Source organism: Triticum aestivum, chromosome 6D (genome assembly GCF_018294505.1).
Source record: "Triticum aestivum cultivar Chinese Spring chromosome 6D, IWGSC CS RefSeq v2.1, whole genome shotgun sequence".
Lineage (NCBI taxonomy): Eukaryota > Viridiplantae > Streptophyta > Magnoliopsida > Poales > Poaceae > Triticum > Triticum aestivum.
The window spans coordinates 224,901,574-224,973,662 of NC_057811.1; the positions used below are offsets into that span (position 1 = coordinate 224,901,574).

The 72,089-nt window shown below is 46.3% G+C and overlaps 1 long non-coding RNA gene across 12 annotated transcripts; it reads right to left on the minus strand.

The window, feature by feature from the left end:
- Nucleotides 1-14,450: 14,450 nt before the first annotated feature.
- LOC123144518 (uncharacterized) lies at nt 14,451-19,608 on the minus strand. Of its 12 annotated transcripts, none has more exons than XR_006471623.1 (10): nt 19,155-19,608; nt 18,850-18,954; nt 18,515-18,738; nt 17,317-18,437; nt 16,830-16,925; nt 16,218-16,334; nt 15,772-16,147; nt 15,591-15,670; nt 15,140-15,426; nt 14,451-14,905 (listed from the first exon to the last, which is right to left on the minus strand). It is a non-coding gene; the product is annotated as an uncharacterized lncRNA (long non-coding RNA). The 12 variants fall into 12 exon arrangements; XR_006471626.1 differs by having other exon boundaries at nt 15,772-16,334; nt 16,830-16,913; nt 18,181-18,278; nt 18,396-18,437; nt 19,155-19,606; XR_006471625.1 differs by having other exon boundaries at nt 16,830-16,913; nt 18,181-18,437; nt 19,155-19,606.
- Between the last annotated feature and the right edge of the window lie 52,481 nt (nt 19,609-72,089).

Below are 72,089 nucleotides of genomic sequence, written 5' to 3' on the forward strand. Positions count from 1 at the left end.
GTGAAACAAGTGAGAAAGGTGACAACACAGTCAGCCGTCAAGTTCTTCAAGGGGCTAGTCTGCCGTTTTGGTGTGCCCAACAGAGTCATCACCGACAACGGCACGCAGTTCATGAGCCACACCTTCATGCAGTACATTCAAGACCTCGGCAGCAAGGTCTGTTTTTCTTCTGTTGCTCATCCCAGAAGTAACGGCTAGGCTGAAAGGGCGAATGCAGAAGTGCCGCAAGGCCTCAAGACAAGGACATTTGATAAGCTACATAAGTGCGGAAGGCGCTGGGTTGATGATAGAGGCAAAGGTGTCCCGTCTTTCGATGAGATTGTGGCTATCGTTTTGGAGGAAGTCAACTTTGACGATCCGACTACGAACGTGCGAGGACGCCGTGTCTTAGCAATCGCTAAACCAACTCCGAGAGGTTATTGACCACACCGGAGCACGATCAACCTGACCATGAAGGTCTGTTTCCTGCAGGCAAACAAAGAAAAGCAAAAAACTAAGATTGCAATCTGGATATTGCGAATATAAGAGGAAATCTTTATTGATCAAGGTGGGATTCTGTGACGCCTTTGTCTGGTCGTTGAACACAAACGAAGTACGCGAAGTTGCAGCTATGGCGAACTTTAATCCAAACAAAACCCAAGGAAAAAGCTACTAGATGGATCTACTTATATAGGAAAAAAGTGGTGGCGGCCAAGGAGGTGGAAGGACTTCCCAAGGCAGCCTAAAACTAACCCTAGGTCGTACAAGGCTCATGGGCCCAAGTGGAGGTGATGCAACACCTTTGGACTTGTTGTTTGACTCGGATTCTGCTGCAGCGTCAGATTGTTTCGTCGATATCTCAACGCTCCGGGCGAATTCGAAGGTGATTCCAACTGGGTTGGAAAGAGCACAAAATCTACTTCCAACAAAAAAAGAATCATCCAATTTGGAGTCCGTATGAAAAAGCTGTTGGCGTTTTGAGTCAGGTATGTCTGTGCAGTCCGAATCTGAATCCAGAACGTGAGAGACTTGGACTCTATCTTCTCTTGGCCCAAAAGTGACGTGAGAGGACTTTTTGAACAGAACCTAAACTTCTCCTTTTCCCTTATCTTCATATGTGGATTGTACAAATGTCCCATACACCTGCAATTAGACAAAACACAAAAGTGTGTGAAGTATTTTTGTTCTGGATAACATAAATAGATTATTGAATAGTTTGCACTAGAAATCACCTGACAAATATGCATGTATGCAATATTTTTGGTCGTATCCAAGGTAGTCATGTCCTCATCATCCTCCCCTTCTTGAAAACAAAGCCGTCCTCGGCGTTGCTTAATCTGAAATGTGGCTAACAAAAGAGACAAGGTGTACATGGTGTATATGTATATGTCATCCATTTTACTTCCCTTGATTTGCACATATGACACATGTATACATGAGTAACTTTCATAGATCATAAAATATAAAGCCAAAATATTATCAGAAGTAGAAGGCATGAAAATATTGCAACTCAGTTTGCACATATAAGTGAAGCTCTTATTCATATCAAAAGATTGACAATATTCATCATTAAACCATCCCAACATCGGTGAATAAACCTTACGTGCATCAAATTTACATGCTACAACATGCTTAAATAAGAAAACATGTAATAAGTCATTTGACACGGAATGATCACCAAGATTAGAGGTAATATCAAAATGATTAAACATTGGCACAATTATTTTAAAATGTATTTGATCCAAATCTGATTTATTTCCTGATTCACATGGTTCTTTGACATCAACAGTTAATTCAATGGGGGCACTCAAAATTGTTGGTATTTCAGTTGTTTAATCACATGATGCATTCATGACGGTAACATGATTCTCTAAAATAGGTGGCATGCTCAAATCAACAGGTAACTCAACACATGATGTATTTAAGTTAATTAGGCATGCATCATTCTCATGTGAAGTTATATCATCAACACCTTTACTGTTACCTTGTCGCAAAGACGTAGCTGATGTAGGTATGGACAATGACAATGTACCATACACTTGAGATAATGTCGCACTCACAATCTGAGGTGTGGCTGCTCTAGTAGGTGCAACGGTGGAGGAATCAACCGATGGTAGCGAGCATGAATTGGAATAGTAGCTGTTGTAGTCACCCAATGCATCCTCCTGTAACTGTCTCTCAAAGGTACAAGCACGAACATACATGCCAGTAATGCAACGAGGAATATACTGAAATCTTGCCTGAATATCATGGTTCAAACCACCAAAAAATCTATTCATTGTATCATCCTCAGATTCTTCTATGTCACAATGATGCATATAAGATTTGAACTCTTGGTAGTAAGCATGAACAATGTTGTTGCCTTGTTTAAATTGTTCAAATTTGCGAAGCAATTCACGACGATAGTAAGGAGGGAAAAATTGTTGTCTCATTACATCTTTCAAATCTTTCCAAGTTGTGGGTTGGTTATCAATGTTTTTCTTACAATGCACACTCCACCAAACAGAAGCAAAACCAGTAAATGCTCTAGTGGCAGCTCGTACTCGCTCAAGTTCAGAAAAGTCATGGTGACTAAAAACTTGTTCTACTTCAAGCTCCCAAGCTAGATAAATAGCAGGATTAAATCTACCCTCAAATGACGGTAAAGAGATAACCTGGCCATGTGCTTGTGTGTGTTGTCCCAACTCTCGTGTTGTACGTGTGGGTTTTGTTTAGATTAAAGTTCGCCATAGCTGCAACTTCGCGTACTTCATTTGTGTTCAACAACCAGACAAAGGCGTCACAGAACCCCACCTTGATCAATAAAGCTTTCCTCTTATATTCGCAATATCCAGATTGCAATCTTAATTTCTTGCTTGTTCTTCGTTTGCCTGCAGGAAACAAACCTTCGTGGTCAGGTTGATCATGCTCCGGCGTGGTCAATAACCTCTCGGAGTTGGTTTAGCGATTGCTAAGACGCGACGTCCTCGCACGTTCGTAGTCGGATCGTCAAAGTTGACTTCCTCCAAAACGATAGCCACAATCTCATCAAAAGACGGGACACCTTTGCCTCTATCAAGTGGTATCAGATTTCCAGGTTGCTCGGTGAGATTTTACAGTTTTTCGTAGTTTAGATCGAGTCTGTTCTTCATACCTATAGTCCACGAAAAAGCCAAAAAAATTAGGGTTAGTTCATCCTATCCGAACCAATCTGAGCCTTTGCATAATCTTTTCTGTTTTTGCTTTGTTGAATTTGCGGTTGCATCGTTGTGTCAAGTTGCTGGTCTTAGCGTCTAGTCCTTTAGAGTTTCGAGTTTTGTTCACAGGTTGTCACATCGCCGCTGCCATATATCACCACCGCATCATCATCATCGCTGCTGCCATATACCACCACCGCACCAACTTCATCACCGCTGCCATATACCACCACCACATATTCACCGCCAATCCGAGTCGATATACGCCACCAAATATCAGTCGCCATCCCGCCAATCCGAGTCCACCTGCAACATATATCCGCCACTAGTCTGAGTTCCATCAAAGTCGTCTCCACCAAATCGATAGTTATCATCTCATCGAAAGATCGGGACACCCTCGCCTCTATCAGTTGATGAGTTGCCAACAGTTCTTTGGTCGATCAGAACGACACCGAATCGAGCTACTGGCCAGACACCCTTTGCCCTGGTTTATGGGGCAGAGGCAGTTCTCCCCACGGAACTCATATACGGGTCACCTCGAGTGCTCGCTTATGATGAGCTTGAGCAAGAGCAGTGGCGCCAAGAGGATGCGACGCTCCTTGAGGAAGATCGTCTTCGGGCTACTGTGCGAGCCGCTCGCTACCAGCAAGCCTTGCGCCGCTATCATAGCCGCAAGATTCACACCCAAAGCCTTGAGGAAGGCGACCTTGTTCTTCGGCGGATTCAATCCGCCAAGAATTCAAACAAGTTGACGCCGAAGTGGGAGGGCCCTTATCGGGTAATACGAGTCACCAGGCCCGGCGCAGTCCGCCTGGAGATCGAAGATGGCATTCCAGTGAGCAATTCCTGGAATATCGAACATCTTCGCAAGTTTTACCCCTAAGGCGCGGTTTCCGGGAGCCCCGGCAACCCCCATTTTGTACTAGCCTTGCCGACAAGGCATGTAACCCTATGTACAGAGCCAGGCGCAGACCCTGTGCGCAGTCGAGGAAAGGAATCCCTTAGTATGTATAGTTTCCTGTCAATTTCCATGTTTATGTGTATACGTATATGCATGCTTGTCCACGGTACTGTACAACTTTTTGATTCCAATAAATGTTAGTGGACCACTAAGGTTCCATGCTCTTGCCCTCTCTTCTTTCCAGCCACGGCAAGGGTGTGCGATCCCGCCAAGGACCCAGCTCTGGCAAGAAGTCGAGAAGACCGCCCGGCACGGCAATCCCGGCAAACCAAACAGATAAAGTTTACCTCTTGCCCATTCGTGTTCGTAACCTATGACTTGTGCATTAGAAAACCTCAGCACTCTCCTTTAAAAACTCGGATGCTCCCATTTCCGGCCCGAACGCTGCTTCGGTCGGGGTGGTCGTAGTAGCCCTTGCTAAAAGGAGGTGGACTGGGGGCTGGACCCTTTGTCTGTAACCCGGCAGATATGATTCTTCGGCAGGCGCAGAGGGTGCCGGCAGGGCAACTTGCTTGGAGGACTCATTTATTTATATTAAGGAGGTGTTTCGCCTCTGCACAAGCATACGCGTGCACGGGTTCCCGGCAAGGCTAGACTTTTTCATTAACATGCTGATACAAGAACAGAGGTTACAGGACACAAGCATGGGCTCGAGAGATTACATTATCTAGAAATTAAGATTTGGCAAGTGCCTACAATTTAAAAGAAAGATAGGTGCCCTGTGATCTCCGTTCTTGCCCCTTTCCTCCCAGGTGTGGCAGGTGAAGGCAAAAAGGAAGCGGCAGGGAATGCGCCGATGGAGAGCTTGACGAGGAAGACCCTTGGCAGGGCGCGTGGCCGAGGGAGGAGGGCGGCGCGGTCAGTCGGAGTCGGCATCCTCCCGCAGTCCCGCTTGACGCCCTCGTCGTCGCTGTCGCTGTCCTCCTCATCACTCTTGCTCGAGGAGGAGGTTTCGTCGTCAGTGGAGCTCTCCACACAACACCTTAGGCGAGTTCTTGAGCGCCCAAAGACCTTGACAGAAAGAAGGCCGCTCTCTATCAATGCAAAGTGGAGGACAAGCCCCTCCGACAGGCTATGGGCACGGGCGAAGGTTTTCCACTCGCGGCGGAGATACATGACGTGGGGGGCGGGGAAGTCGACGTCGACCCGCATGTTGCCATTCCCGCAGCCCCTCATATGCAGCCTCAAAGCCTGTGGCGGGTCGAGCTCCATCTCCCGAGCGAACGGAGTGGGGAGACGAAGGCGACCGCGCACTGGCTTGTGCAGCCTGATGAAGAATTCGCGAGGCTGGTCTTTGACATGGCCCTCCATTGGGGGAGGAGCCGCTGGAGGAGTCGAGGCCGGTGCGCCGCCCCGTCTTCCTCTCCCCCGAGCACCGCGGCGGCCTCGTCCTCGCCCCCTCCCTCTTCCTCTCGTGGCCGGCTCCGCCGCCACGAGCTCTTGGGAAAGAGGGGCACGCAGTCGAGCAGAGACTCTCGTCGCTGCCATCGGAGCGCCGGCGCGCCCTTTCGCCATAACGAAGGGAAGGAAGGAGTCAAGGTAGAAGGAGATGGAGGATTGAAGGATTGAAGGATGCCATCCCCCTCCCTTTCTTATAAAGGGGCGGGGCCGGGGCTCGGCCGCCCCGCTTAACCAATCCGGCCGGTAGGGGCGCGAGGGATCAGGACCGACCCGCTGCTCCAATCAGCGACGACCCGGTTTCCCGCCTCGCCATTAAGGCCTGTGCCCTCCGCGTCCACCACCTACCCTCCTTGGGGCATGGGGGACACGTGGCGAGCAGGCCAGAATCGAGAACACAAGTGAAGCGACTGTTTTCCACCCCGTGATCGTGGGGCGCGGGCGCCTTGAAGGCCACGACCCGAGTCCATTTAAGTAAATGAGCCGCGCCCCTACGTTTTCCTCCTTTTTATGGGGAAGGCGCGGGCCGCCTCTTTACCATTTACCACGATGTGACGCAGGCGTACAGCAACCGCCCTTCACACGGCCCCCACGTCACACATTTAACGCAGGTCGTGGGGAAGCGCAACTGGCGAGGGAGTTACTGCGGTAAAACTCTGCCACGCGTACCCGCGCACCGTTCTGGGCCCGGCCCAATAACGCTCCGCGCTTATATGTGGCCCAGGCCCAGGGGCTCCTGTTGGTGTACAAAAGTAGGGGTCCTTTTTGTACCCCTTTACTTGTGCGCGGGCAGTCGCAGCCACATGCTTGCGACCGCGCTTGGCGGGGCAGAGGAGGAAGCAAAGACACAAGACTACCAGAGCAAGGCCAAGACAGAGGCGCGAGGAGCGTAGGGACAAGGTGGGCTCTCCCCGGCAGGAGCCTTGCCAGGGCAGCTTACGTAGCCCCGGCAAGGGCCTTGCCGAGGCACCTTGCCCAACACCAGCAGAGCCGCCACCCTTGAGCCTAAGAGTTCCGACACCATCGACAACATTGGAACCAAGGCTCGGGAGGCGCCTGCACGGTGGCATGTAGATCTTTGTAAAGACCAAGAACGCACAAGACTAGATGAGAACCAGAAGACGGAAACCCCGGCACGATCCTTGCCGGGGACGCTCACAAGAACCACGGCAAGACCCTTGCCGGGGACGCCTGTGAGACCCCGGCAAGGCCCTTGCCAGGGCCCCGGCAAAACCCTTAACGGAGACATCTGCGGGGCCGCAGCTAGGCCCCCACCTACCAAGGCTCCACTGCCGTTCCAACACAGAAGTCAACCCGCCAACAAGGCAGGCACCTGCGTGGCGACGTGCAGCTTCCAGGCCAACTCAGCAAGCACCTACGTGGTGGCATGCAGATCTTCGTGAAGACTCTGCCACCGCACCAACTCAGCAGCCAGCCAGCGTAGCACTACGCGCCTAGTCAGCCTGGACGCGCGTCGGAGTGAGGCGAAGCGGCGGCGGACGGGACGAGTTTCCTTGTCGTCCTCGATAAAGTGAGAGGGCACGTCGGCAGTGCATTAAATGCGTTTGTCCTACGGTGCCAGGCGATAGACTTGTATACAGTACAAACTTTCCACCTCCTGTGTGCCACTGTGGCGACCCCCTTCGGCTATAAAAGGAGGCCCGAGGCATACTGGAGGAGGATTCGGACTTTTTGGACCCTGCACGCTTTGTAACTAGTCCAAGAACACCAGATAAACACAAACCAGCAGGAGTAGGGTATTACGCACCACTTGCGGCCCGAACCTGGATAAATTCCCCCGTGTTGATCTTCTAAACCCGCTCTTTCCACAGCCCCGCTCCCGCCAACCATAGAAGGGATTTCCCGTGATCCCATAGGTGTCGTTTCCACCGACATTCACCTCAAGGGTGATGTCAACAATAATAACTCATGCTACCCATATCCAACTGGATATATGTGCCTAGATCTTTCCTCACAACGTGATGCTTGCCAAAGGAGAAAAATAAAAAGGACTAGAGAAAAAACTTTGACTCTTTGCATAAAGTAAATACTGAAAAGTAAAAGATAGGCCCTTCGCAGAAGGAAGCAGAGGTTGCCATGCGCTTATTTGTTTGTACGCTCAACCCCTTAGTGCAAAACAACGTCACGTTATATTGCCCCTTATGATAGTAACCTTTATTATGCAGTCTGTCGCTTTTATTCTTTGCCATCACAAGTTCATACAACGCTCAATTTTCTCTTACATTAAATGATCTAACACTTTTAGAAGCGATTTTTATTTCCTTATTGCACCGATGACAACTTACTTGAAGGATCTTATTCTATCCCTAGGTATGTATGGTGGACTCTTGAAAATAAGATTTGGGTTTAAGGGTTTTTGGATGCACAAGTAGTATCTCTACTTGGTGCAGAATTTTTGGCTAGCAAAGATGGGGGGCAAGCACCACATGTTGAAGGATCTATGACAATATAACTTCTATGTGAATATGAACAAACATAAACCATTACATTGTCTTCCTTGTCCAGCGTCAACAATTTTGGCATATAATATTTTGATGGGGGCTCGCAATTATAAGAGATTTCCAAGATAGTATATTTGCATGTGAAAGTTCTCTTCCTTATAGTAATTATTCGGGAATTGCTTGTATGACCAATATTGTGATTGTCAAGCTTCAAAAGATTTCACTTTCTAAACCCAATGTGAAGCAACCACTAGGCATGATATAATTTCAACTTCATGATATTCAATCCATTCAACAATTTACTCGGAGGATATAAGTGAAGCACAAGAGTAAATGACAAGCTACTCCAAAAAGATATAAGTGAAGATCAAGCGAGTAGTTAAGTAAATAGGTAGCTAATTGTGGACTCTCTCTTATTTAAAAACTTTCAGATCTAAGTATTTTATTAAAACAGCAAGCAAAAACAAAATAAAATGGCATTCTAAGGATAGCACACATCATGTGAAGAAGCAAAAACTTAGGTTCAACCGATATTGACCGATAATTGTTGAAGAAGAAAGGTGGGATGCCTACCGGTGCATCCCCAAGCTTAGATTCTTGAGACTTCTTGAAATGGCATCCCCAACCTTGAGCTTTTGTGTCTCCTTAATTCCTCTTGTATCACGGTTTTCCTAAATCTCAAAAGCTTCATCCACACAAAACTCAACAAGAACTCGTGAGATAAGTTAGTATAAACCAATGCAAAAACCGTATCATTCTCTACTGTAGCAAATCACTAAAATTATTATTCAACATTGCATACTAAATGCCTCTGCATATTTAATACCCCTATCCTCAAATAGAATCATTAAACAAGCAAACATATGCAAACAATGCAAACATAACAGAAATCTGCTAAAACAGTACAGTCTATAAAGAATGCAAGAGTATAAATACTTCTTAAACTCCAAATATTATGAAAATCTACCACATTGTAGAAAATTTATCAGAGCTTATTTTGCAAAAAGTTTCAACATTTTATCACATTCTGACTTTTCTAGGGAATTTTTGCAACATCGATAAACTTTCTATTTTCAAACAGCAACATGTAGACTTGTAAAATAAGCATAGTAAAGGCCGTCAATGCCACTTTTATTGAAATAAAAGATGCAAAACATTATTCTAAATAACAGCAAGCAAATCCTAAGAAAATAAATTGACGCTCCAAGCAAAACACATATCATGTGACAAATGAAAACATAGCTCCATGTTGGAGACGCAAGAGGGGATGCCTTCCGGGGCATCCCCAAGCTTAGTTGCTTGGATCTTCCTTGAATATCACCTTGGGGTGCCTTGGGCATACCCAAGCTTAGGGTATTGTCACTCCTTATTCTCCTCATATCGACATCTCACCCAAAACTTGAAAACTTCAATCACACAAAACTTAACGGAACTTCGTGAGATAGGTTAGTATGATAAAGAGCAAACCATTTCACTTTGGTACTGTCAAAGACAAGATTCATAATTATTTCCACACAATGCCTACTGTAGCATATCATTTCCACAATTTATATTGGGCAATATAAGCAATAGAAACTAGAAAACAAGCAAACTATGCATTGAAAACAGAATCTGTCAAAAACAGAACAATCTATAAAGATCTGGATAACTACCATATTTATGCTACTCTAACAATTCCGAAAAAATAGGAAAACCTGGGTAATTTTTATATCTATCACCTGTAATAAATTCAGAATTTTATCACGCTCCAGTGAATTTTCAAAATTCCTGGACTGAGCCCAAAAGTTTCTGTTTTTGGACAGAATCAAGTCAACTATCATCCACACTATCCCAAAGGCTTTACTTGGTACTTTATTAAAACAAAAGCTACAAAACATGATTACTACAGTAGCATAATCATGTGAACACACAAAAACAGCAGGTAAAAGTGTTGGGTTTTCTCCCAACAACGCTTTTCTTTAATGCCTTTTTAGCTAGGCATGAGGATTTCAATGATGCTCGCATAAGAATAGTAATTGAAACACGAAAAAGAGCATCATGAATCACATGGCAAGAACATTTAAGCCTAATCTAGTTCCTATGCATAGGGATTTTGTGAGCAAATAATTTATGGGAGCAAGAATCAACTAGCATAGGAAGGCAAAACAAGCAATACTTCAAAACTTTCAACAAAAAGAGAGGAAACTTGATATTATTGAAATATGTAGAAGCATATATTCCTCTCTCAAAATAATTTTTAGTAGCATCATGAATGAATTCAACAATATAGCTATCACATAAATCATTCTTTTTATGATGCATAAGCATAGAAATTTTTTTACTCTCCACATAAGCAATTTTATTCTCATCAATAGTAGTGGGAGCAAACTCAACAAAATAACTATCATTGGAGTGAAAATTAAAATCATGGTGACAAGTTTCATGATTATCATTATTCTTTATAGCATACATGTCATCACCATAATCATCATAAATAGCAACTTTGTTGTCATAGTCAATTGCAACATCTTCCAAAATAGTGGATTCATCACTAAATAAAGTCATGACCTCTCCAAATCCACTTTCATCATTATAATCATCATAAATAGTTGGCATGCAATCATTATAACAAATTTGCACATCAAATCTTGGGGGACTAAAAATATCATATTCATCAAACATAGCATCCCCAATCTTATGCCTTTGCATATCATTAGCATCATGGATATTCAAAGAATTCATACTAACAACATTGCAACCATGCTCGTCATTTATACCAAACATTCTATTGAATTCTTCTTCTATCAATTGAGCACAATTTTCTTTCCATCATTTTCACGAAATACATTATGAAGATGAATAATATAATGCAACCTCAATTCCATTTTTTGTAGTTTTCTTTTATAAACCAAACTAGTGATAAAACAATAAACTAAAAGATTCAATTGCAAGATCTAAAGATATACCTTCAAGCACTCACCTCCCCGGCAACGGCGCCAGAAAAGAGCTTCGTTGACGGGATGTGAGTGCCGCTTACCTAACCTCCCCGGCAACGGCGCCAGAAAAGAGCTTGATGTCTACTACGCAACTTTATTCTTGTAGACTCATGTTGGGCCTCCAAGCGCAGAGTTTTGTAGGACAGTAGCAATTTTCCCTCAAGTGGATGACCTAAGGTTTATCAATCATTGGGAAGGGTAGAATGAAAATGGTCTCTCTCAAACAACCCTGCAACCAAATAATTAAAAGTCTCTTGTGTCCCCAATACACCAAATACAATGATAATTTGTATAGGTGCACTAGTTCGGCGAAGAGATGGTGATATTAGTGTAATATGGATAGTAGATATTGATTTTTGTGATAGGAATAATAAAAACAGCAAGGTATCAATTGATAAAATGGAGCACAAACGGTATTGCAATGCTTCAAAATGAGGCCTAGCGTCTGTACTTTCTCTAGTGCAATCTCTCAACAATGCTAATATAATTGGATCATATAACCATCCCTCAACGTGCAACGAAGAATCATTCCAAAGTTCCTATCTAGTGGAGAACATACGAAGAAATCATTTGTAGGGTACAAAACCACCTCGAAGATATTCTTTTCGATCGATCTATCCAAGAGTTCGTACTAAAATAACACCAAATAATTTCAGATTCATAATACTCAATCCGACACAAAGAACCTCAAAGAGTGCCCCAAGATTTCTACCGGAGAAACAAAAGATGAGAACGTGCATCAACCCCTATGCATAGATTACCCCAATGTCATCGTCGGAATCCGGGAGTTGAATGCCAAAACACATATCAAGTGAATCAATATGATATCCCATTGTCACCATGAGTATTCATATGCAAGACATATATCAAGAGCTCTCAAATCCATAAAAGTATTCAATCCGATAACAATGAAATCTCAAAGGGAAAAACTCAATTCATCACAACAAGATAGAGAGGGGGAAACACCATATGATCTGACTCTATTAACAAAGCTCACGATACATCAAGATCGTGACATCTCAAGAATATGAGAGAGAGATTAAACACATAGCTACTGGTACAAACCCTTAGTACCGAGGGTCGACTACTCCCTCCTCATAGTGGTGGCCGCCGAGATGATGAAGATGGCCACCGGAGATGATTCCCCCCTCCGGCTGGGTGCCTGAACGGGGTCTAGATTGGTTTTCGGTGGCTATAGAGGCCTGCTGCGTCGGAACTTCTGATCTAGGTTAACCCCGAGGGTTTTCGGAATATTTGTGAATTTATAGAGTAAAGAGGGGGTGCGGGAGGCCACCGAGGTGGGCACAACCCACATGGGTGCGCCTGGGCCCCCAGGCGCGCCCTAGTGGGTTGTGCCCCCCTCGGGGCACCCCCCCCCAGGTGCTTCTCTGGCCCACTGGTGGTCTTCTGGTCCATAAAAAATCCACAAAAAGTTTCGTGGTGTTTGGACTCCGTTTGATATTGATTTCCTGCGATGTAAAAAACAAGCAAAAAATAGCAACTGGCACTGGGCACTGGGTCAATAGGTTAGTCCCAGAAAATGATATAAAGTTGCTATAAAATGATTGTAAAACATCCAAGAATGATAATATAACAGCATGAATACTTCATAAATTATAGATACGTTGGAGACGTATCAACCACCCCGCCCACCTGCCCCCATCCCCTCCATAGTCCCCCCATCCGGCACCCTCCCCCTCGAACCCTAGCTCGCCGCCGCCGCCCCCTACCGGTCTGCCCGTTCCTCCTAGCTTAGATAATAAAGTTCAAGTTACCCAGGGATTCCCACAACGTCGCCCCACTCCCCTGAGTTTTTAGATGAGGCATGCGGTGTCCCTCCCCGCCAGATCCACATCCTTGCTCCAGAATGTCGCAGCCTAAGCTCGACCACGTATCCCGGGGAGCCCGATGAGCGTTCGGCGAAGAAGAGGTTTATCATGGCCTCTCTGGCGGACGTTGGTGAGGTGGCCGCCGTTCGCCCTGACCTGTCGATCTCGGAGGAACACCTCGCCGCTGAAGCCGGCGAAGACGTTGACTACGTTGCCATGCCGAAGGCGTCACGTCAGTGGGCTAGCGTATTACTGTATCTCGGGAAAGCTGGCCACGACATCAAGCTCATCGACATCGACGGCTTCACGCGGGCCATGTCACAGGTTAAGTGGTCCATCCCCAACCCCTCTGGTTCAACCGTCGCCGTTCTCTTCGATTGCCCTGCCACTGATCTCCTCTGCCACGCGGTCAAGGATTTGCGATCCTTGTACGCCATCGAGCCCATTTTGTTATTTCTGAAGGACACGTTCTACGGCGGCGGCTTGGGATCTCAATAGCCAAGTCAGATCTCATCGACCACGAGCACGAGGAGGGCACTCACAAAGGTTCTTCCAAGGTGAAACAGCCCGTCTGTGACATCAGAGAGCGCACCATGGGTCCGTGCTCTTCCAACTGGAAGGATCCCGTCCATGACATGTGAGGCAACATCCTATCAGCAAATCTTACCTTTTCTAGCTTGCCAACCCGTACCCTTTGTTGCAGTAGCTTTTGCCATGTCGTGGTTTAGTAGTGTCGTGTTTAATTATTTAAGTTATGCAAAAATCTAATGTTCAATAGGGTCATGTGATGTTTAAGTATGAACTAGTGGACCTGTTGCGCCAAATGGCGCAGAGACCTGTTAATTCCATGTTAGCGATGAAAAGAAATCCATGGTTTAGTTGATTTTGTTACGGGCAAGCATATATAACAATAATTTTAATCTCTCTTAGTTGGGAAAAACTAAGTATAATTCTATTTAAGTTTGGTAGCATAGAATTCTATTTGAACGAAATCTAATCCCCTTTAGTATGAAACAACGGCATTTTATTGTCTATAATGAGATGTGTATACACATTCTAATTTGGTAGCACAAAGTCCCATTCAAAATCATGCCACTGAAAATACATGCATCTTTTTTTAATCCATGTGCGCATTGTAAAAATACATGTATTTGTTGTTTTAGTTATGAGCATGCACATATGTAACAAATTTAACCCCTTTTAATAAAAATAATATATATTTGTTTTCTACAATAATATGTACATGCACTTTTTACTTTGATAGGATGGAGTCTCATCCAAAACCACATCAAGTTGAAAATATATGTATTTTTCAATAATCTTCTCTAAATAAAAAAAGTACATATCTTTTTGCCTAAGAACATATGTATACTTAACACCATGTATAAAACCAATTAAGGAGGTCTTATGCTATTTTAGAAAGAGTAGTGTTTCTATCAACTTTGTTTTTGTGTGTTTGAAAAAAGAGAGTATTTATGTGCCACTTAGACGCATGTATATTTGAAAGCAATCGTATGGCAGCCAGTCCGGCCCATGAATCGAGCGACTTATTTATCCCTTCTTCCTCGGCACTTATTTATCCCTTCTTCCTCAACAGCTTCATTCGGTCAGAGACAAAACTCCTAAGTAGTACTTCCATCATATCAATAATTGGGATGGATATCATTCTCTACAATGAAGAACAATAACATTTCTCTATATCTTGAAGAATAATAACATCATTTACAGTACATTTGGTCAAGCAACTAATTAGCAAAAGAACAATAGCATTTCTCTATATCTTGAATTCCTCATATTGGATTTTTAATATATCGACTTCTATGGATGGCTTCACTCGTAACAATCCATGTGCCTTCTGTTTATTCAATCAAATAGGAGGAACTGGAGGGTACTTCAAACCGAAACAAAGAATTGATCCTAACTACGTGAAGTTAAGTAGCTTTAAAGCCTCTGAACTATTTTGATGCTACTCCACCAGGAAAGTGCAGGCCTTCAAGAACCAAAAGACACCCCTTGAGCTCTCTTCGGCCTAATAAGCCATTTTGTTGTTTATATCCTTAACCCCAAAAGGTTTCCTCTTAGCATCTCTATTGTTCTCCTGATCCTTATTAGGTGTCAGATTATCCTGAAGAAAGGCAGTTGATATCATATTATCATTAAATAAATCCAAAGTTAACATGTGGATCGTGGGGAATGGCGAGATGCCATATTGGGGTTCACAACATAAATAGAAGACCACTAATTTATAGAAGGAAAGAAAATGCCTGAACACCCTTAAGAAAGGCCATGATGACATACTAAGTGTTTTGAAATGAGAAATTATTTTGTCGTCGAAAGAGAAAAATGACGAAGCACAAACCTTTTTCAGATACATTCAGCTCGGCTCTCAAGAACAGTTGCAACAACTACACAAGCACCAGTCCCACAAGCAACATTTGCTCCTACAGTTTATTTTGTATATCCACTACATGAAAGAAATGCCTGGAGATAAAAGGATATCTCACTGAAAATCATCATACATCAGAGTTATTTACATTATGGATTAATAATGTCTTGGGAGGACCAAAACATGTGTAACATTTTAATAACATATAAAGATAATGCAGGGAGGTAAAGGGTTTCTCATGTTCAATCACAATGCATATCCTGCAAAAGTAATGAAGATCAAAGGGATATCAGTTATACGAGCACCGCGCTCCCAAACTTGCATTTTGAGGTGTGAGTGAGACAAGAACTGAACAAATTCTACAGAAAGAAACTTATTTGATAAGAAAACAAATGCAAGGGCATTGTGCAGAAGGTGGACGTACTTCTGAAAAATATGCAGCACCGTTTTGTGACAATTAACCCTCCTGTTTTTGTTCCTGATTGCTCACAATATGGTATACCACTACACCAAAGAAAGCAATATCACACGGCAAACCTTATATTTTTTAACCATCACACAGGAGAACCATCTAAAGGAAATAGATACGGATGCCACGGACTAACCTAAAATGAGTGGTTTCATCATGTGTGATTGCCTGGACCAGGAGAAGGAGATCTTGGGTGATGTAAGCAGGCTTGCATATCCGTAAGCAACGAGACACCTCAGTTGGCAAATTTTGAAGGAGATACTATTCGGTATTCTATTTTCTCCTGGGTGCATCTCATAGAAAATGTAGCAGCAAGTGGGAGTACACATGGTGAAAGGTTTGCTTCGCCTAGTTCAAAGGTAGCATGATATACCAAAAGCAAGTCATAACAGTAGTCGAGGATAACTGATTCATATGATTATTCTGTGGTATAAGGTGACAGTAGTAGATTATAGAGTAGACCATAGATAAATAGCTTTGTCTGAATGTCTGGCATGTTGTGATGCAAGGATCTGCTAATGAAAATACTAAGTTAGTCAGAGTGTGTTTCATGGAGAGTGAGAATATATTTTATGCACAGACCTTCTGAAAGCTTATGGACAGTGAGTGGTCTCAAGGCAGAACAGTATATCAAACTTGCCAAATAAACATACTTGCCAAATATAATTTATGCACTGACCATCCGCAGCCCCGGCTCAACTGAAAAAATAGATATACATTATGTCAACGTTCAGAAAATTCTGAGCTCCAAACTCAGTGCATTTACTGAAATCTGATTTGGAACTCTAAAGACAAAAGCAAATGCAAATAGAAGTCGATGCAATCTCCAAACCCACCCTCACGAAAAGACATGCATCAATCAAGATAGATAATGAAGTTAAGGATCATTTTTCAGCAGCAGATCCATAAGAGTGCAACACCATGGCAGATCAGAAAATTCATTCACTGCTACTTTAACTCCTTACTCCTAAGCTCGAGAACACACAAATGCTTCTATAAAAGCTTCAGACCACCAGTAACATCATAAACCAAGTAAAGTTGGTATTACTCAAAAGAAATAGTAGAATAAGCAAACCAATCTCAGTTACTCACAAGTACTAAAGATCACGAAAAAACATGATACCTTATGAAGCAAGGAGACATCGCACAGTTATTGCAGTACATTTATTAGGTTTCTGTGCATGAAACATATACCTCTTCTAAGTGAAAGTGAGATTTGCCGCTTCCATTCAGCTACTCTGCATCCATTTGATAAAGACCTGGCAAAATCGGCCTTCGCTAACACCATCCCTCCAATGAAAGGAAACAAGCTCATGGTGTAAACAACTAAGATTTTGATTCAAAAAATCAAAGCAAAAAATAATTTCCATCTTTAACTGATGTATCAGTAAGATGTTGATACAGAAACAAGCCCTCAGTGTTGATAGATGTAGACAACTAAGATGTTGATTGATACAGAAACAAGCTCTCGGTGTAGACAGATGTAGACAACTAGGATCTTGATTCAGAAACAACTAAAATGTTGATTCAGAAACAACTAAAATGTTGATTCAGAAACCGGTGTAGACAACTACGATGTTGATTCAGAAACAAATTCTTGGTATAGAAAGATGTAGGTTGCTATGAAAAAGAAAGATGAACCACCAACCTAGCAACCAGACAAGCAAAAGAGGAAGTAAACCTGATGGTAGTGGTCTCTTGCCATCGAGGCCGGTGCGCTCGAACTGGCGTTAATATTTCACCTCTGCAAATTTACTGGAACATTGCTTCTTTGTTTCTTCATTTTTTATGCTATACAAAGATATTGTGAGGTCAGCAATGTCACCAAGTCTTCCAGGATATTCTGGCTTCTATTCAACCTGTACAATTAAGAAGCAATCAGAATGGCGACCATCGGACATGCCATTCAGCCTTTGTTTTCCCTACTAATTTCTTTTCTGAATAGTCCCAGAAAGCTGGAAAAAAAAACTGTGAGCTATGTGGCAACCACATAAAGAAATATCAAAGCATGCCCTTTTTTGCTTTTGTAGTCTGTCATAGGCTCTCTTAAACCAGACAAGACTTCCCCAATCAGATTGTTTACTCATTCTAACTGTTAAGGCTATTGTCTAATACAAATTTTAGTGACAATATTACCCAGCGAATTACCAGGTCCAAATATAACAATAATTGGTGGAGAAATTTGGGTCAAAGGATATCACCAAGCTAAACATGATTTTTTTTCTTACACGAAAGCAAGCAATAACAGAACATTAACAATTTGTTAAACGCATATTGCTATGCTAATAACCAAACTACTCCCTCCGTTCCTAAATATAAGTCTTTTTAGACATTTCAAATGGACTATAACATACGGATGTACGTAGACATATTTTAGAGTATAGATTCATTCATTTTTCTCCGTATGTAGTCACTTGTTGAAATCTCTAAAAAGACTTATATTTAGGAACGGAGGGAGTATAACAGAAGGGTGTGCATATATATCTACACCCATTCAGACCAAAGAACATAGCACGACTGGCTGATAAAATTAATGAAAGGATACATCGCCCTTCGGGATTCAATCTTATCGTATTATAATGGCCTTCACCAAGCTCGTGAAGAGGATTGCATTTTTGGCTGAATATTATTGCTCTGGCAGGCCTAACCGAGATTCAGTCAAGGAACAGTTGTAGAATACAAAGACATTAAATCAGAAATGTTATGGTTCATGTAAGGACTATGTAAGGATATATCCATAGATCACAAAAAAATCGGAACCTAAAGAAGATCACTGAACATCATGCACTGGCCCTTCCTTTTCTGCAAATTACTGATAGAGTTAACGACCAGACATTAAAAAACAGTCTCCTAAAGAATATCAAAAACTAAGAACTTACTGAGAGGAACAATTCCTTCAAAGGCCCTACTTGTCAAGTAGTGCAACTTGGTTTCACCATAATACTCTCGTTGATTTTATCCACATCAGGTTGGGAAACAATAAGAAGTCCAGTAGACCCCTTGTTCCAGTGGAAGTGGAACTCAACAGTTGGACATCGAAAAAAGCTCCTACCGACAAAAAACTTGATTTTGTGCATCCTTGTCACAAGAAAAGATCTGAACACTGCGAAAGTCAACAGCAAGTAAGTCATACATTTGCCTCTGGGGCAAATCTAGCAACATGAAATTCTGGAGCACTTGCTAGCTGCATTGCAGCTATACCTAGTAATCTTACCTTGTACACAATCCCTTTATTAAAATTACTTGTGTCAAAGAAGTGCATCTCGTTAGTCACCATCCATCCGACAAGGACTCATCTGTAGAAAATTTAACTACTGGCCTGTCAAAATTTAATCAACATGTCATGTACGAGTAAGATTTATGCATCTCACTACTGATTACATACTATGGGTAAATGAAATTAGCAGTCTTATGTGTATAGATTAGGATTCACCCTAGAAACAAGAGCAAGATGCCGTCAAGTGAGGAGGGAAGGTAGGGGAAAGGGCCATGGAGGGAGAGAGATGATTGGGGACTCACCTACGTATTTGGTGGCCGTGAATATGCGAGCTATTCGAGCACGGACGCATTGGGGTGCGAGCTCGTGCACCAGGTGCAGTCTCCGTTGCTCACCCGCTGAGGCTGCCATCCGCTACACCACCACATGAGCCGCCGGCCCTCGGGTTTGCCGCTGTCGGGTCGCAAGGACGGCGTCGAGAGCGGCCGCCGCAGCAAGCCGATGAGGCTGGCATCGAGGACCTGGTGAGGTCGGACGCGAGGGGGGCAGGAAGAGCACCGCAACACCATGGCAGGGGCCGGCAGCGATGGTGCATGAGACGACAGGACGAGCGCGCGGACCTGGGCGGAGGGTTTGGCGATGAGGGAGGAGGGAAAGGAGTGCGGTGGCGAACTAGGGAAGGAGGAGGAGGGAGGGTGTGGCGGCTGTGGATTGGGGGGCTAGGGTTCACCCCAACGCACATCCCACGCGCGGCGCGCAAGGAGCCGATGGGTAAATCCTTCTGCACATTGACACGGCTGACCCAGTCAAGGAACGCGTGAGTCGAGCCCACTCGCCATTGGCGTAGGAAAACGACGGCAAGGTAAAATCAGGTTTTACTATAGGTGAAAATCCCACGGCTCCAATGCGCCAGTAGGCAGATCGGACGGCCATCGAATGCCCGAATCGGGGGAGCGCTGGTTGGCCGAGTTGCCCAGCCTCATTATTGGTACACCATGGCAGATCACAAAATTCTATCACTGCTACTTGAACTCCTTACTCCTAAGCTCGAGAATACACAAATGCTTCTATAAAAGCTTCAGACTACTAGTAACATCATAAACCAAGTCAAGTTGGTATTACTCAAAGGAAATAGTAGAATAAGCAAACCAATCTCAGTTACTCACAAGTACTAAAGATCATGAAAAAACATGATACCTTATGAAGCAAGGAGACATCGCACGGTTATTGCAGTAAATTTATTAGAATTTCTGTGCATGAAACATATACCTCTTCTAAGTGAAAGTGAGATTTGCGGCTTCCATTCAGCTACTCTGCATCCATTTGATAAAGCAAGACCTGGCAAAATCGGCCTTCGCTAACACCTTCCCTGCAATGAAAGGAAACAAGTTCACGGTGTAAACAACTAAGATTTTGATTCAGAAATCAAAGCAAAAATAATTTCCATCTTTAACCGATGTATCAGTAAGATGTTGATACAGAAACAAGCCCTCAGTGTAGATAGATGTAGACAACTAAGATGTTGATTGATACAGAAACAAGCTCTCGGTGTAGACAGATGTAGACAACTAAGATCTTGATTCAGAAACAACTAAAACGTTGATTCAGAAACAACTAAAATGTTGATTCAGAAAACGGTGTAGACAACTAAGATGTTGATTCAGAAACAAATTCTTGGTATAGAAATATGTAGGTTGCTATAAAAAAGAAAGATGAACCACCAACCTAGCAACCAGACAAGCAAAAGAGGAAGCAAAGCTGATGGTAGTGGTCTCTTGCCATCGAGGCCGGTGCACTTGAACTGGCGTTAATATTTCACCTCTGCAAATTTACTGGAACATTGCTTCTTTGTTTCTTCATTTTTTATGCTATACAAAGATAATGTGAGGTCACCAAGTCTTCCAGGATATTCTGGCTTCTATTCAACCTGTACAATTAAGAAGCAATCAGAATGGCGAGCATCGGACATGCCATTTAGCAGATGCATGCTCACTTCAAGATGTGAAGGAGGTTGAGTGTTCGGCAGATGATCACGTTTAGGTAGCTTGGGTCCATTGAAGGTAGTATGATAATCAGGACTTGACGTTGTAGCTTTGCCCGAAGAGAAATCTTCCATTACTTTCAGCGTATCACGCATAGGAGGAATGAAGCTTTTATGGCTGACCTTGGCAAGATATTCGGTGTTCATTGCATAGTCAACCACTTTTTTAATCCAAGGCGCAAATACTTTGATCATTTTTGGACACTAAGCTGAATCCATTAGTATGCGCAAAAACATGTCTTCGACATCGAAGATATACCCTTGTGAGATGGCGGGGATGGTGTTCCAAAGAACATCAGAGATAGCATTATCAATATTCATCCTAGCCAGCGGACAGAGGGTGTATGTGAGAATGTGATATAACGTCTGATTGTCGAATGTAAAGTGCTCAGGCAGGGGAGGACCATTGTAGTCACGAATTTTGTCTTCATCCATTGTGCATCGGAAATCTTCATCAGTGATTGCATCAATGTTATGAACCCAAATCTCAGTTTTGCCATGTTCAAACCGAGGGAAATGAAAGTGAGATACAAAGTCCATAGCAGAGCATTTGATTCATTTTCCTTCTATCATCCATTCTATAATCCATTTTGTGCTATCTGACTCATCTCCGGAGATATACAATGTTGCATAAAACTAAAGAATAATCTCCCTGTTCCATGGATGCTGATAGCCTAAGACATGCGTGAGACCAAAGTCTTCGATGTCTTGCATAATTTGATTGAAACAGCTGATGTTCTTCATAGCAGCAAAGTCTGGGAACTCATGAGGGAAAATCTTCAGGCTGTCATAAAGAATACATGAATAGTATATTGCATGTTCCTAAGTCTAGAACCGACGAGATTCAGACGTACTGGGGACTTGCTGTAAGGACTTTCTTGAAAGAAAACTAGATGATTATTTCTGGTGAATAGAGGCCCTTTGACACCAACGCCGATGGAAAACAATGGCAGTTGCTCGTGAGGATAAGGGTACTTGAGTTCATCTTCAACAGAAACCACTTCATTGCCATAGATGAAAAAATCTAAATGATGAACTGACGATGATTTTGCTGCAGAAGGATCAACATCTGAGGTTGATCGTGCAGTGTCGAGTGAGATCCTCAAAGGAGAGGGATTTGACACTTGTTCAGGGGCTGAGTCAGGCGCGTAAACTTAATCAGTCATTGTGGTTTGTTGTGGAATTGCTTCAGATGTAGTTGAATGAGCGGAGGGTGGAACCAAATCATTTGGTTCAATGCGGTCAGGAGAAGCTTGTTGTTCAGACCGAGGAATTTCACCTTTTTCGGACACTTGGTGCTGAGAAGAGTTTGCTTCATGAGCTGGAGAAGCCACATGCACTACTTTAGTTGGCCTTGGAGAAGATGACGCATTTGCAACTGGTTCATGAGTAGCCGAAGGACTTGCTTGTACAGGAGAATTTTCTCTCTGTGTATTAGCTTCTGGAGGAGGAGGAGCATTTTTCTTCGCAATCTTCTTCTTCTGCTTCGATGGATCAATGTGCCCTTTGACCAGATCATTATAACCACTCACTTTGGCTTGGTGATCAAGACAAATCTTGCGAACGATTTGATCCAGATCCGAATAAAATCACAGCCTCCTGTGCTGAAGAATTGTCAGAACCTTGTTCACATCCTCATAAGATTCTTCAATCTCCTTGATGACAAACTTGGATTTCGTATCTTTCATTCGGTTGTCAAGCTCCTTGAGCTGTGCAGTGAGCTCATTGATCTCAACCGATAATTTCTCATATCTTGGATCAGATCAGACGCTTGAGAAATACCTTCAGAGGGAATTGGCAAAGATGCCACTTCTCCATCAAACAAATCTTCAAAAAATCCATCCAGCTGCTCCATGATGAACGGATGATCAAAATACTGAGGTGCATCAGAGTCATTTTCAATCTGTGCAGCAGCCTGAGCAGAGGGAGCAGTCTTGCCATATTTACTTTGGTGGGAGGCATAAAAGCCAAAGGTTGAGTCAGTTTCGAAGCAAATTTGGCAGCATTTTCTTTCACAACATCAACATGGGGAGCCTTTTGCTTAGCAGCAGGGGCTTTGACCTGCTTCTCCTTTTCTTTCGGAATCTTTTCTCCAGGCTTAGCTGTGCCAACAGGGGCTTGCAAGTTAATTGCATCAGGATGAGGTTATGTGTTTACTTTGTCAACCATTGTGACAATGGTTGCAGGGGTTTTTCTCTTCAACGGGTTCTTCTTCGGAGGTGCAACTGAGACTACACTTGCTCGAAGATCGGGCAGAATAGTGGATGTGGTGACATTCACTTGTTTGGAGAGAGTTGCATCAGTTTCTTCTCAGGTGAGCGGAGGATCATCTTGGTCAGATGAATCACTTTCAGGTTTAGCTGGCTTCGTAGGGCTTTTCCTGGGGGCACTCTTTTTCTTCAGAGCAGCAGAGTTTGGATCATGTTTGTTCTTTGTTCGACGTTCATCTTTTCCTTCTGCCGTTTTCTTCTCGACGTCTGATTTGATAAGACGACGATTTTCCTCTTCCTTGGCCTAATCTTTTACTGCCTTCTTGGCACGCTTTTCAACATTTTTTAGACGCTTTGCTTTTTCTTCAGGATAAAAATATGGAGTCTTGATGAATGATTCATGAGCGTCAAGAGGTGGTGGAGGCCTTTGCTGAGGTTCACCGGCCCGTATGAGCCCAATCTCGCGACAGTCGCCCCATGGGTTCATTTGCGTTTTGTTTGTCTCTTTTTCTTTTGCTAGTGGATGGGCCTACCGTTGGGCCTTTTGGCGCTTTTGATTTGTCAGCTGTTCCCATGAAGGCCTCTTCATCATCAGCCATACTATGTCTCTTAGCAAAATCTTCAACAGACTGCATTTACCTGAGAAAGAGAATAGGTACGAGGGAAAATTGAGATAGGGTCACAAATGCTCATAAAGAAAGTTTTCTCAAACAAAAACATTTTGAGGAAGAATCAGATACTGATTTTGAGAGATGTTTCGAAAGAATGAAACATATAGATCGAGCTAGTAGATCTGATGAAGAATACTAGTCAGCAAGCTAGGAATTTTATTTGAGCGAAGCATAACACAAACCCTAGATCTAACGGATTCAGATGCGACGAATAACTACAAACCACATCCGCACTAGAGAAGTAATAACCTAGATCTAAGGTATGCAGTAAAATTGGAGAAAATTAACCGCGGACGAACTCGAATCATGAAGGATGGAAGTCCGAGTACGAACTACATGTACCCTAGCTTGGTGACGTGCAGCAACTACGGTGGCGCGAGGAAGAAGCTGTCCTGCGACGGCGTGGAATGACTCCGGTGACCTCTTTCCAGGAGCTAAGCGGCAAAGGGGTCGTCGACGTCGAGCTCAAGGTGGAGCACTGCAGCAAGGGTTCCTGTGGAGAGAGAGCGAGGAGAAAGAGAGTAAAGGAGGAAGAAGGGAGCGACACGGTTTATATAGGCGAAAGAAAATAACCACACGCCGAGGTTTCTGATTGTACGATCTCTAGACAGAGATGATTGTGATTCAACGGATTGGATGGATTGGCAGTAGATGTGTTGCACATGGCAACCGTCAAAGATCATGGTCCAGACCTAGGAGGGAACACCCAAATTTTGGACGACTTTCGCCAAAACAGATTAAAGTTTGGACCGAATCAAAATCGTGGTCAAGGACACCAGATAAGTTTCGTTCCAGATAAAAATTGAGCATTTGCAACAGAACAACATAGAATGGAAGAGATAAATCAGATAGAAACACAGGGTCCTAGGCATTACACTCAGAAGAACACAAGCACACGAGCAAATAGCTAGGAGAGAAATGCATTCGGACAGAAACCAAATCCGTCGAAACGAAGAGAAAAACAACGAACGAAAATTGTGGTGGCATAACCCACCGTATAAGAACTGTATGACCCCGAGCGTCGCACAATTATTGTGGCACCCGGTTAGTCTAGTTCTTCATTAATGTATTAACTCTCAGAAAGAAAATTTCACTTTGTCGAAATTTTCAAACTCTTCAAGTGTTATGCACCCATTCCATCTAAGAAGTGGAAGTGTTAGCGCGGGTGCCAAGTCCATCTTACTGCATGTTTGTGAAGTCTAGGATATTTAGCTCACACCATAATGCACACAATCTTTTCTTGTCGAGAGGCTTGGTGAAAATATCAGCGAGATTATCTTCGGTCTTGACGTGATTGATGACAATATCCTCTCGTGCCACATGATCATGAATAAAATGATGTCTGATGGCAATGTGCTTCGTGCGAGAATGTTGCACATGGTTGTGTGCAATTTTGATGGCACACTCATTATCACAATACAGAGGTATATGCTTGACCTTGATGCCATTATCCTTCAGTGTCTACTTCATCCACAATAACTGAGTGCAACAAGATCCAGCAGCAATATATCCGGCCTTAGCCGTAGAAAGTGATACGCAATTCTGCTTCCTTGAAGACCAACAGACCAATGATCTACCTAGGAAATGACATGTCCTCGAGGTAGATTTCCTATCAACCAAGTCACCAGCCCAATCTGAGTCTGAATATCCAACAAGATCAAACTGTGCTCCCTTAGGATACCATAAACCTATGGTGGGGGTGTGAGCAAAATATCTCAGAATGTGCTTGACCGCTTGGTGATGTGATTCTTTCGATGCAACTTGATAGCAGACACACATGCAAACACTCAACATAGTGTCAGGTCTAGATGCACATAGGTAAAGAAGAGATCCAATCATCGAATGTTAGGCTTTCTGATCATAATCCTTACCGTACACATCTGCATCTAGCTTACCATTCGTGGGCATTGGAGTTTTGTAGCCCTTCATTTTGGAGTCTTGCATTTTGAACTTCTTCAGAAATTCCTTTAGATGTTTCTCCTAAGAATGAAAATGACATTTGCTTGTTGAGGAATTTGCAGTCCTAGAAAGAATTTGAGTTCACCAATCATGGACATTTGATATTTATCAGACATCATTTTTCCGAATTCCAAGCTGCAAGCATTGTTAGTACAGCCGAAGTGAAGCATTGTCAACTGCGCGAGTTAAAAGTGTGGGATCTATGGATCCTGGTTCGAACCCTTTGTCGAGCAAAAACTTCTTCAGGGTGTCATACCAAGCTCGAGGAGCTTGCTTTAGCCCATATGAAGCTTTCGTCAACCTAAAAACTTTGTTAGGATACCCAGGGTGTTCAAAGCCAGGTGGCTGTCTAACATAAACTTCCTCATCAATTTCACCATTGAGGAAAGCACTTTTCACATCCATTTGATATAGCAAGATATCATTGTAATTTGCATAAGCAAGAAGAATGCGAATTTCCTCAAGGCGTGCAACTGGAGCATATGTTTCACCGAAATCAATACCTTCTACCTGTTTGTACCCTTGAGCAACAAGTCTTGCTTTGTTTCTTACCACAATACCATTTTTATCTTGCTTGTTGCGGAAAATCCATTTTGTGCCAATGATATTGTGCTTCTTGGGATTCGGTTTGTCAACCAGTTCCCATACATCATTCAATTTGAATTGCACCAACTCCTCTTGCATGGCATTCATCAAATCCGGAACCTTCATGGCTTCTTTGTATTTGGTAGGTTCTGCCAATGAAACAAAGGAGAAACGACCACAATAGTTAGCCAAACGAGTGCGCGAACCAGTTGTGGGTCGATAACCTGGATTCTCAATTTCATCGAGAATTAGTGATGGATCAACTCGATTTGCCACACGAGGATGAGCATATTCTTCGTGATGGTCATTATCATCAGCATCGGCATTTGTGTCATCATTCCCTTAAGGATGGCCATTTTGATTGGCATTTGAATTTTGATTCCCATTTACATTCGGAGGAGCATTTGCTTCGGCAGTGGCTTGACGAGTTCTGCTTTCGAGTCATGGGAGCATCGTCATCACATGACTCAGGTGCATTTCCTTCAACAGGCTTGACGCTCCCAATGGCCATTTGACGAATAGCATCCTATATCAGCGGTTCATTGATGTCTACTACACAAATTGTTCTTGTAGACTCGTGTTGGGCCTCCAAGCGCAGAGTTTTGTAGACAGTAGCAATTTTCCCTGAAGTGGATGACCTAAGGTTTATCAATCTGTGGGAGGCGTAGGATGAAGATGGGTTCTCTCAAACAACCCTGCAACCAAATAACAAAAAGTCTCTTGTGTCCCCAACACACCAAATACAATGGTAAATTGTATAGGTGCACTAGTTCTGCGAAGAGATGGTGATACAAGTGTAGTAATGATAGTAGATATTGATTTTTGTAATGGAAATGATAAAAAACAGCAAGGTAACGAGTAGCAAAAGTGAGCACAAACAGTATTGCAATGCTTGAAAATGAGGCCTAGGGTTCATACTGTCACTAGTGCAATCTCTCAACAATGCTAATATAATTGGATCATATAACCATCCCTCAACGTGCAATGAAGAATCACTCCAAAGTTCCTATCTAGCAGAGAACATAAGAAGAAATTATTTGTAGGGACGCAACCACCTCAAAACTATTCTTTCCGATCAATCTATCCTAGAGTTCGTACTACAATAACACTAAGCTATTCTTTCCGATCGATCTAACCAAGAGTTCGTACTAAAATAACACCATATGATACACATCAACCAACTTTAATGTCACCTAGATACTCCAATGTCACCGCGAGTATCCGTGAGTTTATTATACGATGTGCATCAAACAATTTCAGATTCATAATTCTCAATCCAACAAAAAGAACCTTAAAGAGTGCCCCAAGATTTCTACCGAAGAAACAAAGACGAGAACGTGCATTAACCCCTATGCATAGATTACCCCAATGTCACCTCGGGAATCCGCAAGTAGAGTGCCAAAACACATATCAAGTGAATCAATATGATACCCCATTATCACCACGGGTATTCATAGCAAGACATACATCAAGTGCTCTCAAATCCATAAAAGTATTCAATCCAATAAACAAAATCTCAAAGGGAAAACTCAATTCGTCACAACAACATAGAGAGGGGGGAAACACCATATGATCCAACTATATTAACAAAGCCCGCGATACATCAAGATCATGACATCTCAAGAACACGCACGCGCACGAGAGAGAGAGAGAGAGAGAGAGAGAGAGAGAGAGAGAGAGAGAGAGAGAGATTAAACACATGCTACTGGTACAAACCCTCAGCCCTGAGGGTGGACTACTCCCTCCTCATCATGGTGGCCGCCGGGATGATGAAGATGACCACCGGTGATGATTTCCCCATCCGGCGGAGTGCCGGAATGGGGCCTAGATTGGGTTTTCATGGCTACAGAGGCATGCGGCGGCGGAACTTCTGATCTAGGGTTCTGCCCGGGGTTTTGGAATATTTGGGAATTTATAGGGCGAAGAGGCGGTGCGGGAGTCCACCGAGGTGGGCGCAACCCACCAGGGCGCGCCTGGGCCCCCAGGCGCGCCCAGGCGGGTTGTGCCCCCCTCGGGGCACCCCTCTGGTACTTCTTTGGCCCATTGGATGTCTTCTGGTCCACAAAAATCTCCAAAAAGTTTCGCTGCGTTTGGACTTCATTTGGTATTGATTTTCTATGAAGTAAAAAACAAGCAAAAAACAGCAACTGGCATTGGGCACTATGTCAACAGGTTAGTCCCAAAAAATGATATAAAGTTGCTATAAATGATTGTAAAACATCCAAGAATGATAATATAACAGCATGAATACTTGATAAATTATAGATACGTTGGAGACGTATCATTCATCTATCACATTTGGCAAGTGCTCCTTTTGAGATCCATTAGATTCATCAAACCGCACATTTACCGTTTCCATAACTTCCATATGGTGAGAGTTATAGACTCGATAAGTATGCGAGTTCGAGCCATAACCGAGAAGAAAACCTTCATGTGCGTTAGGTGCAAACTTGGAAGAATGATTCATATCAAGAATGTAACAAGGTGCACCAAAAACACGTAGATAAGAAACATTCAGTTTCTTGCCAATGATAAGCTCATATGAAGTTTTCTTAAGGAACTTGTGAAGATAAACATGATTGATAACATGACAAGCAGTATTAATAGCATCAACCTAGAAGCGAATGGGAGTTTTGTACTCACTAAGCATTGTTCTTGCCATTTCAATGAGAGTTCTGTTCTTTCGTTCAACAACTCCATTCTGTTGGGGAGTGTATGCAGCAGAGAACTCATGAGTGATACCATGATCATCGAGAAATTCAGCAATGTGAGTATCTTTGGACTCAGTTCCATTGTCACTTCTGACATGCGTAATTCGCACATCATATTCATTCCAGGCCTTCTTAGTGAAGCTTTTGAAGATACCTTGAGTACAAGTCTTATCTTCGAGAAAGAATACACAAGTGTATCGAGAGAAATCATCAAGAATAACCAGACCATAGTGACTGCCACCAGAGCTTGCATAATTTTGAGGACCGAATAAATCCATATGAAGAATTTCCAGAGATATTGTTATGGTCATGGCTGTCTTTGATGAATGATGCTTCTTTGCCAATTACCAGCTCCACAAGCAGCATAGAGACGATTATTGTCAAATTTTACATCAGGAATGCCACAGAGATGATTTTTCTTCACCAGAGTCTGCAAATTTCTCATACCTGCATGACCAAGTCTTCGGTGCCACGACCAAACTTCGGTTGCTTTCGCAAGCAAACAAGTTTGGACTGAGGGGCCCTTAGAGAAATCTACAATATAAAGATCACCCTTTCTAATTCCCTCGAAGATGAAGGAATGGTCAGAGGCCATGAACACAATGCATTTGGAAATAGAGAATAAGACTAGCATGCCTAAATCACATAGCTTGCCAACTGACATAAGATTGAATCTAAGGGATTGAACAAGTAGCATATCATCAATAGATTTGTCCTTGGAAATCGCAATTTTACCTAGCCCAATTACCTTTCCTTTTTTATTGTCACCAAAAGTGATATACTTCAGAGGAGAAGCAGTTAAGTTGGGGTCGACAAACAACGACTTGTCTTCGATCATATGACTAGTGCATCCACTGTCCATAATCCATTCAGTGCACCCGGAGACATAGTCCTGCAGAAGAATTAGGCCTTCTTAACCACCCACATCTTTGCAGGTGGCTTCGAAACAAATGAACGAGTAGGATATGTTTTCTTTCGATAAGCATAATAGTTACTCGGTGAGGAGCGAGTATAATTGAAAGAGTAGGCATTGAAATTCTTTCCAGACAAATGAGCATAATGATTGTATCATGTATGCATATATTCATTCTGTCAAAACCTTTGTGCCTGCATGGTTAGATGAGCATAAATAGGCAAGGAATCAACAAATTTCTTTGGCACCCAAATGGCTTTCTTTTGGGGACCACTTATGCTATTTGGTACAACATAGCGAGCAACAGTCTCACCATGTTGATCTTTGAACAACTTATAGTTGTCCAGGGAATCATCATCAGGATATTCATGAATGAGAGAGTTATATCCCGAAAGTAATGTCGGGTCAAGCGTTTTGCTGTTTGCAGGAACCCACATAGTCTGAGGATATTAATGTGGTTCCCAGTACGTGCCATTTTCATTCAGTTTCCTTTCGAAACCGATGCCTTCCTTTCTGGGATTTTTGTGCAGAATAGATTTCTTCAGAACATCGCAAAGGGTTTGATGTCCTTTGAGAGATTTGAACATGCTTGTCTGAAGAAGATCCTTCAACCTAGCATTTTCATCAGAAGCAGAACTATTTTCCTTGACTGAGGGGTTATCACTCACACATGATTCAGCATTAGATTCAGCATTGTTTCGTTCAAGGCATTTTAAACATGCATGGTGGCTCAAACACTTCAGGCTTCTCTTTGAGTTGTTGCGTGAGAAAAGAATTTTCTCTTGACAAATCTTCATGAGCCTCTCTTAGTGCCTCGAGTTCCTGTTTCCTTTTCAGGAAATCATAGGTCAATCTCTCGTGGTCTGCTGAGAGAAAATAATGATGAGTTGTGAGTTCATCCATTCGTGACTTGAGAGTGGAATACTCTTCGGTCAACGACTGATTCTTCTCCATCACCTCAACCAACAACCCTTCAGATTTCCTAAGGGTTTTCTCAATCTTTTCAAGAGAATTTTGTTGTAGGTTGGCAATTTTGATCAACTTAGCATGGTCGTCCTCATCAGAAGAATATTGATAACTTGAGTGAATGCTGTGATGTTTGGAGGGTACCTTTTCTTTCTAAGCCTTGGCCATTAAGCAGTAGACAGGAGTTTCATCGTCGCCTGACGGGTTCCCGAAGAAATTCGTTGCAGGAGAAGAGGCGCATGCTATGCCAGCCATGCCAGAGTCAGAGTCCTCATCTGACTCATTTTCTTCTTCGGAAGCAAACGATTCTTCTTCTTCAGAATCCATCTCCTTGCCGATGTATGCTTTGGCCTTGCAAGAAGTATTCTTGCGGTTTGAGGAGGACTTGGAAGGATTCTTTGAGGAAGATCTTGACGATGATTTTGAGGTGGAGCTGTCCTTCTTCTTGAAGAACTTCTTTGTTTTCTTCTCATCATCAGAGTCGTAATTCTTGCTCTTGCTTTGGCCTCGATAGTTGCCTGAATCTTATCTCCCACTAGCACGAATTTCAGCTTCCCAGAGAGGGCAGTCCGAAATGAAGTGTCCAGGCTTTTTGCACTTGAAGTAGGTGTATTCTCCGGTAGGTTTTGAAGATTTTGAACCCCCAGAGTTGCTTGAACTTCTTTTCTGGAACTGGCTCTTCTTGTGGAAACATTGGAATCGTTTTGTGATCAGTGCGAGATCTTTGCTTAGTCGTTCTGGATCATCTGAATCTTCGTCGGCCTTTCCATCTGAGGAGGAATCAGCCACAGCTTTGAGAGCATGATTTTTGGGTTGAGTCGAGCCATACATATCTCTCTTCTCTTCTTCTTGTTCTTCGTGAGTGTTCGGTCTTTCCATAACATCAGTAGACTTGATGCTTTTGAAATCAGGACGCTCTCGAATCATCACAACAAGCGTGTCAAATGAACTGTCAAGAGATCGAAGTAGTTTCTTCACAACTTCATCGTTAATGATATCTTTGGCGCCGAGCCCTTGAAGTTCATTTGCTATGTCACTGAGGCGGTCGAAGGTTTGCTAACAACTCTCATTTCCAATGCGCTTGAAGCGATTGAACTTCGCTCTAAGAGTATCAATTCAAGCTTCCTTCTCAGTTGAAACTCCATCATTGATTTTCTCGAGAACGTCCCACAACTCCTTTGCAGTTTCACACTGGCGATACCGAAGGAATTGTGCTCGATAGAGATGGCCACCAATTTCATCTTTGGCTTGAGCATCGAGTTGAATATGCTTCTTTTCTTCATTGGTAGGAGCTTGAGGAATAACAACTGTGAATCCGACGTGCACCACGTTCCACATATCATCATCTATTGCTCGAAGACGGATCTTCATCTTCTCCTTCCAAAAGGGATAGTTCGTCCCATCGAATATGGGAATCTTGAGATGCGACTTGTAGTTCACTAAAGACATACTTAAACTCCAAAGTCGTTAGAATAAAATGAGTAGAGTCAAGGAGTACCTTACTCTGATACCAATTGTAGGAACGAAGTATGTCTATCAGAGGGGGTGAATGGGAGTTTTAAATTTTCTTCGGAAAACTTAAATCTCTCAGAACCACTACTGCAGGATGCTGCTAACGCGACACTATGATCAAAGACCCTTCGACGGAACTGTGTGCGATGCCATAATCGCAAACGGTGGTGTAAAAAACCCGTCAAAAAAGGTGCAAAACGTTTGCGATGGCGGAGCCATCAAACACGGTTCAGATTTTAGTTACGTGTGCGATGCAGGGCATACGATTCAGTTCAATTAACTGTTTGTGATGAGGAGGAACAAAATAAACAGGCAGCCAGATGGAGGTGTGTGCGATATACAACATACGGTTCACTCGGATGAACTGTTTGTGATTAGGCAACACAAAAGAAACGGTCAGCCAGATGAAGGTGTGTGCGATATACGACATGCAGTTTACTTGGATGAACTGTTTGCGTTGAGACATGAGAACAGAAACGGTTCAACTTAACAAGATGTGTGTGATACGCGGCAAACATGTCTGTAATCAGAAATGTGTGTGAAGACCGATAATAACACAAACGGTTGCGGCTAATAAGACGTGTGTGTTGTGCGATGGGATTGCATACAGAACAACAACATATATATATATATATATATATATATATATATATATATATATATAGACACACACACACACACTTATAAGGACATGCTTGCATAACCAAATTAAACATCCACTTACATAGGTGGCTACTACAACCATGGCATTTGTACACACCAAAGTAAACTATTACATGCATAATTACATAGGTGGCTACTACACACATGACATTTCCACACACCAATAAAGTAAACTATATATTACATGCATGATTAACTAGCATAAACGATCATCTGATCATCATCTACTTCTTGTGACGCTTGCTCTGCTTGTGGCTCGATCCGGGCTCGTCGATTTGGGTAATGAGGCACTTCCTCATGTCAACGATCCGCATGTGCATCTCGTAGCATGTGTAAACGCTCTTGGCCGCGAACCTGAGGTGAGGTTCATCCAGTTGCCGCATCCAGGCCCTGTGCCAGGATAGGGGACTTGTTCTCTGGGCATCCTGCTTCATCTTTTCGTAGTAGGGGTAGATGATGGCCGAGGCGAGTTCGACCAGGGAGTCCTTCTTCGTGCTGCCCCAGACCCTGTAGTGGTCACAGATTTCGACAAGGTTCTTGCAGGCCAAGCCAGTAACACTGAGCGCATTTACATCGTCTTTGGTTTCCACCGTGGCGAACTTGTAGTCGGTGCTGTTGACAAACCTGTTGAAATGGTCGCAAGGCTCTGTGGCCATGCAGCAGTGGTAGATGAGGACATGATGGCGCACACACAACTGGGCGACGGCAACCTTCTGATCTATGCCGAGACGACCGACGGTGTACTGGAGGTCGATGCTGACCACCTTGTACTTGTCTCAAGCAAGCAACTGCTCAACGCTGTTGATGTAGTCGTCCACCACGGTCGGGTCGATGGTGTACACCACTGAGAGATCTGTCTCCCTCGCGTGGGTCTCCACTCTATGCTCGCTGAACTCCATTGGAGCGCCACTAGACATCCCCTCTCTATGTGTCGTCGTGGGTGTGCTTGTTGTGTTGTGGGGCGCGATCGAAAGGTTGAAGAGACTAAGGTTATAATGGCCGCGGGAATTAAAGGGGAAGCCGGACGGCCAGGAATATCGGTAGGCCCTGATGGCAGTTCTAATTTGCAGCGCGTAACTCCATCGTGTCGCACGTAACTGCATCGTGTGGCAACGCGCGCGGTGCAACCGCATGCATATGGGGCCCCCGACGTGATCGTGCGCACACCCAACCGCTGGCACAGCGCGCAGAGGGACGTGAGCAGAGCGCTCCACGGTCGCCTCAACGGCGAGCAACCATTTATATATGCATATAGCAGTTGAACGCGCAAGGAGAAGCTGTCCGCAAGCCGAGCGCGCCGACGGACGCGAGCAGAGCGCGCCACGGCGCCTAACGGCGAGCACAACATGCTGTGGCGCCTAACGGCGAGCAGAGCTTGCCGAGGGACGCGAGCAGAGGCCGGCACAGTGATACGTGGCAAATAAGACGAACTGTGCGAGCGATGTCGGAGACATCAAGCACGAATCATATTAGAGTTGCGTGTGCGATATGTGGCATACAGTTGATCCATCTGAGCTGTTTGTGATGGAATAAGCCGTGTGTGTTGCGGGCAAATGCTTGCTGGTATATAACCTTAAATTAACCAAAAAAGTGTTAATGCATGTTACAACAATTGTATAGCTGGAAACTATGTTCAAATACAACTCCAACGATATAATCTTTGGCGACATGCATTCGTATTTTATTAGTTAAATCCTACTTATAAACCAGGACGGGGGTATAGTAGGTAATTAAATCGCAAACATTTTTTTATTAACCGTATGTGTACGTGTCCTTTGGTCCTCCTCTCGCACGTCTTGTCAAGCCGCTGCCGCAGACGGCTTACAGCGCAAGCTTGCGCAGCGCGCGAGGGCGTTCTTTTGGCCAAACGGTGGCGCCAATGAATCGTCGGTGAGCCCGTTCCCACGCAACCTTGCAGGTTCCCGCGCAAGCTTCCCGCCCGACTCGGTGAAATCCCCCAAAATCCCAATGCTTACCGGCCTGCTATAGAAACCCTCACGGCCGGCAAGTCTTGTGTCGCATCTTCCCCTCCCTCCCTGTAGCTTATCTCGTCTGCTTCTCGCACAATCGCCAATGGCACCGGTCCGTCGTCGTCGCTCAGCCACTCCGCCGTCATCAGAGGACAGCTCCAGCTGGGAGGCTACACCGCGGCGGCGGCGCAGTCCCCGACATAGTGTAGTGTGCGTGGCGTCCCTGTTGGGTGTGCGTGAAACACCCACCACACGCTCCGTCGCCGCTGCCCGTCGGCAGCTGTTGCCGGCCGCCGTTGCCGCCACACCACCGTCAAAAGCCAGGGCCATCTCCTGCTCCGCTAGCGCGGCCCGAAGGTAGGAGGTGGCTGTCGTGGCCGCCACCCCACTGCCGGCCACCGTGGCCATCACCCGCTCCGCCACCGTGGCCTGAAGGCGGGAGGTGGTGGTTGTGGCCGCCACCCCATCATCGGCCGCCGTGGCCGCCAACCCACCGTCCACCACCGGGATCATCGCCCGCTCCGCCACCACTGCCCGAAGGAGGGAGGCGGAGGTGGAGGCCCGCACGTCCGTCAGCGACCTTGCGCGCTACATCGAGTTCCTGCGGGAGGAGGAGGAGCGCCTCGTCGAGCACGCAAAGAGCCTTACCATAGCTGTGGCCGCAGCACATGCCGACGCAGAGGAGAGGAATCAGGAGATCTACGAGCAGTCCGGCCGCTTCGAGAGGGATCGTCTGGAGCGGCAGTGGGCGTTCGAGCTGGCGAGCGTCGCTGAACGTGCAGCAGCGGCAGGCACCGTATTGCATTTCTCCAGCTCGTCGGTAGGCTCCTCCTGCTCCTCTGCCTCTTACTGAGCGCGCTCGGCAGAGGAGAGGCTGCCGGAAGTAGCACAAAGCCCCTCCGTGGTAGTAGTAGTATTTAGGGGCTATTTTGTTCAGTTCATCTGACTATAGATGTGTGGTAGAACTGTACAACGTACTTAAAATTAGCTAGTATATATAGTTGAACTAGCTATTTCAGTACGTGGTTGGCAACAATTGGGGAAAAGTTTGGTCGGTTCAGCTCTCAAGTTGAACTGTTTGTATAAATTAAGAACGACTGCTTAATCTATGAATGAAATCCATGCTTAATTACTGAATTTTAGTTACAAAAATTAGATAGTGCTAGTGATTTCTAGCTGCATATTTTGACAAATCGTAGTGTTACAAGGATTGACAAATGGCAACGTTACTAGATCAACAAATGCAAATCTTTCCAGTTTGACAAATGGCAACATACCCAATATGACAGATGCAAATCTTACCAAATTGTTTGTACGTGGTTGCACACGGGTCATCCAAAACAACCGTTTGCGTTGAAGGGATGCACAAATCCTACGCTGCAGATTTTCCCTCTACTTAAGGGGGAAGACCATAGCTCTCACTTTGCATACGGGTGTTCTATCTAAAACGTTTGCGATCAAGAGCTGCACAAGTCCTGCTCGGCACATTTTCCCTTGGCTTCCTGGGGAAGCTGTCGGTTTGCATACGGGTGTTCTAACTAAAACGTTTGCGATGAGTGTTTTATATTTAAAAACCGAATTAAACTGCGGCTTGGGCGCCATTAATGGAGAGGATGCGAGCAAGGCAGGCGGCCATGGAAGTCAAAGGGCTCGCTTCCCGGTGAGCCTGCATGGCGTACAGCTCGCACGCTTCCTGTTGAGCCTCCGCATTGGAGTACAGCTCGCACGCCTTTCGTTTAGTCAAGCACTCAAGCACCTGTCCGCACGGCACCTCCTAGCCATTAAAAGAGTGAGGCATGGCATCACGTGAATGGTTAACAGAACGCACACAATTTAAATTATACAAAACGTTTGAGATGTTACAGTGGCAGCTATTTGTTTCAAAATGCCTTTGTTGGCTGTTATTCGAGTGCGCCTTCTCTCAAAATGGACATGAAAAATACCACAGCATGTCGGGTGCCATTCCATTATAGCATGCCAAGTTTCATGAATTTCAGACGAGTTTTGGAATTACTAGAATTTAAAAACAAAGTATCTCAACGTTTTGCCGGCAATCAACAGAGCCCTGGTGTTTGAAATTCATTCCCATTTCTTGCATGGGACCTAAGCATGCCCCGAAGGACACAGATTTGATTTTTCAACCAATTTATATGCACTGGAGCTTGTGCATGTAGTTCAAATTTGAATTATGCACATGAAATGCCTAGAAAACCCAGTTAATGTATAAAAATGTCCAAACGAACCCCGAAAAATTCCAAAAGTAAACACAACACTCCTGTTGTTCTATGTTGACACTAGAAATTTTTTGAAAGCAATAAGAGGCAGCGGATATCGTTTCGTCCCCAAAGGTGGCACGTTCCCTACTGAAACCATCACGCTTGTTGAGAGAAGCTAAGGTTTGTGAGAAGCTTATACCCAAACCTGCCCCAAATGGGACAATTTTTTTACCAAGGCATGTTGATGCTGCTCCATGATAGCATGCCAAGTTTCATGAATTTCAGATGAGTTTTGGATTTAATAGAATTTAAAAGCCATGTATCTCAATGTTTGCGGCCGAGTGGCGGTGGCAGGGTGTTTGAAATTCATTCCCATTTCTTAAATGGGACCTAAGCATGCAACCAAGTGCACATATTTGATTTTTCAACCAGTTTATATGCACTGGAGAATGTGCATGTAGTTCAAATTTGAATTATGCGCATAAAATGCCTTGGAAACCTAGTTAATGTATAAAAATGTCCAAACGAACCCCGAAAAATTCCAAAATTGAACACAACACTCCTGTTGTTCTATGTTGACACTCGATAGATTTTGAAAGCAATAAGAGGCAACAGATATTGTTTCGTCCCCAAAGGTGGCACGTTCCCTACCGAAACCATCATGCTTATCGTGAGAAGCTCTGGTTTGTGAGAAGCTTATACCCAAATCTGCCCCAAATGGGACAAAAAATTTACCACGACATGTTGATGCCGCTCCAATAGCATGCCAAGTTTCATGAATTTCAGACGAGTTTTGGATTTACTAAAATTTAAAAACCAGGTATCTCAATGTTTGCGGCCGAGTGACGATGGCAGGATGTGTGGAATTCACATTTCTTACATGGGACCTAAGCATGCAACCAAGGACACATATTTGATTTTTCAACCAGTTTATATGCACTTGAGAATGTGCATGTAGTTCAAATTTGAATTATGCACATAAAATGCCTCGAAAATTCAGTTAATTTATAAAAATGTCCAAACGAACCCCAAAAAATTCCAAAATTGAACACAACACTCCTGTTGTTCTATGTTGACACTCGAATTTTTTTAAATCAATAAGAGGCAACGGATATCGTTTCGTCCCCAAAGGTGGCAAGTTCCCTACTGAAACCATCACGCTTGTTGTGAGAAGCTTATACCCAAACCTGCCCCAAATGGGACAAAAAATTTACCAGTTGATGTCGCTCCATAATAGCATGCCAAGTTTCATAAATTTCAGACGAGTTTTGGATTTACTAGAATTTAAAAACCAAGTATCTCAATGTTTGCGGCCGAGTGGCGGTGGCAGGGTGTGTGAAATTCATTCCCATTTCTTGCATGGGACCTAAGCATGCGACCAAGTACACAAATTTAATTTTTCAACCAGTTTATATGCACTGGAGAATGTGCATGTATTCGAATTTGAATTATGCGCATAAAATGCCTAGAAAACCCAGTTAATGTATAAAAATGTCCAAATGAACCCCGAAAAATTCGAAAATTGAACACAACACTCCTGTTGTTCTATGTTGACACTCAAATTTTTTTTGAAAGCAATAAGAGGCAACGGATATCGTTTCGTCCCCAAAGGTGGCACGTTCCCTACCGAAACCATCACACTTGTTTTGAGAAGCTCTGGTTTGTGAGACGCTTATACCCAAACCTGCCCAAATGGGACAAAAATTTTACCACGGCATGTCGATGCCTCTCCATGATAGCATGCCAAGTTTCATGAATTTCAGGCGATTTTTGGATTTACTAGAATTTAAAAACCAGGTATCTCAATGTTTGCGGCTGAGTGACGATGGAAGGGTGTGTGAAATTCATTCCCATTTCTGGCATGGGACCTAAGCATGCAACCAAGGACACATATTTGATTTTTCAACCAGTTTATATGCACTGGAGAATGTGCATGTAGTTCAAATTTGAATTATGCACATAAAATGCCTGGAAAACCCAGTTAACGTATAAAAATGTCCAAACGAACCCCAAAAAATTCCAAAATTGAACACAACACTCATGTCATTCTATGTTGACACTCGATTTTTTTTGAAAGCAATAAGAGGCAACGAATATTGTTTCGTCCCCAAAGGTGGCACATTCCCTACCGAAACCATCACGCTTGTTGTGAGAAGGTCTGGTTTTTGAGAAGCTTATACTCAAACCTGCCGCAAATGGGACTAAATTTTTACCACGGCATGTTGATGCCGCTCCATGATAGCATGCCAAGTTTCATGAATTTCAGATGAGTTTTGGATTTACTAGAATTAAAAAACCAGGTATCTCAATGTTTGCGGCCGAGTGACGGTGGCAAGGTGTTTGAAATTCCTTCCCATTTATTGCATGGGACCTAAGCATGCAACCAAGGACACATATTTGATTTCTCAACCAGTTTATATGCACTGGAGAATGTGCATGTAGTTCAAATTTGAATTATGCGCATAAAATGCCTCGGAAACCCAGTTAATGTATAAAACTATCCAAACGAACCCCGAAAAATTCCAAAATTGAACACAACACTCCTGTTGTTCTATGTTGACACTCGAAAGATTTTGAAAGCAATAAGAGGCAACAGATATCGTTTCGTCCCCAAAGGTGGCACGTTCCCTACCGAAACGATCACACTTGTTGTGAGAAGCTTGTACCCAAACCTGCCCCAAATGGGACAAATATTTTACCATAGCATGTTGATGCCGCTCCATGATAGCATGCCAAGTTTCATGAATTTCAGACGAGTTTTGGATTTACTAGAATTTAAAAACCAGGTATCTCAATGTTTGCGGCCGAGTGACGGTGGCAGGGTGTTTGAAATTCATTCCCATTTCTTGCATGGGACCTAAGCATGCAACCAAGGACACATATTTGATTTTTCAACCAGTTTATATGCACTGGAGAATGTGCATGTAGTTCAAATTTGAATTATGCGCATAAATGCCTGGAAACCCAGTTAATGTATAAAAATGTCCAAACGAACCCCGAAAAATTCCAAAATTGAACACAACACTCCTGTTGTTCTATGTTGACACTCGAAATTTTTGAAAGCAATAAGAGGCAACGGATATCGTTTCGTCCCCAAAGGTGGCACGTTCCCTACCGAAACCATCACGCTTGTTGTGAGAAGCTCTGGTTTGTGAGAAGCTTATACCCAAACCTGCCCCAAATGGGACAAAATTTTACCACGGCATGTTGATGCAGCTCCATGATAGCATGCCAAGTTTCATAAATTTCAGACGAGTTTTGGATTTACTAGAATTTAAAAACCAAGTATCTCAATGTTTGCGGCTGAGTGACGGTGGCAGGGTGTGTGAAATTCATTCCCATTTCTTGCATGGGACCTAAGCATGCGACCAAGTACACATATTTGATTTTTCAACCAGTTTATATGCACTGGAGAATGTGCATGTAGTTGAAATTTGAATTATGCGCATAAAATGCCTCGAAAACCCAGTTAATGTATAAAAATGTCCAAACGAACCCTGAAAAATTCCAAAATTGAACACAACACTCCTGTTGTTCTATGTTCACACTCAAAAAGTTTTTAAAGCAATAAGAGGCAACAGATATCATTTCGTCCCCAAAGGTGGCACGTTCCCTACCGAAACCATCACGCTTGTTGTGAGAAGCTTATACCCAAACCTGCCCAAATGGGACAAAATTTTTACCACGACATGTTGATGCCTCTCCATGATAGCATGCCAAGTTTCATGAATTTCAGACAAGTTTTGGATTTACTAGAATTTAAAAACTAGGTATCTCAATGTTTGCGGCCGAGTGACGGTGGCAGGGTGTGTGAAATTCATTCCCATTTCTTGCATGGGACCTAAGCATGCAACCAAGGACACATATTTGATTTTTCAACCAGTTTAGATGCACTGGAGAATGTGCATGTAGTTCAAATTTGAATTATGCACATAAAATGCCTCGAAAACCCAGTTAATGTATAAAAATGTCCAAACGAACGCCGAAAAATTCCAAAATTGAACACAACACTCATGTTGTTCTATGTCGACACTCGAATTTTTTTGAAAGCAATAAGAGGCAACGGATATCGTTTCGTCCCCAAAGGTAGCACGTTCCCTACCGAAACCATCACGCTTGTTGTGAGAAGGTCTGGTTTGTGAGAAGCTTATACCCAAACCTGCCCCAAATGGGACAAATTTTTTACCATGGCATGTTGATGCCGCTCCATGATAGCATGCCAAGTTTCATGAATTTCAGACGAGTTTTGGATTTACTAGAATTTAAAAAACCAGGTATCTCAATGTTTGCGGTCGAGTGACGGTGGTAGGGTGTGTGAAATTCATTCCCATTTCTTGCATGGGACCTAAGCATGCGACCAAGTAGACATATTTATTTTTTCAACCAGTTTATATGCACTGGAGAACGTGCATGTAGTTCAAATTTGAATTATGCGCATAAAATGCCTACAAAACCCAGTTAATGTATAAAAATGTCCAAACGAACCCTGAATATTTCCAATTTTTTTGACGACACACCTATAGTTGCTTGTTCACTGCACATAAAAGTTCTAACAATTCAAACACCATCCTTTGTAGCTGTGACTCCATTACGTAATTCAAATCAAGACGATAAATCAAGTAGATCGCACATAGTTTATTATCACCAACCGTGTGAGATGCAGCACAAAATATCTTGGAGCACCGTCAGTGTATAGTACGCCTATGGCATACGCGAGAAGGTGCGTCGGCTACAGTCCACAGCCGATGTGTCAAGCACACTCGCTCACACCCCAAATATCATTTCACTGTTCATTCGTCGTCGGTGAAAGATGGGGAAGTGGACCCACGTCATGAGGGCAACTTCGGCGGCCCACTCCGGCGAGAGCGCGGCCGCAGCCGCCAGGCGCGTGCTAACAATCTTCCTGAGGGCAACCGCAGTCTGCGTCCGGGCAGCCAAGGGAGCCCAAACGGCCGCTGTTGCTTCTCAGGTGGCGGCAGCAGCATCTGCCTCGGGGATAGCCACTGGCGAGAGCGGCACAACAGCTGTCCATTTCGGAGCGGCGGCCTTAGCCCTGATGGAGGCCGCCCACTACCATGTCGAGGCCGTCCATGCCCAGCTCGTGGCGGTCACCGCACAAATCGAACGAAGTTTCTCCGACAACGGTCGGCAACCCACGGCCGAAGACCTGGCAATCGCCGAGAGAGTTCGAGCAGCCGTCCATTCCTGCGCGGCATACCTTGCCACGACGGAGAGCCCAGATCGCAGCCGCCCACGCCCAGCTCGTGGCGGCCTATTCCAAAGATATGGCGGACGCGGATGGCGAGATGCTTGCCGAGTATGGTGCAATTGATGCCATGGAGCCCCTTCCCCAGGAGATCGTCGGGTGCGAGCTGGACATGGAGGCGGCGGCGGAGATCGACGAGCACCAGCCGTAGTAGTACTCTTTGTTTTGTTTAATTAAGAACGCCGGTCTTTAATTTGTTAGAGTAATGTTTAGGTCAGCTAGCTCTGTTTAATTGCTGAACTTGCTCGATTAAGAAGTTAGTCTCCTTTGTGTACCCAAATTATGCAATGACGTGGATGACCACTGTAACCAGGGAAATTCGAACCAAAAATTTTGACGTTCAAACTCAACACACACGGGTTAAGCTATCTGAATCGTTTGTGATGTTCACATATCGTACACAGCTCTGAATAAGGGACCGTGTCTGATGACACTTTGCGCGCCAGTTTTTTCGCTGAAGCGATTCCAAATTTTCGGCTTCCGCGGAAATATCTACCTCCCCGCCCCCTCCCCCTTACCAAAAGCCACATTTCCCCTCTTTCCGCCTTACTTTCCAAGTTGAAACCTTCACTCCTTGCTTGCAGTGTCGCCTCCTCGCCGGTGACCCTCCTTCACGTTGCTCGGCCTCGCCTATCCAGGCAGGTAATCCACACCCGACCCCCATCCTCCTCCTCCTTCCACATCCCACATGCCCCGACCGCCGGCGCGAGCGCGACACCTTCCACCCAAATCACCGACCCCTCCACCAAATAAGCGCCGCCCTAAGCCATGGTGCACGCAGTATAGCCAGGATCTCAAGGAGCATTTGCCAGCGGAGAAGCAAATCGCGGCCGCACGCGCGGATGAGGTCGCGATGGCTGCCATTCGTGCCGACCCCCAGATCTTGGAGGAGCACCTCGCCATCGAGGCCGCCGTTGACGCCTCACGTGCCGACGCCACGACGCGGTTGACTGCTTTAAACGACAGTTCGTGGCGTTTTCTCGAGGCCATCGTTTGCTAGCTACTGCCTTTCCTCAACAAATTCTAGTGAATTGTGATATCTACTTTTACCATGCAATTTTCTGCTATAGTGTGTATGTTCTATATGTCGTGTAATGCGGTGTTCAGTTAATTGCTTGGTTCAATTCTGCAAATGTGATGTTCAATTCTTCAGGGTGCAATATTTCCAAGTTGTTAAGCATGCTTGGTTTGTTAACTGTCTGATCTTCTATTACGAGTATGTTATATTGTGCAATGTGGTGCTCAGTTAACATTTGGTTCATTTGTTGTGGTGTTTAGTTAACTGCTTGGTTCAATTCCACAACACGATGTTCAATTGTTGTGGCTGCATTCTGTTATTGTATACCATGTGAGAAATAAATCGAATTTGGCTATACTAAATACATGAGAAACAAATACAATTGCTATATTTCCAAGTTGTTAAGCATGCTTGGTTTGGTTAATTGTCTGATCTTCTATTAGGAGTATGTTATATTGTGCAATGTGGTGCTCAGTTAATGTTTGGTTCATTTGTTGTGGTGTTTAGCTAACTGCTTGGTTCAATTCTACACTGCGATGTCCAATTGTCGTGGGTAGAATTTTGTATTGTTGTGCATGTGAGGAATAAATCGAATTTGGCTGCACTTAATACATGAGAAACATATACAAGTGCTATATTTCCTAGTTCTTAATCCTGCTTGGTTTGGATAAATGGGTTTTCCATGTGGCTTGAATTAATCTGATGAATCTGCAATGTGCTTATTTTTCATCAACATATTTTACTGATAGCATGCGAACCCTTACTTAACCTGATGACTAACTACCTTATATGTGTTGCAGGGAAACAATGGGAAGCACTGAGGTTTACAATCGAGGTTAGCACGTGCATGGTCCGTTGTCTAATAGCACATTATTGTGCAATTGCAGGAACCATTCTAATATTTAGGTTTTTAACAATTTGGTCTTGCACATGTAGGTCCTGCTGTCAGAGGTTTTGACCCACTGTTCGACCCTTTTTGCATATGGGGAAATGAGTTGTCCATGAATATCAGTCAAGTCAAGAAACTCAGAAAGATTGTTAGGATAAAGAAATTAGCGACAAAAAACAACAAGATCTTTGTCTGCACAATGAAGAAGACATCAGTTCACTACAGGATGGTACTAACTATTATACCTTGCCTTTTTTATTCCTTTGCCCCATTTCCAATATAGAGAAGATATTTATGCACATCCTTGTTTTCAGGCCTTTCCAAAGCAGTTCACTGATGATTACCTCTCAAACCACCTGTATGGTCAGGAGGCGAGGAAGGTATTCATACAACACCCACGGTTCAATATTGAAGTGTTCCTGAAGAGGACGAAGGATGGACGGTCAATCATCCACAGGCACTGGCCTAAAGTTACAAAGACCTTCAACATCAATGAAGGCTCAATATTCGCCTTCTGCTTCAGCAGTTTTCCAGATGAGATACATCTGTCTATGTACCGTCTATGATGCTAATTTCGGAAGGTTATAGATGTTGCATGTGAAACTTGGTCCTGGTGTAGTTGTGTAATGGGGTAGCTGAGTGCTGAAGCTATATGATGTTGTACTCTGATGTATTTCAATTATGAAAATGAAATATATTTTGTGCTTAATATGAAATGTCAATTAGATTACTAAATGGATTATGAATAGTCGGATAATTAGCCTGCTCATTGGGTTTTTCTATTGCAAACTGTAATTGAGAAAACACCGTGTGCGATGCATTCAATAACGCACACAGTTTCTAGGAATAAACCGTGTTAGATTAATGAACAATCACACACGACATCCTCTTGAAAACTGTTTGCGTTAGGCCACCTGGCGCAAACGTTTACCACATAAAAACTGTGTGTGATGGACAACCTTTGCCACACAGTTTCTTCCGCGCTCCGTGTGTGATGCATTCAATAACGCAAACGATAAAATTATTAATATCGTGTGCAATGGCAACGCTATCACAAACGATTTAACGGGACAAATTGTGTGTGATGTACCTGTGAATGGAAACATTTTCCTTGGAGCGACTGTGTGGGATATACATACGAATGAAAACGTTTAGCGGGGACTCACTGTGTGGGATGTACTTGTGACCGGAAACAATTTTGTCGTATAATTGTATTTTTTTAGCTCTACTATACATATTTCCGTATTTGAGCGCTCACCGGTCGCACACGACCTCATTTTGCCGAGCGTGTGTGCCAGGAGGGCATATCCCCAACGGTTTCTGGGTCATGTGGGAAGGACCCCTGATGCGGAGCTTCCCAAGGTCATCCCCATGGATCTACCATCGTCTCACCAAGTGCCTAGTGGACCCATGACTCGATCTCGTGCAAGAGCTCTCGAAACCGAGGTGACATCTCTCCTCTCACAATTCCACTTCGATGAACATGAGACATGGCTACTACCTCAAACGGAGACATTGTGCATACTCAGGTACCAAGGAGTTATCCATGGATACGCCAAGGAACAAGGAGAATCCGAAGACGAAGATGGACGTGAAGGCGGAGAAGAAAAAGGGTTTAGTCTGCAGAAGCCCGGACGATCCGGACCGCCGTCCGGACGATCCGGACCCCGGCCCGGACGATCCGGCTACAACGCCCGAGGACACCCGAAGCTTCAACCTGAAGTCGGATCATCCGGACCTAGGCCCGGATCATCCGGCCACACCCGGACGTCCGGACCAGGACCCGGACATCCGGAACTCCCGCAGTTGCTCCGACACAGCCGGATCATCCGGACGCCGACCCGGATCATCCGGACCACCGAAGCTCGGATCATCCGGACCAACTCCCGGATCATCCGGCCACCGCCTGCGTGCGTGACTTGGGCCGAGGCCCGTGTACCCATTTCGTCCCCTCACTTACCCCTTCGCCCCTTGGGCTATAAATAGACCTCCTCCTCCCCATTTTTAGGGTTAGCAAAGTAGTAGCTCATATGTGAGGATAGCTTTTGCTCATCCATACGGATCATCTCCTCGAGAGTGACCGCGGCCCCTCTTCGGAGAAGATCCACGTGGATTCAAGACCCCCTCTTGGGTGGCCCCCTCAAGACCTCCTCTAGGAGAAGAACCGGTTACCCTTTGTATCGTCCGTTGTTGACTTTGGATCGTGTATCCGCACTTGTGTTTCGAGGATCTAGCATATGTGTGACTATATCTTGTTGGTTTAGTGATTCCTCTTGTGTTTTCCCTCGTTTTCCCCTCGTGTTCTTCGTGTCCTTGGACGGGATCCGCTCCTTTCGTGAAAGATCGGCCGTACGGAGTTCCACTCCACATCATCTTGGTATCATGAGCCACGTTGATCACGATTTCAGAGCCTCCCCTCTTCGTTTTCTAGCTTGATTTTGTTGTTTTTCGTCCTAATCCGAAAATCCCCACAAAAATAGCCCCAAATTTTTTTCTTGTGATTTGTGAGTTTTGATGATGTTTTGTTGGTTTTTATCCGTGAATTTGTTGTGTTGCAAGTGGATCTTACCTTCCCCCACCATCTCCACCTCGCAATCCCTCCAACATCCACGAAATCCTCGAATTTGTGGCCGTTTTCGTGTTCATCCCGAGCCATCCCCGAGCGAGATTGACCCGCCCGGATCATCCGGCTTGTCACCCGGATCATCCAGATCCGCCTGGATCATCCGGCTCCTGGCCCGGATCATCCGGCTTCCCGTGACGAAACTGCAGTTTTTTACACCACCGCCTACACCTCCGCATACCCACTTCGACCACCACCACCTAACTTCCGCAAACCCCAAACCATACCACCACTTGACCGCTACCTACTCCGACACTTTTTGTCGCATTTGGTTTTGAGAATTTGAGTTGTGGCTCGCCGTTTCCTATCGTGTTTCGGCTACTTAGGGACGGTTCGCCATCAACATCACCACCGCTCATCTTCGCCAAGGACTACTACAAACGACTACACCATTGTGGTATCAACTTCACCGTGGTATCATCTTGGTATCGTGATATCATCATACTCTCTTGCATTTGCATTGACAACCCCATAGCCTTACTTTTGCGTCACTTACCTATCGAGACTAGCCGTTGAGTATTGCCGGCAACGTGACTTGTGCACATTAGGGATCATACATCCCATAGCATACATACCATATCATCGTGTTGCATATCTTGGTATCATCTCTTGTGTCACAAAGATGTCATCGCATACACAATTGCTATCTTGGTTCGTGAAGCATTGCATGAGAAAAGAGCTCAAACAACAAAGAGCCAAACAAGCTTTTAAGCAAAAGGGAAAGATAAGCAAAAAGCTTATAAGCAAGAACCATAGCATCATACAACATTAAGATTGTCATACTCGATCATCTTGGATCATAACATCGGTACATCATACATAGAGCATACTTGGGATAGAAGTCGTTGCATTTTTGCTTAGTAGGTTGTGCACAAGTTCTTATCCGCCTATTGTGCTATCGTGCTAGCATCTCTCTAGTGTTGTGCAACACGAGCATTTTCGTGGATTCCACATTTTGGCTCACCCTTGGTTGCACGGCCCCATTTATCTTTCCGTGTGTTGTGTTTCCGTGTACCATATCTTGCTATTGGTCTACTTGTTGCATTTATAACTTGCGAATCTTTACCAACATTATTGAGTCTTGCTTACTATCACATCAAAAATTTCGTGCCACCATCCTAACCAAGCTCCACTATAAGCTTTTACTTGCGTAGGTGTGAGAAACCGACAAGAATTGGTACCAACTGTGCTATTTCCTTGTTACACATTGAGTGATCATTGATCCATCTTCAACATCGGTCAAGGTACATTTGGTATAAGTTCTTCTCTTTCTCCCACTCACATATTTGCTCGGAATGATGGATAGGCCAAGTACTTCTACCAACCCACTCTTCATTGAGCAAGACGCCGACATGACCTCCTACGTCACCAAGACGCAACTATTTGGCGCACATCGAGCTTTGCATCAAGAACAACTTGCTTTGGGCGACCGCATCGACAATCTCACCACCGACCTACGACAATCCGAGCAACGTACAAGAGACTACTTCGACACATCCATGAGTTCCCTCAAAGAAGATATTCGAACCATGATGGTCAACCGCTCTTCTACCACCTCGTCCTCCTCAAGACGGAGTCGTTCGAGTCGCCACTCCGACGACACCATCTCCGGTTCAAGTACACCGACATCAAATACTATTCGTCGTGTCGCGCGTCAAGATCATCAAGCAAACCGCAATCCTCTACACGACACCGACTCTCAAGAGCATCGGCATCGTCAAAACCAAGCTACATTTGCGCAAGCAAGAGAACGACAACGTCAACGCCAACAAGAACAAGAGGAGCGAGCACGCCAACATCAAGATGCACAAGATGTCGAGGCACAACGACAAGAACAACAACGCCGTGAAGCTCAAGCACTTGAGGCCCAACGTGCCCTTCGTGATTCAAGTCACGCCGTTGCCACGCGCAACCGGCAAGCTCATGAGCACCAAGAAGCGCTTCGTGATGAAGTTCAAGAAAGGATTTATCAAGCACGTGTGCAACGCCAAATCCCTCGTCAAGATCGACAAGCGCCTCCTCAAGTTCGACAAGAGCATCAAGTTCATCGAGAGCATGAAGACAATGGAAATCCTCCAAGACAAGAGCAACATGAGGTCGACAACCCTCCTCGCCAAGAGCAAAATGAGATTGTCAATCATCAACGACATGGGCGTCATCATCCGCGACCCCAACACAATGAAGAGCAACGATACGGCAAGCTAAAGTTCACCATGCCCAAGTTCACCGGAAGCAATGACCCCGAAGAGTACATATCATGGGCATTGAAGGTTGACAAAATCTTCCGCTTGCACAACTACGAAGAAGAGAAGAAGATCGCAATGGCATCCCTTGAATTCCAAGACTACGTCCTCATTTGGTGGGTACAAGTCATTGAGCGCCGAGAGGCAAGAGGTGAACCACCCATCACTACTTGGGCACAAATGAAGGATGTCATGAGAGCACGATTTGTGCCAAACTACTACAACCGCGACCTCTTCAAGAAACTCCAACTACTCAAGCAAGGAACCAAGAGCGTTGAAGATTACTACAAGGAAATGGAGATTGCCATGATACGAGCCAATGTCACGGAATATGATGAGAAAACTATGGCACGTTTCTTGAATGGACTCAATCATCCTATCAAGAAGATTACCGACTTCCAACCATACTCGAACCTCATCGAGCTAGTGCACCAAGCAACCAAAGCGGAACGGCAAGTACAAGAAGACTTCAAGTATGCCAAGTTCTCATCCAAGTCCTACGGCTTCTCCAACAACCAAGCTTCAACGACTCCAACACCTTCTACCTCAACCAAGCCATCTACAAGCAACGGCGACAAGTCAAGTTGCAAGAAAACTTCGACAACCTCAAGTCGTCCTCCTACAACAAGCAACTTCAAGCTGCGAGCTTCATCATCCTCTACCCCAACCGATGAGACCATAAAGACAACTTCCTTCAAATGCTTCACATGCGGCGGCCGAGGCCACAAGTCCTTTGAGTGCACAAACAAGCGCAACATGATCCTCAACGACGACGGAACCTATGACTCAATGAGTGAAGGAGAAATGGAAGCCCTTGAGCAAGTGGCCATGCACCGACAAGTGAACAATGAAGATGAAGATGATCAAATCTTTTGTGATGAAGATTCAAGTCCCTCTCTTGTTGTCTCTAAGGTTTTAACTCTTCAACATCAACAAGAAGAAGACCAAAGATGCCATATCTTCCACACAAAGGCCGGCATCAATGGAAGGTCCGTCAAGGTCATCATCGATGGAGGGAGTTGCCATAACTTAGCGAGTGAAGAACTATGCTCCAAACTCCAATTGGTCAAGATGAAGCACCCGCACCCCTACAAGGTTCAATGGCTAAGCGACACCGGCACCATCCAAGTCGAGCATAGGGTACAAGTCTCTTTCAAGATCGGAGCTTACGAAGACACTTTGGAATGTGATGTCCTTCCAATGACCGTGTGCCACCTCCTTCTTGGACGACCATGGCAATTTGACCGAGGTGTCATCCACAATGGTCGTACAAACCAATATAGCTTCAAGATGAAAGGGAAGGAGTTTGTGCTACGACCTATGTCTCCAAGCCAAGTGCTCGCCGACAAGCAAAACACCCATCGTGGAGAGAATAGTGAGAGAGCGAACCACCAAAAGGAGAGTGAGCGCCACAAGCCCAAATTGAGTGCCTCCACGATGAGCGACAAGAAAAACTTAGTTCTATTTGCCACCAAACGTGAGATGAGAGAAGTGTGTGAGAACCCATCGAGTGTCCTACACTATGTCCTATTGTGCAAGGACGAGGCACCAAAAACTAACACCTCTCACAATCTACCCTTGGTGTTATCTTCTTTATTGCAGGAATTCCAAGATGTTTTCCCCAATGAGCTACCTCTGGGTCTACCTCCACTACGAGGGATTGAGCACCGAATCGACCTCATCCCCGGAGCGCCACTTCCAAACAAGGCTCCCTACCGCGTCAACCCCGAAGAAACCAAAGAAATACAAAGGCAAGTAAAGCATCTCATAGACCATGGACATGTGCGCGAAAGTTTGAGTCCTTGTGCCGTACCGGTCATCCTTGTGCCAAAACAAGACGGTAGCTTTCGCATGTGTTCCGATTGTAGACCCATCAATGCTATCACCGTTCGCTATAGGTACCCCATTCCACGCCTTGATGATATGCTTGATGAACTTAGCGGTGCCACTATCTTTTCCAAAATTGATCTTAAAAGTGGTTACTATCAAATCCGCATACAAGAGGGTGATGAATGGAAAACGGCTTTCAAAACAAAGTTTGGTTTGTATGAGTGGTTAGTCATGCCTATGGGTTTATCGAAAGCACCCGGCACTTTCATGTGTCTTATGCATTATGTGTTTCGCCCTTACATTGGTGAATTTGTTGTTGTCTACTTTGATGATATCCTTGTGTTTAGCAAATCTCTCAAAGAGCATGTCACCCACTGTCGGTGTCAAAACCGGCGGATCTCGGGTAGGGGGTCCCGAACTGTGCGTCTAAGGCGGATGGTAACAGGAGGCGGGGGACACGATGTTTACCCAGGTTCGGGCCCTCTCGATGGAGGTAATACCCTACTTCCTGCTTGATTGATCTTGATGATATGAGTATTACAAGAGTTGATCTACCACGTGATCGTAGAGGCTAAACCCTAGAAGCTAGCCTATGGTATGATTGTTGTTGGTCCTACGGACTAAATCCTCCAGTTTATATAGACACCGGAGGAGGCTAGGGTTACACAGAGTCGGTTACAAGGGAGGAGATCTACATATCCATATTGCCAAGCTTGCCTTCCACGCCAAGGAGAGTCCCATCCGGACACGGGACGAAGTCTTCAATCTTGTATCTTCATAGTCCAACAGTCCGGCTAAAGTATATAGTCCGGCTGTCCGAGGACCCCCTAATCCAGGACTCCCTCAGTAGCCCCTGAACCAGGCTTCAATGACGATGAGTCCGGCGCGCAGATTGTCTTCGGCATTGCAAGGCGGGTTCTTCCTCCGAATACTCCATAGAAGATTTTGAACACAAGGATAGTGTCCGGCTCTGCAAAACAAATTCCACATACCACCGTAGAGAGAATAATATTTCCACAAATCTAATCTGCTGACAACTTTTCATAACGCGACATCACACCACGGCCTGGTAATTATCCGAACCATTTCTCCCAGCCTGCCACTGCACGTTTCGCGAGGCGGTTTTATTGGCACGTCTTGTCGAAGCAGAGATCGTGTCCCCCTTATTACGGGATTCTCATCAATACGGGTGTGGGTAACCCAATCGTGCCCATTGGTATGACTCCTCGATTTTAGGCAAGTTCCAAATGGACACGCGGAGGACGCTTGATATTCACCCTCTTTATAAAGAGGCCAAGGCATGTCCTTTTCTTCTCGCACTCAATCGAACCCTTCCCCCACCTTGAGTTCCAACACCCAAGGCTTAGGCGCTTCGGACCTCCAATCATGTCCGGATCCAACCTTCACGGTCGGTGGATGCCCTCCTCTGTCACAGAGGAGGACATCAAGAAGCTAAGAGAAGCCAGGTATCTGACCGCCGAAATCTCGCACAGGCTACCTGCTCGAGGGCAGGTCATTCCCTCTCCCGAACCCGGCGAGAGCGTCGTATTCGTCTCCCACTTCCTCCGAGGGCTAGGCCTTAGTCTAGATCCCTTTGTTAGGGGGCTCATGTTTTATTACGGGCTGGATTTCCATGACCTGGCCCCGGATTCCATCCTTCACATCTCGTCGTCCATCGTCGTGTGTGAGGCCTTCCTCCACGTCACCCCACACTTCGGCTTATGGCTCAAGACTTTTAATGTGGAGCCGAATATGATTAATGGGCGACACGCAAAATGCGAAGGTGCCGTAATGAGCAAAGGCACCGATGTTCCATGGCCAAAGGGTTCCTTCCTGGAGGTGTCCAGCTTATGGCAACGGGAGTGGTTTTACATCACAGCTCCCCGCGGTACTAAGTGGGTAGCCGCCCCTGCCTTCCGCTCGGGTTCCCCGCCACAACTGGCGGTATGGATCAACAAGGGGCTGGACTGGGGGCCAGTAAATGATGTGCCGATAATGCAGAGTCGCATCAGAGATCTCCTTGAGAGAGATGTCAGCCTTGTCAAGGTAATGCAAGTCATGCTAGTTCGTCGAGTCCTGCCTTGCAAGCGTCGACCTCTCCGTATGTGGGAGTTCAACCCGGAAGGACCGCGAGCTATTCAGCACTTCTTCGGCATGATGCTCGAAGAGATGTACAAATTGTTCTTTGGATCACAAATAAAGTGTCCGGACACCACCGAGGATGCGGGTCTGAGCGGCAATCGTCCAGATACCCAAGTAAGTAGTTCCTCAGCCGAACATGTTGTCTCTTTATTTATCACAACATCATTCTGAAAAGCCGCTCTTTGACCAGGACTGGATAAAAAAGGCGAAGATGATCAGGTGTTCGGCCCCCCTTCCCGAAGGCTCAACAGATCCAGTATTGGCCAGAATGCTTGAGCTCGCGCCTTATCAAGCGCCATCAGGGGAAGATAAAGGGGGGAATAAAGAAGCCGAAAGCGGGCCTCACTCATTGTTCATCCAAACCGGGGGATTTAGTGCCTCCGCGAAGGAGGATAACCGGGGAGAAGAACCTAAAATTCCTTCTCCCCAAGGAAGGAAGAGGGCCGCCTCTGAAGACTTGGAAACAATGGTTTCCAAACGAGGGAAGAAACCTTTGTCAGGGGGCCCTACCCCGGAGGGCATCCTTACCGCACAGTACCCGCAAGGGGACCAGCCCTCCACCGAGCTGTAAGTAAACAAAAGTACTTTATAGTAAATATAACCTGCCTCACTTCTGAGATCAATGACCGAGACGTATGTCTTGTAGTTCGGATCATAGCCCTTCTCGACAGAGTTCGTCTTCGGGGGATCTTCTTCCGGAGATGACAGAGAGCGAAACGCCTCCCCGCGCCTCCCTGCCTCATGAGGCGGGCGACCCTGAGGTGTCGTCACGGAGGATTTCTCCTGATCCGCCCAGGCCAGAGGGCAACCCTTCGGCCACCCGAAGTCCGGAGTACTCGAGTCCTAAGGAGAGCCACAGAAAGAGTCCGGGACTGTCCGGTGCACGACCAGACGCACTGATGAATCTTCTGGAGCAAGCGACTATCTCAGAAACGCATCGTACGCTAATGGGTATGGTGGTTGAGAGGATTTCATCCGCCAAAAGCGGGTTGCATGAAGCTTTTGTGAGCCCGCTAAGAGGCTTTGAGGTACGCAAAGTAATATATATATATTTTTTGACGGTACCGCACATGCTAGGTGTGCCCTATGTAGATAGTAGCCCCTGAGATTCTGGTTGTTGTCGAAAAAGATGGCAAATAGAGGATCATAGTCCCAGGTAATAACCTTGCTGCTTTCATGTGCAGGCGGCTGCGGGTCCGGTGGCTAGCCGGACTGGTGAGTTTGCCGAACTGAAGCGGCAACTTGATGCGGCAGACGCCGACATCGTGCTTGTAAACAAGCGGCTTGACGAGGCACAGGGTATGTATTCTCCAATGATCAATACATATTAAGAGGAGCATGATGCTAGTATCTGTAATATGTTGTGACTGCAGATGGAGCTGTCGCCGTGGAGACCCTTCGGGCGGAACTTGCCCGAGCCAAGGAGCAAGCCAGGAAGAGTGATGCGGCCGCCCTAAAGGCGGTCGAAGAGTTAAAAGCCGAACATGCTGCACATTACGAGAGCAAAGAGAAAATAGCCAAGATGGCTATTGAGTTGAAAGATGCCGCCGACCGTTATGAGCTTCTTGAAAAGGAAAGCCAAACGAAGACGGCGGACCTGGAGAAAGCCATGGTAGCAGCCAAGGAAGCCCGCTCGAAAACTAGAGCGGCGAAGGAGGAGCTACGTCAAGCCGGAAATATCACGGCGGGAAGCCTTTTTGTTGCGGACGAAGTTCGGGGATCCTAAGTATGTCCTTCTGGATCAATTATGGAGTTCTGCGGACGCGTACCTAGATTTGGCAGCGAGTGCTGCTGACGCGACCAAGTTTTTTGAAGATCAAAAAGATCACGAAGTGGAAAAGTTGTTCTGGTCGCAGTTCCATGCTCCAGCGCGTCCGCTGGTGTTGAATGAGCAGATGGCCGAGTGGGCCAAGCTCCATAGGTTGTCCGGGCTTGCCATGAGGTCTGTCGTGGATCGTCTCTGGCCGGAGGGATCAAGGCCGAATAGTTATTTTCGTCTTGTGCAACAATTCCTTGGTGCTGTGCCGCATATTGACGCTGTAAAGAGGTCGGCGTGCATAGAGGGTGCGCGGATGGCTCTTGCCCGTGTCAAGACATACTGGGCGGAGATGGAGGCCACCACGATTGCAACCCAGAATCCGGTCGTAGGCCAGGTTTCTGCCGAGCACTATTTTGAAGAAGTCCTAGAAGGCGCTCGTTTAATAGAGGATCAGTGCTCGGAGAGTATCATGTTCTAGTGACATGTATCCCAATTGTAAGAACAATGTTATTTGAACTATAAAGGCTGTGTTTATACTTTTGCCTGAAAGTATTATTATGCCTCATGTGCGATCGTTTATGTATATATGTATATAACCTGAAAGTTTGTAGTCGTCGGCTTCAGCCCCCACACATATAATGCGGGGGTGTTCGCAAAAGCGCCTCTTCACACTTGATCTAACGTCTTGGTCCATTAAGGAGGTGGTAGCGCGGCGAACAAGGCAATCGGACTATATTGCTTTAACACTTTCACTTAACCATAGGAGTTTGACAGTGGGGCTACTATATAACCCCTGGTATTTCCGCGGCCATCCGAATACGGTGCGCGTATGTACATGACCGGGAAAACCAGTCCTTCGTTAGTGCGGAGGAATTCCGAAGATTCCGATGAGTCATCGAGTGGTTGACTAGTCTCACGCTTTATCATGACAGTCAGTTTTCGGCTTTCTCTACTGAGGTGCTCGTCCAGATGAACCAGTGCACAATCGCAGTAGTTCTCCCGGTGCCACCTTAGCCGATAGAGCGGAGCGTAAGGTAGCAAAACACGGGAGCCGGGCAAACCCAACATTTGACCAAAGACATGATTCGGAGCTGATGCATATAAGGCCAAACTCGCGACGCCGAACACTCCCTAAGGTATTCGGTCTTTATAACATATACCGGGCTGAACAACGCCTTTGATAATGAACCCCGAGTGTCCAGGTACGTGCATTATTCTGACATGGCGAAATGCCAATAATGTCAACATCCTTCTCGGCTATACTGAGTGTCCGGAGGATTTGAGGCAACAAAAGACAGTAAGAAAGGTTTACACTGGGTCTTAATCTAAAAAGAAACCTTTGAGCGGGTCCCTGCTGCACGTCTGCGCCTGTGTCTCCGTTGTGCCGTATCTTGGAAGGGTGTAGCACGATTATCATCTGTAAAAGAGAAGAACTTAGGTGAAAGTCGTCGTGCGAAAAATTGGTTATTCTCAATAAACCATTTAAAATTCAAGATAAGTAAAGTCGAGGCGAACTAGTCCTTTTTACATGCGAGAAGCCCCTAGTACCGCCTATGGGGGTATAACCCTCGAACCAATATCAGGTTTATCTAAGCTGTTATAGCTAGTGCTGCGCCGGACTCGTCTAGCCGTGTCCGCGGTCTTGACAACCGATCATTTATTCTGGTTGGAGAGGCCGTTTAGTGTTCGGCTGTTAAAGCCGCCACACGTTCTTCCGCGCGTAAGGAACGCTCAATATTTCTGCTAACTGTGATGATGCCGCGGGGACCGGGCATCTTAAGCTTAAGAGAAGCGTAATGCGGTACTGCATTAAAACGAGCGAAAGCTGTTCTTTCGAGTAGTGCTTGATAGCCGCTTCGGAATAGAGCGATGTTGAAGGTTAGTTTTTCACTTCGGAAGTTGTCGGGAGAACCGAATACAACCTCTAGTACTAGAGAGCCCGTACAGTGGGCCTCTGGGCCTAGCATTACTCCTTTAAAGGTAGTATTGCTTTGGCTGATTCTTGTCGGGTCTATCCCCAATTTGCGGACTGTGTCCTGATATATCAGATTAAGACTACTGCCGCCGTCCATGAGGACTTGGGTGAGATGGTATCCGTCGATAATTGGGTCTAGCACCAAGGCAGCCAATCCTCCGTGCCGGATATTTCTCAGTTGATCCCTGCGATCAAAGGTGATCGGGCAGGCCGACCAAGGGTTGATAGGGGTGACAGGCTCTACGGTGCATGTGTCTCGGAGTGCATGTTTGCTCCTTCGTTTTGTTACGTGAATCATGTTCACTGTTTTGACCTCTGGTGGAAATTTTTTCTGTCCCCCAGTGCTTTGCTGGCGAGGCTCATCCTCGTCTTCACTTGGTGTCTCCCTCCCCTTGTGTTCGGCGTTTAGCTTGCTGGCCTGCTTGAAGACCCAGCATTCTCTGTGGGTGTGATTTGCAGGTTTATCGGAGGTGCCATGAATCTGACATAATTTGTCTAGGATCTTGTTTAGGCTGGACGGTCCATATCTGTTGCCTTTGAAAGGCTTTTTCCGCTGACCGGGTCGAGAGCCCCTAAATCTGGCGTTTACCGCCGTATTGTCTGGGCTGTCTTTGTTATTTCGACGCTTGCTTTTACTGCGTCGTGGTTTTCCATTGCCATCCCGGACTTCAGATGTGCCTGGGTCGCTGGTGCTGCTACGGGCCAGCCAGCTATCTTCGCCCGCGCAAAAGCAGGTCATGAGGCTTGTTAGGGCTGCCATTGTCCTCGGTTTTTCTTGGCCGAGATGTCTGGCAAGCCATTCGTCTCGGACGCTGTGTTTGAAAGCTGCTAAGGCTTCAGCGTCCAGGCAATCAACGATTTGGTTCTTCTTAGTGAGAAATCTGTTCCAAAGCTTTCGGGCTGACTCCCCAAGCTGTTGAATTATATGACTTAAATCGTCTGCATCCGGAGGTCGGACATAGGTCCCATGAAAGTTGGCCCTAAAAGCATCCTCTAGCTCCTCCCAACTTCCAATTGAATTTTCGGGGAGGCTCTTCAGCCAGTGTCGAGCTGGTCCTTTAAGCTTGAGGGGCAAGTATTTGATGGTGTGGAGATCGTCTCCGCGAGCCATATGGATGTGGAGGATGAAGTCCTCAATCCAGAACCCAGGGTCCGTCATTCCGTCGTATGCCTCTATGTTCACGGGTTTGAATCCCTCTGGAAATTCGTGATCCAGCACCTCATCGGTGAAACATAGGGGGTGTGCGGCACCCCTGTATTTGGATGTATCATGGCGTTCAGACGGTTGTAGTATTCAGTTTTGATTTTGTGCCGGAGCGCGCTTCCTAGATCCATAGATGGACCTGGTCATACCGGATTTTTGGCGCAAGTCCTCACGTAAATCGTGTGTTGACTTATGTGCGGCATCATTAGCCACCCTATCGCGCCCACGAGGTGGTCGATCCGGCTGATTGGCCGTTTTATTCTTTTGGCTGTGTAGGCTCTACGGCCTCATCATCGAACTCAGGCAACAACTTGCGCTTTGGATAGCTCTTTGTGTGGCGACTGCCACCATACTTTTCTTCATTGTCGAGCACTTTGTTCCATCTACTGTTGAGCGTATTCTGCGCGGCCTTAAGCCTTTGCTTTTGCTTCTTCAGACTCCTCGCGGTGGCAATAAGCCTTCCACGGAGGTTCTCTTGTTCCAAGTGCCTTTCCGGGATGATGTGGGCATCGTCGTCCGGACTGTTCTCCTCTCCGGAGACAGGTTGATTAGCCTGACGTTCGGCGTCGCCGTTATCGGACAGCGGCTCCGTACTATGTTCGCCGTCCGCTGGCTTGTCTTGCTCTATCGCTGGGTCAATGTGGTCGTCGTTTCCTCTGGAGTCGACCAGGGTGTTATTTTTTCTTGCGCTGTTATCGCTGTTTTTGCCGAGGCGGGATTTGGAGCGGCGCCTACCCCGTCGCTCTATAGGGAGCTATCCTTCGCTGCATCCTTCCGTTTCCCGTCATTGTTTTCTTTGGGTGTATCCACCATATATATATCGTGCGATGAGATGGCTGTCCAGCGCCCTATGGGCGGTAGTTCCTGTTCGTCTCCTGCATCATCGTCTATACCGTTGATGTCTTCGGAGTCGAAGTCAAGCATGTCGGTTAAATCGTCGACAGTGGCTACTAAGTGGGTGGTGGGTGGGGAGTGAATTTCTTCGTCGTCCGCATCCCATTCTAGCCGGACATAGTTCGGCCAAGGTTCTCCTGACAAGGAGAGAGACCTTAATAAATTTAGCACATCGCCCAAAGGCGAGTGCTGAAAGATATCCGCGGAGGTAAACTCCATGATCGGTGCCCAATCGAATTCGATAGGCACGGACGCAAGCGGCTCGGAGCCCGTGGCCGGGGACGAATCCAACGGTTCGGCAACACGGCTCTCGTAGGAGGTGAAGTCAGTATTCGACTCTATCGCCACTGAGAGTGCGGCCTCCGTGGTGTGGTCTATCCACCCGTCCTCAGATGGTGCAATTTGTTCCGGATTGAGGGCCGGAGTAGTTGCAGGTGTGATCTCCCGAACACTGTCCGACGGCATAGTTAAGTCATGCTCGTCGTGATTGTGCGGCGCACCTGACATGGGCTTGAATCCGTCGAAGATCAAGTCTCCGCGGATGTCGGCAGTATAGTTCAAGTTTCCAAACCTGACCTGATGGCCAGAGGCGTAGCTCTGGATCTGCTCTAGATGGCCAAGCGAGTTGGCCCGCAGTGCGAAGCCGCCGAATACGAAGATCTATCCGGGGAGGAAAACCTCACCCTGGATCGGATCGTTGCCGATGATCGAAGGAGCCATCGAGCCTTACGGTGACGGCACAGTGGAACTCTCAATGAAAGCACCAATGTCAGTGTCAAAACCGGCGGATCTCGGGTAGGGGGTCCCAAACTGTGCGTCTAAGGCGGATGGTAACAGGAGGCGGGGGACACGATGTTTACCTAGGTTCGGGCCCTCTCGATGGAGGTAATACCCTACTTCCTGCTTGATTGATCTTGATGATATGAGTATTACAAGAGTTAATCTACCACGAGATCGTAGAGGCTAAACCCTAGAAGCTAGCCTATGGTATGATTGTTGTTGGTCCTACGGACTAAACCCTCCAGTTTATATAGACACCAAAGGAGGCTAGGGTTACACAGAGTCGGTTACAAGGGAGGATATCTACATATCCGTATTTCCAAGCTTGCCTTCCACGCCAAGGAGAGTCCCATCCGGACACGGGACGAAGTCTTCAATCTTGTATCTTCATAGTCCAACAGTCCGGCTGTCCGAGGACCCCCTAATCCAGGACTCCCTCACCCACCTTCGCACCGTGCTACAAACTCTTCGAAAAGAGAAACTTTATGCAAACATGGAAAAATGCCTCTTCGGTGTTGATAAGCTTGTTTTCTTGGGTTTCGTAGTATCTTCTAAGGGTGTTCATGTTGATGAATCAAAGATTAATGCTATTAAAACTTGGCCCCAACCAACCAATTTGCAACAAGTGCGTAGTTTTCTTGGTTTAGCCGGATTCTACCATAGATTTGTGAAGGATTTTAGCACCATTGCTTCGCCTCTACATGCTTTGAGCAAGAAGAATGCACCCTTTGTTTGGGGACCATCTCAAGATAGCGCATTCAATGAGCTTAATATTTGCTTACTCATGCTCCCGTGCTAGCATTACCCAACTTTGACAAACCTTTTGAAATTCATTCCGATGCTAGTGGTAATGGCATAGGAGGTGTGTTAACGCAAGAGAAGCGCCCCATAGCATATTTTAGTGAGAAACTTTCCGGGGCGCAACTCAATTACCCCATCTATGACAAAGGGCTATATGCTTTAGTGCGAGTTTTGCGTGAATGGGAACATTACCTCCGCCCTCATGAGTTCATCATCCACACCGATCATGAAACACTTAAATATCTTAAGGGTCAAACTAAGTTGAACAAGCGTCATGCTAAGTGGAGTGAGTTTATTGAGTCTTTTCCTTATGTCATCAAGTATATTAAAGGCAAGGAAAATGTTGTGGCGGATGCGCTCTCCCGTATATGCATGCTTGTTACTCAACTTGAATTGAATGTCATTGGCTTTGAGCACATAAAAGACTTATATGAGCATGATCCTACTTTTGCCATTCCTTATGCCAAATGTTTGATGCATACATCTTGGGAACGCTATTACATCAAAGATGGATATCTTATGAGAACTAACAAACTTTGCATCCCCGAGTCTTCTCTTCATTTGTTACTTTTGCAAGAATCTCATGGAGGAGGACTAATGGGACATTTTGGACGCAACAAGACATTCGCTACGCTCTCCAAGAACTACTTTTGGCCTAAGATGTTCCGCGACGTCAACCGTTTCACCAACGGATGCTCTACATGTCGCAAAGCTAAGTCTAAAGCTCAATCTCATGGCTTATATATGCCTCTTCCAATTCCATTCCAACCATGAGAAGATATTAGCATGGATTTTGTGTTGGGTTTGCCTAGAACTCGAAATGGCAAGGATTCCGTTTTTGTTGTTTAGGACCAATTCTCCAAAATGGCTCATTTCATTCCTTGCAACAAGATAGACGATGCTTCACATGTTACCAGTCTCTTTTGTAGGGAAATCTTGCGACTTCATGGAGTGCCAAAGACGATTGTCTCGGACCGCGACGTCAAGTTCTTGAGTTACTTTTGGAAGACCTTATGCGCCAAGCTCGGAATCAAGCTCCTATTCTCCACGGCATACCATCCACAAACCAACGGCCAAACGGAGGTGATGAACCGAACACTCTCCACTCTACTACGCTTCTTGATCAAGAGGAACATCAGGGAGTGGGAGGAGTGCCTACCTATCGCCGAGTACGCCTACAATCGCGCAAGACATTCAACTACCAGCCAGTCCCCTTTCGAGGTCGTCTACGGCTTCAACCCATTGTCCCCGTTGGACATTCTACCTCTACCACTACAAGAGTGCACAAACATGGACGCGAGTGCCCGAGCCATCCACCTCAAGAAGATGCATGAAGATACAAGGCACACCATCGAGCGCCAAGTACAATGACTCGCGACCAAGCTCAACGTCAACAAGCAACCCATGATATTCAACATTGGAGATCTTGTATGGTTACACCTTCGCAAGGAACGCTTCCCCAACGAACGCAAGTCCAAACTTCTACCACGAGCCGATGGACCATTCAAGGTGCTTGCACGCTACAACAACAACGCATACAAGATCGACATCCCACATGACAAGTACTCCATGAGCGACATCTTCAACGTCAAAGATCTCTCCCCGTACCATGGTGATGAGGATTTCGATCCGAGGTCGGATCTTTCCCAAGGGAGGGGAGATGATGCGGAGCATCCCAAGGTCATCCCCATGGACCTACCATCATCTCACCAAGTGCCTAGTGGACCCATGACTCGATCTCGTGCAAGAGCTCTCGAAACCGAGGTGACATCTCTCCTCTCATAATTCCACTTCGATGAACATGAGACATGGCTACTACCTCAAACGGAGACATTGTGCATACTCAGGTACCAAGGAGTTAGCCATGGATACGCCAAGGAACAAGGAGAATCCGAAGACGAAGATGGACGTGAAGACGGAGAAGAAAAAGGGCTTAGTCTGCAGAAGCCCGGACGATCCGGCCCCAGCCCAGACGATCCGGACCCTGGCCCGGAAGATCCGGCTACAATGCCCGAGGACACCCGAAGCTTCAACCTGAAGCCGGATCATCCGGACCCAGGCCCGGATCATCCGGCCACACCCGGACGTCCGGACCCGGACCCGGACATCCGGACCTCCCGCGGCTGCTCCGACACAGCCGGATCATCCGGACGCCGACCTGGATCATCCGGACTACCGAAGCCCGGATCATCCGGACCAACTCCTGGATCATCCGGCCACCGCCTACGTGTGTGACTTGGGCCGAGGCCCGTGTACCCGTTTTGTCCCCTCACTTACCCCTTTGCCCCTTGGGCTATAAATAGACCTCCTCCTCCCCATTTTTAGGGTTAGCAAAGTAGTAGCTCATATGTGAGGATAGCTTTTGCTCATCCATAAGGATCATCTCCTCGAGAGTGACCGCGGCCCCTCTTCGGAGAAGATCCACGTGGATTCAAGACCCCCTCTTGGGTGGCCCCCTCAAGACCTCCTCTAGGAGAAGAACCGGTTACCCTTTTTATCGTTCGTTGTTGTCTTTGGATCATGTATCCGCGCTTGTGTTTTGAGGATCTAGCATATGTGTGACTATATCTTGTTGGTTTAGTGATTCCTCTTGTGTTTTCCCTCATTTTCCCCTCGTGTTCTTCGTGTCCTTGGACGGGATCCGCTCCTTTCGTGAAAGATCGGCCGTACGGAGTTCCACTCCACATCAACCCCCCTATCGCCCACACTCACTTGGTGATGGTTCCGAAGGCCGTCAAGGAAAGGGGTTAAAAACCGTTTGTTTAGTAGCTCGCTGTACTAGTGAACCCAGCAGCGGGATAAACGATAAACAAGCTAAGAAGAACTACTGCAGGGTACCGAAGGGAAACTAAGGCATGCATCAAAGTTAATTACATGAATGGAATGCATCGAAACTAAACATGGGTAACAGAGGTAACCGAAGATGCTCGATGGCGAAATGATATTTGTTCGACCAGTTCGTCCTTCTGCACAAGGACTACGTCTGATTGAGGGGTTGTGACTTAACACAGAAGATAAACTCTCTTCACCCTATTCTCCTCGACAATCGATTCATCAGCCAATGTCGACCACTCATGGTAGATACTTGAAGGCGATCTCCGAACCTTTACAAACTTCTTCTTCAAGAACCACAATCACTCTTTGTCTCTGAAGAAATTGACACCTAACCATCTAGAGAGTTTGCATCTCTCAAGAGTAATAGGCGGAGCGTTCTAAACTTAGATTCTAGTGATGCTGAACCACTATCTAATTCTTTGGCTCTAAGGTTTTTCTCTTGGTGGATTTTAAACTCAAATCGCTCAGGGAGTGGGTGGCTCAACAATCTTATCAGAATAAAATGGAGCAGCTAACGGATAACGTTGGAGTGGGGTGGCTATTTATAGCCGCAGCCTTCCCAGATGGGAAACGACCATTTTGGACACGAGGTCCAGCCAATGGCCAACCGACAAGTTCACAACGGTCGGATTTTGGAGCAACGGTAACATTACTTGAGAAGCAAGTAATGCTAACTCCTGGTCCGAGACAAATCTCTCGCAGCGAAGAAGATCACAGTCTCTTGCCGGCAGGTATTTGCTTGGAGCACAAAGAGATTTCTCTCACAGCTTTCATAGGATTTGGGTTTAGCATTTGAGAATCAAATCTTCGAACGCTACACCCATCTTAATAGTATGGTGGTCCTATGACTCAATGGAAGAAGAAGAACGAAATAAATGCTACATTTTCACTTCGTCTTCATTCTTCCTCGAGCGCAGTCATTTGCTTCGAACATGCACCAAACCAATTGCTTAAACTTCAACAATTTTTAGGGGTCACTCTTGTTAGATTTATTTTTGGTGATAACCTTCGCTGCCTCGCAGGGAGATTATCTTCGTCGTTTGCATCAAACTCCTTGATACATGAGGAACCTGTTACTCTGTGTGACCTAGCAAACACATAAGTCCCATACTATTTATGTCAACAAACTCCAAAACATAAGGGGCCTGTCATTGCACCAACATGGTGTGATGGATCCATCACCACGACACTATCCTCGAATTCTGGCTGAAGAGGGAGATGCTCATGATCTACTAGATATGTGCCCATTCCAACTTTGGAGTTGATGAGCATCTGAATATGTGGAGCATATCCACAAGATCTCTTCTAGTCAGCAGCTGTCCTCTTGATCGTTTCAACAATCAAACTCATAACCTTGAACTTCTGGGGGTGTCAAACAAATGGACCAAATTGATGGAGTGGCCACGTATCATCTTGTCATCGCTAGACTTGGGCAAAAGAGTATGCCGCAAGATTGTATTTGTGGTGGCCAAACCAGCTAGCAAATGCTTGACGGACCCAAGCTTGTGGCCCTCAACATCCTTGGGAGGGATTTCCTTGTACATGTTTGCCATTGTGTTCTGGTCCATCCTGGGATTCCCGTACACATCAATGTGTTTTCCTCTTCCCCAGGAGCACCAAGGAGTGCAGCCCACTCAGAGATGCTGGACTGGTACTTGGAACCCTTAGTCATCAATGCAATCCTCCCATCTGGATAGAAATGAGTTGTGGAGTAGAATTGCATGATCATCTCATCGTTCCATTTTGTGAGCTTATGACCAACAAACTTGTCAACACCTGTAAGCCTAAAGCTCTCATGAACGTGGGGGAAATAATCTTCATTGGCATCAATGTATTTCCAGTCCACCCACTTCATGTCACTGACAATGGGCTTCTTATCAAGCAAAATTGTCTCATAGAAATCTTGTTGTTCTCTAGTGCGAAAGCAGTAATCACAAGCAATCCTCCTTCTGACAGAATAGGGATCAACTTTCCTCCACTCATGCGATCCCTTATCCTTCCTGAGCATCATGTTTTCTGCAACAGGATGAGCATTATCATGACCTGGGATCTTGGGCTTAAGCTTCCTGAGCACTAGTGGCTCATCGTCAACCTCAGGCACTGGGGCCTTGTTCTTCTCTATAGCTGGGATGTTTCTCGTAGACCTCTTGGGTGCAGCAGCTTTGGGATTGGACTTGGGCTTAGAGGGAGCAGCTATCTTCATGGCATCAGACATGAGTTTCTGTGCCTTTGCTGGAGGTGCTTCAACTTCTGGTTCTTCTTCCTCCTCCTCCTCGTCAATCATCATGGAGGGTCTGTCAATCACTCTAGCCATAGTCTTCCTCACCCACTTTTTATTCTTGCTAGCATCACCTTCTGCACCACTTGGCTCCTCAAGTGTGAATGTCATTGTCTCTTGTGGAGCTGAGGATTTGCGTGCCTTTGACATTGGGACTCTTCTTACAACAGTCTTCTTCTTCTCCTTCTTAGAAGTGGCCTCACTAGTAGCAAAGTCTTCATCCTCATTATCTGAGTTTTTCTTCTTCTATTCTCTTGTGGCAGCCTTTGGCAATCTGCAGAGCGCCTAATGCCCTCATAGTAGCTCTCATTGGGACTAGAGCCCTCACTGAGTTCAACATTCTGCTCTGACTGAGTTTGACTATCACTAACACTTGACATCTTGCAAACAGACCATGTGAATAGATTGGTATGGGCAGAATAGACAAGTTATCACAAAGGCAGATAGTTTTTCAAAATTTTGAGTTCAAAATTTAGTTCTAGGTTTTCACAGAGTGCATTTAGGAGCTACCTGGTTGGTCGCTTCGGTGACACCGAAGCAGTTAACATAGACAAAAGACACAATTTTGGTTACACCAAGACATGGTTCGGTGTCTTCGAGATGCTAGGGTTTCACTGAAACTTGACTTTCGGTCTCACCGATTAGTAAGTCTCGGTGGAACCGAGCTGTACTTGTGCAATGGCCAGAGCCAAATCGGCGGGACCGAAAATTCCTATTCGATCGGTCTGAGATGCACTCGACGAAAAACTAAACCTAAAATTTTGCTCGAACCTATCCTAATGAACTAATCTGGTAGATAGAAGTATTGCAATTGTGGCAAGATATATGGCAAAATCCTTGTGCATTGAATCCAATAAAAAGAGGCACGAGGAGATCGAATCTCACCCTCACTCGGTTGAGATCTTCTACAACGGCAACGGCTGGGCAGATTATCGTTAACGATGGCGGATTCCTGCGGCGAAGGCGTACAAGAGACGATGGCGACCATCGGAGACCAAGGGGGCGTCAGAAATGGGGTGGGGGTCGTTGCGTTTGTAGTGATTTTCAATGTACAGTCGCGCGAAGTATATATATACCCGTATGCTGTCAGTGGCACCGAGTGGAACAAATCGATGGCACCGAGATGCGCAACTGCGTGCAGTTACAACAAATCGGTTGGACTGGGTTGGTCTAGTCGGTAGCGCCGAGATAAAAACTTAGATCAGTCTTTATGATTTGGGTTCTACTGAGTTTGAGTGTGTTGGTCTGACCAGAATGCATGAAGAAGGGTTTGGAGGTCAGCCCTTGACGGATTCGTGGCTCCGAGTGCTCCTCACCCAAAGGGTATGAAAAAGAATTGTTCAATTTTTGTGATATAGCATGAATAGAATTTGAGACAAGAAGAGGATAGATAGCTAGAGGGGATCTTAGGCATTCTTGTACATCCATTTGCATGTGGACAAAAAATATGTATGAAAAGGTGTTGCACCTATCTCACAAAGCACAAGGTTTTGCTAGTCCTCCCCCACTTCGTCTCGGTGGCAGGGGAATCCTACCTATGAACACATGCCCCCAAATAGCTAGGTCTAACATCTCACCCTATAGTAACCCTAAACCTATAGGAGTACATCATGGTCAAACCCTGCCCCCCTTTCGCTTCCAGTCAAAGGTCGACCATGTGCGGGCCCACAAATGTGTGCTTATGGCGCGAGATGGGTGAGACCACATACGAACCACCTGCGGGTAGCCTAACTATATGTATGAAAAGGGTGGTGTGATATTTAAATACCCAATTCACAACTTTTCATGTGGCACATGTGCCTCGCAAATTAACCGGATATCCCTGACCCCGCGGAGGTTTAGCAAGTGCGAAGTAGCCCCCCCCCACACACTTTGAGTCGGTGGGAGAGGGCATCTCACCAAGATGTACCATAAAACAGACAAAGAATAATCCAACTTGGTCGTATAACCTCTCTCTTGTTGTTGGTCAAAGTGATGGACGTCCACGCGACCCCACGGATGGGCTAGCTCGCCGATAACCACACAAGTGGTGCCCAAAGACAACCACTGCTGCATGTGGCCCAAACATATGTATGGAGTGTTGTGTGATATTTGAATACCCAATACACAACTTTGATGTGGCACCGTGCTTTGGAACTGGAAAGTCCCCACACGGAGTGAGGGTTCACGACATGTAGTATGTATGTCACCCCACTTCGAGCCGGTGACCGGGATTCATTCATATGTACGCATGCACTCAAACTTAGGTTTGGAATCTCACCATGACCTATGATGGTAACACGAACCAAAGAAGAAAATCCACCATGGTAAGCTCTCTCGTTGTTGGTAAAAGTGATCATGGACGTCCATGCGGGCCCACGAATATATTATCGGATGTGGGGTTCCGGCAAACCCTTAAGGTTCGAACACTGGGGTGCGCGCGAAGTCTTTCCCTCCTACCGATGTACGCCCTAGCTCGCTAAGATCTCGCGGACGAACTCGACGAACTCGCAACACAGAAAGACACGAGATTTATACTGGTTCGGGCCACCGTTGTGGTGTAATACCCTACTCCAGTGTGGTGGTGGATGGATTGCATCTTGGGCTAATGATGAACAGTACAGAGGGAAGAACAGCCTCCTGAGGTTGATGTGTTCTTGTGCTTGGTGACTTAGCGGGTGAGAGCTGGGTGAACTGCTCGATCCCCCTCTACTGTGGCGGATAACCCTTCTTATATAGGCCCTGGTCCTCTCTCCAAATATTGAGCGGGAAGGGAGCCAACAACAGCGGGCAAATTTGAAGGGGGACAGCTAGTACAAGCTATCCTGACTAAAGTGGTCTTCTCCTGCGAAAGGCTCTGGTGGTGACGCCGTCTTGGGTTCCACGATGACCTCTGTCTTGCCGTCCTCCTGGTCTTGGTCTCGTTGCACCGATATAGCAACCTTTGCCTGATGCCTCGGTACTCTTCGCCTGCGCCTGCTTCCTTAGCACCAAAGAGGAAACAAGGACGCTGCGCCCGCCTGGCGCCCGCCTGGCGCCGATCGTCACGGCTCACGTCATGAGAGCCTCGTGAGGTTTGCCCCGCCTTGATATCTCCGCTCCTCGTGAGCCTGCCTGACTAGGCCACTCCTGAGGAGGTCTTGCGTCGTCCGCCTCGCGAGGCTTGGCCCCTCACGAGGGTCTTGGATGCCTTGTTGATGAAGATGGGCCGTACGGCGTGCTGGCTTAGCCACGCCGCGGCCGCAAGCAGGCAAGTCTGGGGACCCCCGTTCCCAGAACGCCGATAGTAGCCCCCCGGCCCAAGGTGCGCTCGGGCTTGGCTTCGCGGCGAAGCCAAGGGTCAAGTTTGGAGCGTCGCGGGCCCTAAAAGCCTGCGGCCTCGGTTGACGTGTGGTGGTTGATTGGACGTGGGCGTCTCCGCTTCCCCACGCTGCCTCGGCAACTGCATGGCTTGACAAGTCCCTGCGACATGCAAGGAAAACCATCATTACCTACGATCGTGGGAGGTGCCGGTTGGCCTTCTCTTGATATAAATGGGGAGGGGGGCGGAGCCCCCGTCGCCCATCTCTTCCTTGCTTGCTTGCTTCTTCTTCCTCGCTCCAATGCTTGCAGTGCCACCGATGGCACCACGAAGGAAGTTTTCTGCCGCCGAGAAGGGAAAGGCCCCTCGCGAGGGACCCGGCTCCCCGGCGCCCAAGCGCAGACGCGGCCATCCGCGCAAGCACGCCGTGACCCCCGCCGTGGCCCACTGTCGAGGCGGCGCCGCGGCACGTGGAGGGGGTCGTCCCAACCATGGTGGTCCAGTTGACGAGGGGAGGCGTGCTATGGTGACGCGGCCCCCCCATCCACGCTTCCATACGACAGAGGCGTCGTCGGAGTTTGTCGTCTGGTCGGAGAACCCGGCCGGCAACTGGCTCCAACTTCCGCGCTTCTTCGCCGGTGAACTGCCGGCCTCTGGCCCAGGCAGACTTTGGTTGCAGGCGGATGGTTGCTGCAGCAAGGCCTCTTGGGTTGCGGTCGAGACTTCCGCCGCGGGCAACGTAGCCCTGGCCCGCGGCTGGCAGACGTTCGCCCGCGCGCGCGGCCTGGGCAGGCAGTGCACCCTCCACTTCAAGTACGATGGTGGATTGACCCTCTATGTGAGGGTGTTTGGCGAAGATGGTCGCCGCGCCGGGTGCTGCCCCGAGGCGAACGACGGTGAGGAGGTGCTCGGCCTTGGGGACGGTCGCGATGAGGATGAGGGCGAGCCTGCCCTTGGCGGCAACCGTGTCTCGTCCAGCTACGGCGGCTCTTCCTCCGGCGACAGCTCCAGCAGTGGCGGCTACGACCAGGCACCGCGCCGCCGTGCCCGCTTTGAAGGCGGCAGTGGGTCATCTCGTCGTCGTGCCTCCGTGAAGCGCGAGGAAGGATCCGGCTAGGCTCGGGGTGGCGCCAGGGGCCTGCCTCTGCGGATCACTGCAGCATTACATTTGTTTTACTCTTTTTCTTGCATGAAGAATGAAACCAGCATGGGCCCAGGGGGCGTGTACCGAACTATGGTTCCTCGGTTATTGCACTATGCGTGTTGTTCCCGTGCCGTGTCGTTGTTTCGCGCAAAGATAACTTAACCTGGTATATTCAGGATGCCCTCTTCCTCACGAGGCGCTTATTTCCTCATGTCCATTTTGCCTTGATGGCCTGCATTCGCTCAGGAACTGCAAAAACTCATCAGGAAGTGTGCTAAAAGATTTGCCGTTCACCCTGGCCCTGACCTGGCGCTTTGTATCGCGGTACCCGAGGGGCACGGACTAGGAGAGGTGCGCCAGCTTTTGGGCTCGAACGAGGGTGGCTCGCGAGAAGGCAGAGAGGAGAAAAAATGCTCGCGAGGGCACCTGCCTAGCCCCCTCGTGAGGCATGCGAGAGAGAGAACACGAGCAAACCCGAGCCGGAAAAATGCAGTGAGAGGTGAGGGAATCAAATCAGCAAGGAACGCCAAAAGCAAACTTCGATTAAGGAAAAGCGAGCCAACTACGGAAAGAAAATGAAAAGCCGCGTCCGGCACCTAATCTAGTCTTCAAGGCTTCTCACCAGCGCGGAGCTAAGTGCTGCCACTAGGCGTGGGCGGGAGCCCCAGGGCCTGATGCCGGCGCTCCTGAGACTCCGGGGCGTGTACAACCCCCACTCATTATTACGTGAGAGTGTCACGGGCGGCGATTCTTCACAGGAACCGGGCCTTCTTCACAGGCTCTGGGCCTTTCTTCACAGGCTCTGGGCCTTGCTTCATGGGTAGAACTTCCGGAGGTGCTGGATGTTCCAGGCGTTTTGGATAGGTACCCCGTCTTGTGTGTCCAGGCGCACAACGCCAGGCCTGGAGATGTGGACGACCTTGAACGGGCCCTCGCACATTGGTGAAAGCTTATGCAGCCCCTCCCTGGAGAGGACCCGCCTCAGGACTAGGTCACCCGTCTCAAGTGTCCTGGAGCGGATGTTGCAGCAGTGGTATCGCCGCAGCGTTTGCTGGTACCTTGCCGCCCTCAGCGCAGCTTCGCGATGACGTTCTTCCCCGAGCACGAGATCGATCCCCCGCGTGGCGTCCTGCTGCGTTTCGTCGAACGCTAGGACACGTGCGGAGCGATGCTTGACCTTGTGAGGAAGGACTGCTTCAGCCCCGTAGACGAGGAAGAATGGAGTCTCGCCCGTTGGCTTGGTGGCGGTGGTTCGGATGGACCACGGCACGGACTGGAGCTCGTCGTGCCAGCCCCTGCCGCAGGCCTCCAGCTTCTTCTTGAAGGTCCTGGTCTTGAGGCCCCTCAGGACCTCCGCGTTAGCGCGTTCAGCCTGACCATTACTCCTGGGGTGGGCCACCGAAGCGTAGCAGATCTGCGTTCCAAGGTTAGCACAGTAGGTCTTGAAGAGGTTGCTAGTAAACTGCGAACCGTTATCTGTGATGATGCGGTTGGGGACCCCGAAGCGGTTCACGAGGCCCTTGATGAACTTGACAGCAGAGCCGGCTGGGATGGTACGGACGGCCTCCACTTCCGCCCACTTGGTGAACTTGTCGATGGCGACGTAGAGATAGCGGTAGCCCCCTGGCGCCCGAGGGAACGGGCCTAAGATATCCAGCCCCCAGACCGCGAACGACCATGTGAGCGGGATAGTTTGGAGGCCCTGAGCAGGCTGATGGATTTGCTTGGCGTGGAACTGGCAAGCTTCGCAGGACTTCACCAGCTCGGCTGCGTCGTTGAGTGCTGTAGGCCAGTAGAATCCACTGCGGAACACCTTGCCGACGAGGGTCCATGACGACGAGTGGTGTCCGCAGTCCCCG